Source organism: Haliotis cracherodii, unplaced genomic scaffold (assembly GCF_022045235.1).
Source record: "Haliotis cracherodii isolate W230 unplaced genomic scaffold, xgHalCrac1.p SCAF_13, whole genome shotgun sequence".
Lineage (NCBI taxonomy): Eukaryota > Metazoa > Mollusca > Gastropoda > Lepetellida > Haliotidae > Haliotis > Haliotis cracherodii.
In genome coordinates this window covers 26,194,045-26,247,277 of record NW_027266268.1, presented here as the reverse complement: position 1 = coordinate 26,247,277, position 53,233 = coordinate 26,194,045, and the positions used below count along the sequence as shown (strand labels likewise).

Sequence of the window (53,233 nt, the reverse complement as noted above, 5' to 3'; positions counted from 1 at the left end):
ACCAGGGTGTTTGGACAGCCCATGTGATAATTTCAATGATGATAAACAAATTCCAGCGAAGGATTGAAAAGCACACGTATCGTTTCCAAGAAAACGGCTAAGATTGAAAGCTTGGGTTGTATGAGGATATATAAAACCAATATAGACTAGAGAAAGCCAGTCTGTCTTTGATTTCGGATATATACAAACCCATGAAAGATTGCTTAGAGAAGCAAGCGTTTGAAAGAATCCACATGGAGATTTGATGACTACAAAGTGTTTCAGTACGCCTGTACATTTGTTGAAGCATTGAAAATGGACCCTTTTTCAAAGATACCATGGGAAGCGTCTGACTTGGAAAATGACATTGCCGATTATGCGTGTGTTCGTGGTGCAGTCGGCAGCGCTGACAGTTTTTGAAAAGTGAGATTGTGAGTTGGAATCCTTGGTTGAAACAATATTTGTAATTATCTTTTAGAGATGTATACAAGCCTAGCTGAATGAATGTTTTAAGGGGCGTTAAAATTTTGAAAGACTCCATTAGAGCACGTGGAAAAGAGAAGCAATGTAAATTATTTGTTTGCTGTACCTCATACTTGGGATCAGGCTTGAAGCCCGAGTTTCAAGATGGCTACGGTGAACGGCTGTTTTGAAATATTCCTCTGCCGCTTCAGTCAGTTGTATCCTATTGAACACCACATTCAGCCCCTCTCACCACAAGAACAGTCTACAGGGTACCGAAACGGCTATTTGTTTAGTTTGCCAGCCCCTTCAGTCAGTCAGTCCATGTTTGTTTGTTTCACGCCGCACTCAGCAATTACTACCAGCTATATGATGGCGGTCTGTAAATAATCCGTGATTTTTGATATCTTTAAATCCTACTTTGATATCATCAATTGAATATAAGATATCCGCCTTACGATCAGAAGTTAACTTAGTTGTGCTTTCTTCAGCCTGGAACATGCCTTTGCCTAGGTAAGTGAAATAATATCAGTGGGTGGAAAAGAGAACAATTCACTACTCCATCAGAATGTTTGTTTGCTTGATTGTTGTTTAACGCCGCACTCGGCAATATTGCAGCTGTGTGACGGCGATCTTTAAATAATCGTAGGAAGCCCTAAAGAACAATATTGCTGACTGGCTTTGCTAATTATTGCGTTAATTAGTGGACGCTTTACCACTGGCCCGAGAGCGCTATCACACGTAACGAGTGGTCGTTTAACAGGTGTTTGGCACCCCATTAACACACATGCGTAATTACGTGAATAATGAATTGCGGTCCGCACTCCCATTCATCTTTACTTGAAAGCACACCTGCCATTGTTTATGTCAACATGACCGACCAATAAGATTAAGCGGATTAACACTTGAAAAGGTAAGAATTTATGGCTAACCCTTGCCCTAAGCAAGCTAACCCTAAGGACCGAAAAGGGGTGTTGGAACGTAAAGACGTGTAAGTTTCCCTAAGGACCGAAAAGGGGTGTTGGATCGTGAAGACGTGTAAGTTTCCCTAAGACCGAAAAGGGGTGTTGGATCGTAAAGACGTGTAAGTTTCCCTAAGACCGAAAAGGGGTGTTGGATCGTGAAGACGTGTAAGTTTCCCTAAGACCCCATATTTTATTAAGGATTTTCACTATGAGCTGCAGGCAAAATGACCTGTAGGCACAATGAGATGTAGGCAGTAGGAGCTGCAGGCAGAATGACCTGTAGCCAGAATGAACCGTAGGCAGAATGAGCTGTAGGCAGGATGACTTATAGGCACAATGAGCTGTTGCCAGTATGAGCTGCAAGAAGAATGACCTGTAGACAGATTGGATGAAGACACAATAAGCTCAAGCCATGATGAGCTGCAGGCAGAATGACCTGTAGACACAATATATGTAGGCACAATGAGCTGTACTCAGAATGAGTGTAGACACAATGAGCTGTTCTCAGAATGAGAGTAGACACAATGAGCTGTACTCAGAAAGAGTGTAGACACAATGAGCTGCACTCAGAATGGGGGTAGACACAATGAGCTGTACTCAGAAAGAGCGTAGACACAATGAGCTGCACTCAGAATGGGTGTAGACACAATGAGCTCTATTCACAATGAGATGCAGGCAGAATGAGCTGTAGGCAGAATGGGTGTAAACACAATGAGCTGTATTTACAATGAGCTGTCGGCAGAATGGATGTAGACACAATGACCTGCAAGCAGAATGAGTGTATACACAATGAGCTGCAGGAAGAATGAGCGTAGACACAATAAGCTGTACTTAGAATGAGTGTAGACACAATGAGCTGCAGGCAGAATGAGCTGTAGGCAGAATGGGTGAAGACACAATGAGCTGTAGTCAGAATGAGTGTAGACACAATGAGCTGAAGGCAGAATGAGCTGTAGGCAGAATGGGTGTAACCAATGAGCTCTATTCACAATGAGCTGCAAGCAGAATGGGGGTAGACACAATGAGCTGTACTCAAAATGAGCGCAGACAAAATGAGCTGTACTCAGAATGGGGGATACACAATGACCTGTACTCAGTATGAGGGTAGACACAATGAGCTGTACTCAGAATGGGGGTAGCAACAATGAGCTGTACTCAGAATTGGGGTAGACACAATGAGCTGTACTCAGAATGGGGGAGACACAATGAGCTGTACTGAGAATAGGGGTAGACACAATGAGCTGTACTCAGAATGGGGGAGACACAATGAGCTGTACTCAGAATGATTGTAGACACAATGAGCTGTACTCAGAATGAGGGTAGACACAATGAGCTGTACTCAGAATGAGGGTAGACACAATCAGCTGTACTCAGAATGAGGGTAGACACAATGAGCTGTACTCAGAATGATTGTAGACACAATGAACTGTACTCAGAATGAGGATAGACACAATGAGCTGTTTTCAGAATGAGGGTAGACACAAGAAGCTGTACTCAGAATGAGGGTAGACACAATGAGCTGTTTTCAGAATGAGGGTAGACACAATGAGCTGTACTCAGAATGGGGGTAGTTACAATGAGCTGTACTCAGAATGGGGGTAGACACAATGAGCTGTACTCAAATTGAGTGTAGACACAATGAGCTGTAATCAGAATGATTGTAGACACAATGAGCTGTACTCAGAATGATTGTAGACACAATGAGCTGTACTCAGAATGAGAGTAGACACAATGAGCTGTACTCAGAATGAGGGTAGACACAATGAGCTGTACTCAGAATGAGGGTAGACACAATGAGCTGTACTCAGAATGGGGGAAACACAATGAGCTGTACTCAGAATGGGGGTAGACATAATGAGCTGTACTCAAATTGAGTGTAGACACAATGAGCTGTACTCAGAATAATTGTAGAAACATGAAGCTGTACTCAGAATGAGGGTAGCAACAATGAGCTGTAGTCAGAATGAGTGTAGCCACAATGAGCTGTACTCAGAATGGGGGAGACACAATGAGCTGTACTCAGAATGGGGGTAGACACAATGAGCTGTACTCAGAATGAGGGTAGACACAATGAGCTGTACTCAGAATGAGTGTAGACACAATGAGCTGTACTCAGTATGAGGGTAGACATAATGAGCTGTACTCAGAATGGGGGTAGCAACAATGAGCTGTACTCAGAACTGGGGTAGACACAATGAGCTGTACTCAGAATGGGGGAGACACAATGAGCTGTACTGAGAATAGGGGTAGACACAATGAGCTGTATTCAGAATGGGGGAGACACAATGAGGTGTACTCAGAATGGGGGTAGACACTATGAGCTGTACTCAAATTGAGTGTAGACACAATGAGCTGTACTCAGAATAATTGTAGACACAAGAAGCTGTACTCAGAATGAGGGTAGACACAATGAGCTGTTTTCAGAATGAGGGTAGACACAATGAGCTGTACTCAGAATGGGGGTAGTTACAATGAGCTGTACTCAGAATGGGGGTAGACACAATGAGCTGTACTCAAATTGAGTGTAGACACAATGAGCTGTAATCAGAATGATTGTAGACACAATGAGCTGTACTCAGAATGAGGGTAGACACAATGAGCTGTACTCAGAATGATTGTAGACACAATGAGCTGTACTCAGAATGAGGGTAGACACAATGAGCTGTACTCAGAATGAGTGTAGACACAATGAGCTGTACTCAGAATGAGGGTAGACACAATGAGCTGTACTCAGAATGAGAGTAGACACAATGAGCTGTACTCAGAATGAGAGTAGACACAATGAGCTGTACTCAGAATGAGGGTAGACACAATGAGCTGTACTCAGAATGAGGGTAGACACAATGAGCTGTACTCAGAATGAGGGTAGACACAATGAGCTGTACTCAGAATGAGGGTAGACACAATGAGCTGTACTCAGAATGGGGGAAACACAATGAGCTGTACTCAGAATGGGGGAAACACAATGAGCTGTACTCAGAATGCGGGTACACACTATGAGCTGTACTCAAATTGAGTGTAGACACAATGAGCTGTACTCAGAATAATTGTAGAAACAAGAAGCTGTACTCAGAATGAGGGTAGCAACAATGAGCTGTAGTCAGAATGAGTGTAGCCACAATGAGCTGTACTCAGAATGGGGGAGACACAATGAGCTGTACTCAGAATGGGGGTAGACACAATGAGCTGTACTCAAATTGAGTGTAGATACAATGAGCTGTACTCAGAATGAGGGTAGACACAATGAGCTGTACTCAGTATGAGGGTAGACACAATGAGCTGTACTCAGAATGGGGGTAGCAACAATGAGCTGTACTCAGAACTGGGGTAGACACAATGAGCTGTACTCAGAATGGGGGAGACACAATGAGCTGTACTGAGAATAGGGGTAGACACAATGAGCTGTATTCAGAATGGGGGAGACACAATGAGGTGTACTCAGAATGGGGGTAGACACTATGAGCTGTACTCAAATTGAGTGTAGACACAATGAGCTGTATTCAGAATAATTGTAGACACAATGAGCTGTACTCAGAATGAGGGTAGACACAATGAGCTGTACTCAGAATGGGGGTAGACACAATGAGCTGTACTCAAATTGAGTGTAGACACAATGAGCTTTACTCAGAATGATTGTAGACACAATGAGCTGTACTCAGAATGAGGGTAGACACAATGAGCTGTACTCAGAATGAGGGTAGACACAATGAGCTGTACTCAGAATGAGGGTAGACACAATGAGCTGTACTCAGAATGAGGGTAGACACAATGAGCTGTACTCAGAATGGGGGAGACACAATGAGCTGTACTCAGAATGGGGGTAGACACAATGAGCTGTACTCAAATTGAGTGTAGACACAATGAGCTGTACTCAGAATGAGGGTAGACACAATGAGCTGTACTCAGTATGAGGGTAGACACAATGAGCTGTACTCAGAATGGGGGTAGCAACAATGAGCTGTACTCAGAACTGGGGTAGACACAATGAGCTGTACTCAGAATGGGGGAGACACAATGAGCTGTACTGAGAATAGGGGTAGACACAATGAGCTGTATTCAGAATGGGGGAGACACAATGAAGTGTACTCAGAATGGGGGTAGACACTATGAGCTGTACTCAAATTGAGTGTAGACACAATGAGCTGTACTCAGAATAATTGTAGACACAAGAAGCTGTACTCAGAATGAGGGTAGACACAATGAGCTGTTTTCAGAATGAGGGTAGACACAATGAGCTGTACTCAGAATGGGGGTAGTTACAATGAGCTGTACTCAGAATGGGGGTAGACACAATGAGCTGTACTCAAATTGAGTGTAGACACAATGAGCTGTAATCAGAATGATTGTAGACACAATGAGCTGTACTCAGAATGATTGTAGACACAATGAGCTGTACTCAGAATGAGGGTAGACACAATGAGCTGTACTCAGAATGATTGTAGACACAATGAGCTGTACTCAGAATGAGGGTAGACACAATGAGCTGTACTCAGAATGAGTGTAGACACAATGAGCTGTACTCAGAATGAGGGTAGACACAATGAGCTGTACTCAGAATGAGAGTAGACACAATGAGCTGTACTCAGAATGAGAGTAGACACAATGAGCTGTACTCAGAATGAGGGTAGACACAATGAGCTGTACTCAGAATGAGGGTAGACACAATGAGCTGTACTCAGAATGGGGGAAACACAATGAGCTGTACTCAGAATGGGGGTAGACATAATGAGCTGTACTCAAATTGAGTGTAGACACAATGAGCTGTACTCAGAATGAGGGTAAACACAAGGAACTGTACAAAGGATGGGGGTAGCCACAATGAGCTGTACTCAGATTGAGTGTAGACACAATGAGCTGTACTCAGAATGATTGTAGACACAATGAGCTGTACTCAGAATGAGGGTAGACACAATGAGCTGTACTCAGAATGAGGGTAGACACAATCAGCTGTACTCAGAATGAGGGTAGACACAATGAGCTGTACTCAGAATGATTGTAGACACAATGAACTGTACTCAGAATGAGGATAGACACAATGAGCTGTTTTCAGAATGAGGGTAGGCACAATGAGCTGTACTCAGAATGGGGGTAGTTACAATGAGCTGTACTCAGAATGGGGGTAGACACAATGAGCTGTACTCAAATTGAGTGTAGACACAATGAGCTGTAATCAGAATGATTGTAGACACAATGAGCTGTACTCAGAATGATTGTAGACACAATGAGCTGTACTCAGAATGAGAGTAGACACAATGAGCTGTACTCAGAATGAGGGTAGACACAATGAGCTGTACTCAGAATGAGGGTACACACAATGAGCTGTACTCAGAATGGGGGAAACACAATAAGCTGTACTCAGAATGGGGGTAGACATAATGAGCTGTACTCAAATTGAGTGTAGACACAATGAGCTGTACTCAGAATGAGGGTAAACACAAGGAGCTGTACAAAGGATGGGGGTAGCCACAATGAGCTGTACTCAGATTGAGTGTAGACACAATGAGCTGTACTCAGAATGATTGTAGACACAATGAGCTGTACTCAGAATGAGGGTAGACACAATGAGCTGTACTCAGAATGAGGGTAGACACAATCAGCTGTACTCAGAATGAGGGTAGACACAATGAGCTGTACTCAGAATGATTGTAGACACAATGAACTGTACTCAGAATGAGGATAGACACAATGAGCTGTTTTCAGAATGAGGGTAGACACAAGAAGCTGTACTCAGAATGAGGGTAGACACAATGAGCTGTTTTCAGAATGAGGGTAGACACAATGAGCTGTACTCAGAATGGGGGTAGTTACAATGAGCTGTACTCAGAATGGGGGTAGACACAATGAGCTGTACTCAAATTGAGTGTAGACACAATGAGCTGTAATCAGAATGATTGTAGACACAATGAGCTGTACTCAGAATGATTGTAGACACAATGAGCTGTACTCAGAATGAGAGTAGACACAATGAGCTGTACTCAGAATGAGGGTAGACACAATGAGCTGTACTCAGAATGAGGGTACACACAATGAGCTGTACTCAGAATGGGGGAAACACAATAAGCTGTACTCAGAATGGGGGTAGACATAATGAGCTGTACTCAAATTGAGTGTAGACACAATGAGCTGTACTCAGAATGAGGGTAAACACAAGGAGCTGTACAAAGGATGGGGGTAGCCACAATGAGCTGTACTCAGATTGAGTGTAGACACAATGAGCTGTACTCAGAATGATTGTAGACACAATGAGCTGTACTCAGAATGAGGGTAGACACAATGAGCTGTACTCAGAATGAGGGTAGACACAATCAGCTGTACTCAGAATGAGGGTAGACACAATGAGCTGTACTCAGAATGATTGTAGACACAATGAGCTGTACTCAGAATGAGGATAGACACAATGAGCTGTTTTCAGAATGAGGGTAGACACAATGAGCTGTACTCAGAATGGGGGTAGACACAATGAGCTGTACTCAGAATGGGGGAGACACAATGAGCTGTACTCAGAATGGGGGTAGACACTATGAGCTGTACTCAAATTGAGTGTAGACACAATGAGCTGTATTCAGAATAATTGTAGACACAATGAGCTGTACTCAGAATGGGGGTAGACACAATGAGCTGTACTCAAATTGAGTGTAGACACAATGAGCTGTACTCAAATTGAGTGTAGACACAATGAGCTGTACTCAGAATGATTGTAGACACAATGAGCTGTACTCAGAATGATTGTAGACACAATGAGCTGTACTCAGAATGAGTGTTAGACACAATGAGCTGTACTCAGAATGAGGGTAGACACAATGAGCTGTACTCAGAATGAGAGTAAACACAATGAGCTGTACTCAGAATGAGGGTAGACACAATGAGCTGTACTCAGAATGAGGGTAGACACAATGAGCTGTACTCAGAATGAGGATAGACACAATGAGCTGTTTTCAGAATGAGGGTAGACACAATGAGCTGTACTCAGAATGGGGGTAGACACAATGAGCTGTACTCAGAATGGGGGAGACACAATGAGCTGTACTCAGAATGGGGGTAGACACTATGAGCTGTACTCAAATTGAGTGTAGACACAATGAGCTGTATTCAGAATAATTGTAGACACAATGAGCTGTACTCAGAATGGGGGTAGACACAATGAGCTGTACTCAAATTGAGTGTAGACACAATGAGCTGTACTCAAATTGAGTGTAGACACAATGAGCTGTACTCAGAATGATTGTAGACACAATGAGCTGTACTCAGAATGATTGTAGACACAATGAGCTGTACTCAGAATGAGTGTTAGACACAATGAGCTGTACTCAGAATGAGGGTAGACACAATGAGCTGTACTCAGAATGAGAGTAAACACAATGAGCTGTACTCAGAATGAGGGTAGACACAATGAGCTGTACTCAGAATGAGGGTAGACACAATGAGCTGTACTCAGAATGAGGGTAGACACAATGAGCTGTACTCAGAATGCGGGTACACACTATGAGCTGTACTCAAATTGATTGTAGACACAATGAGCTGTACTCAGAATAATTGTAGACACAAGAAGCTGTACTCAGAATGAGGGTAGCAACAATGAGCTGTAGTCAGAATGAGTGTAGCCACAATGAGCTGTACTCAGAATGGGGGAGACACAATGAGCTGTACTCAGAATGGGGGTAGACACAATGAGCTGTACTCAAATTGAGTGTAGACACAATGAGCTGTACTCAGAATAAGGGTAGACACAATGAGCTGTACTCAGAATGGGGGATACACAATGACCTGTACTCAGTATGAGGGTAGACACAATGAGCTGTACTCAGAATGGGGGTAGCAACAATGAGCTGTACTCAGAATTGGGGTAGACACAATGAACTGTACCCAGACTGGGGGAGACACAATGAGCTGTACTCAGAATAGGGGTAGACACAATGAGCTGTACTCAGAATGGGGGAGACACAATGAGCTGTACTCAGAATGGGGGTAGACACAATGAGCTGTTTTCAGAATGAGGGTAGACACAATGAGCTGTACTCAGAATGGGGGTAGACACAATGAGCTGTACTCAGAATGGGGGTAGACACAATGAGCTGTACTCAGAATGGGGTAGACACACTGAGCTGTACTCAGATTGAGTGTAGACACACTGAACTGTACTCAGAATGAGTGTAGACACAATGATCTAAACTCATTCTGCCTGCAGAAGGTGTCTACCTTCATTCTGACTGCAGCTTATTGTGTCTACACTCATTGTGAGTACAGCTCATTGTGTCTACCTTCATTCTGACTGCAGCTTATTGTGTCTACACTCATTGTGAGTACAGCTCATTGTGTCTACACTCATTCTGCCTCCAGCTCATTGTGTCTACACTCATTCTGAGTACAGCTCATTGTGTCTCCACTCATTCTGAGTACAGCTCATTGTGTCTACCTTCATTCTGAGTACAGTTCATTGTGTCTATCGACATTCTGAGAACAGCTCATTGTGTCTACCCTCATTCTCAGAACAGCTCATTTTGTCTGCACTCATTCTGAGTACAGCTCATTGTGTCTACCCCCATTCTCAGAACAGCTCATTTTGTCTGCACTCATTCTGAGTACAGCTCATTATGTCTACCCTCATTCTGAGAACAGCTCATTCTGTTTACACTCATTCTGAGTACAGCTCATTGTGTCTACACTCAATCTGAGTACAGCTCATTGTGGCTACCCCCATCCTTAGTACAGCTCCTTGTGTCTACACTCATTCTGAATACAACTCATTGTGTCTACCCCCATTCTGAGTACAGCTCATTTTTGCTACCCCCTTTCTGAGTACAGCTCATTGTGTCTACCATCATTCTGAGTACATCTATTGTGTCTACCCCTATTCTGAGTACAGCTCATTGTGTCTCCCCTATTCTGAGTACAGCTCATTGTGTCTCTCCCATTCTGAGAACAGCTCATTTTGTCTGCACTCATTCTGAGTACAGCTCATTGTGTCTACCCTCATTCTGAGAACAGCTCATTTTATCTGCACTCATTCTGAGTACAGCTCATTGTGTCTACCCCCATTCTGAGTACAGCTCATTGTGTCAATACCCATTCTTTCTACAGCTCATTGTGTCTACACCCTTTCTGCTTGCGGCTTATTGTGTATACAATTGTGTATACATGTGATTCTGCCTACAGCTCATTCTGACTGCAGCTCATTTTGTCTACAGCTCAATGTGTCTACACCCGTTCTACCTATAGCTCATTGTGACTACAGGTCATTCTGCATGCAGCTTATTCTGACTGCAGCTCATTTTGTCTACAGCTCAATGTGTCTACACCCGTTCTACCTATAGCTCATTGTGACTACAGGTCATTCTGCATGCAGCTCATTCTGCCTACAGCTCATTGTTCAGGTCAGGTCATTCTGCCCAGAGCTCCTTGTGTCTATATCCTTCTGCCTACAGTTCATTCTGTCTACAGCTCATTCTGTATACAGCGCATTGTGTCACCACCCATTCTGCCTGCAGCTCATTGTGCCTACAAGTAACTCTGCATGCAGCTCATTGTGTCTACAGCTCATTCTGCCTTCAGCTCATTCTACCTGCAGGTCATTCTGCTTGCAGCTCATTGTGTCTATACCCAATCTTTCTACGGGTCATTCTGCCAGCAGCTCATTCTGTCAACAGCTCATTGTGCCTACATGTCATTCGCCTACATACCATTCTGCCTGCAGCTCACACAGCTCATTGTGCCACTTCAGGTGCGCCTGAAGTCCACTTCCGTTGTACCTGATATCCACTTCCGGTGTGTTTGATGTCAACGTCTAGTGTACCTCATGTCCTGTTGCCTGTCTGGTAACTCCAAACCACACGACCTCACATGTCTGTATGTAACACTAGATGACTGCAACAACAAAGTGTTTCAATGTTACATTCTCAGATCATCCGTCTTTAATCAGTAACACACTGTTTCAAAGTCATGAAAAGGCTTGCCATCGGTTGACAGCCCACAGACCATGGCTTCGCCACAGACACCTAAGCACATTAATTCATTTACATTCCACATGGGCTTTCATGGGCTTAGCGTAAATCGCAAACACAGCGTTTATCATGAACCCACTGCACGAATTCTTCGTTCCTATTTCAAAGAGTGCGCTCCGTCTGTAATCAGTAACACACTGTTTCGACGTCATGAAAAGCCTTGCTATCGGTTGACACCTCAGCATATGACATCATTCACATTCCGCATGGGCATCCATGGGCTGTGCGTAAAATGCATTAACAGCGTGTGATAGAACAATTGTGCTCTAATTATTAATTCCTATTTCAAAAAGTGCGCTGCGATATGGTAAGATCAATATAAATATATCATATAACATTCCAGAAATATTATTCATATCCAACAAATAGTTTTGTTCTTTCTGCTTTCAAATTAATCAATAGCACATGTCTTTGTGGTTTAGGCATCTCTTGCCTGTTTACAAAACTTGAAATTTCATGCAACGTGCAACGTACGTATGGTACGTTCAATGCAGGCCCCAGGAAGAAAACCTGCACTGGGGGCGGGTAACGGGGGATGTTGCGAGCTCGTAACCTGCAAATAAATTACCCCATGGCCGGACAAACGATCCAGTACACACACGAGCTAGAATGTGTTACTTCACAACCCTAATGTGGCCACCAGTAATCTTATAGTAATCTCGCGGTATATCCGAACACTTATTAATAGAAAGGGTGTTTTCCAGACAATTCACCCCCCGTCCGTAAATCCACTTTGGGGTACTTTGGGCTCATTTGGAAAAGTGCTCATGCCTCCAGCTTCGGTCTGCAGTGGCTCGGCACCGCTCATTGTGGCCCAGGCACTCCTTGAGTCGGGGCAAACCCCCTATTTACTAAGAACTCTGTTTTGAAGGAACTTCTTACCTATTGCATGAACCCCCATCTCAACTCTCACCCCTCAACCCTCGCCAATCCGATCGCTCCCTTTTCCCCGGCCGACTGATCGCTTTGCTCCCTTTCTCTTCTTCGGCCTCCATTACCCGGGCCTCGCTTTCGCCCCGCTTCCGCCCCATTTTAACGCGCTTCTTTCCCCGCTTTCCATTACAATTTTTAAACCAGATTAACTCGTCTTGTGTCTTTTCTTCCATCTTTTCTTTCATTTCGTTACCTTTTGGGCCAAAAAAATATCACTACAACCACTTTTTCATTTTTCTTTAGTCTGCTTCGTGTCATTTCACTTCTTGCACGTGCGTGGCGTATTTGTTTCTTGCTTTCCATTTCTCACAATGTATTTTACACACAGTCTTCAGGTTTAATACATCTCCTAAAATTACGGCATTATTCTACTTTATTTTTCAAATAAACATCGTACATGTAGTAGTTCCATTTTTTTCTACTTCATTCTGCTTTCCACTACAATTTTTAAACAAGATTAACTCGTCTTGTCTTGTCTTTTCTTCCATCTTTTCTTTCATTTCTTTACATTTTTGGCCAAAAAAAATCTACTTCTCTACTTCTAGTCATTTCACTTCTTGCACGTGCGGGACGTATTTGTTTCTTGCTTTCCATTTCTCACCATGTATTTTACACACAGTCTTCAGGTTTAATACATCTCCTAAAATTACGGCATTATTCTACTTTATTTTTCAAATAAACATCGTACATGTAGTAGTTCCATTTTTTCGACTTCTTTCCGCTTTTCACACAAATCAACCAAATGACCCAACCGACAGCACCGGCTACACCCGGAGCATCTTGGCATTGCACCGACCGCCAAAAAACGCAGTTTAAGTCAGCCGGCACCAAGCCGCACGGAAGTAAGCGGCTGAGCTAAGAGAGCATCTGGGCTTTGCACCGACCGCCAAAAAACGCAGTTTAGACAGCCGGCACCAAGCCACCCGGAAGGAAGCGGCAAAGCACCAATCACAAGCGAGAACACGTCATTTCCTCCATCGGCAAGCTCGCCATGGCGGACCACGTTTCTCCTATTCTGGATGGCTGGCATCACCCCGCCCGAGCTCGCGAGCTGGCGAGCTCGGTCTTGTCGCGTCTGCATCGGTGGAGGGGACGATCTGAAGGTAAGTTCATTCATATATTTCACTCCACGTCTCTTTCGTTCCCAAACAGATCGGCAATTCCAAATGTTCCAAACCCTGTCCACCCTTGGCCATTTCATTTCAACGTCTTCTTTCATCACACAAAATGTCACCTGTTTTGGCCACTCTCTGGTGCACGTTGCAAGTGTTGTCGTGGCCAAGGAGCAGGCAGCGTGCTTCCTGTATTCTTGTACGTATGATAAATGCCTACCTTCAAAACCGACAAAAGAACGGCACTTTATTCACTGATTTTTTGTCTTTATTCCATTTCTCCTGTACAGGCCTGCCGAACCGAACCGATGTCACACGACCCCGGCCCTCTCCCCCCGGCTCTCCCTCCCAATCCTGTCATGCTGCATAAAATGCAAAGGAAAAAGTTAATTGTATCATCCATTATTCTTGCTCCTTAAACACATGCTATTTTTTTCGTTTAAAAACCTTACCAAAAAGTCAATAACATTCTTCACATTAGTCTCTTTTTGTTACCACTTCATCGTAACCATGGTAACAGTTCTGTAATTATTCCAGTACCGGAAAAGTCACATTTGTTGAAACCTTAATCACTTGTGTTCATTGTGTTGGTCATTGTTGCAGATCCTCACCAACATGGCTCGGTGGCTGCCGACACAGTCTCCTGATACAACTTACCACAGCCCCTGACAGTTTCATCTTTATTGAACATTGTGAAAGGTAGGTCATTTTATTCCTTGGTCTCATTGTTCTCAACAATATTTGTCATGTGCTGTACCGTATTTGCGGTCATTTGGGTTGGGTACCCCTTTCCGATCAACCGCCCCTTTACGATCATTAGGGTTGGGTACCCCTTTCCGATCAAACTCCCCTTTACGATCATTAGGGTTGGGTACCCCTTTCCGATCAAACACCCCTTTACGATCCTTAGGGTTGGGTACCCCTCTCCGATCAAGCACCCCTTTACGATCCTTAGGGTTAGTTATGTTGAAGGGCATGGGTTAGCTATCTCTTGTACTTGATCCAAAGTAATTTAGGGAAAATCCGTACCATTTTTATCAAGGGTTGGTACCCCTTTCCGATCAAGCACTCCTTTCCGATCATTAGGGTTGGGTACCCCTTTCCGATCAACCACCCCTTTACCATCATTAGGGTTGGATACCCCTTTCTGATCGAGCACCCCTTTAACATCATTAGGGTTGGGTGCCCCTTTCCGATCAAACACCCCTTTACGATCATTAGGGTTAGGTACCCCTCTCCGATCAAGCACCCCTTTACCATCATTAGGGTTGGGTGCCCCTTTCCGATCAAACACCCCTTTACGATCATTAGGGTTAGGTACCCCTCTCCGATCAAGCACCCCTTTACGATCCTTAGGGTTAGTTATGTTGAAGGGCATGGGTTAGCTATCTCTTGTACTTGATCCAAAGTAATTTAGGGAAAATTCGTACCATTTTTATCAAGGGTTGGTACCCCTTTCCGATCAAGCACTCCTTTCCGATCATAAGGGTTGGGTATCCCTTTCCGATCAAGCGCCCCTTTACGATCATTAGGGTTGGGTACCCCTTTCCGATCAAACACCCCTTTACGATTGTTAGGGTTGGGTACCCCTTTACGATCAAGCACCCCTTTACGATCATTAGGGTATGGTATCCCTTTCCGATCAAACACCCCTTTACGATCCTTAGGGTTAGTTATGTGGAAGGGCATGGGTTAGCTATCTCTTTTACTTGATCCAAAGTAATTTAGGGAAAATCTATACCATTTTTATCAAGGGTTGGGTACCCCTATCCGATCAAACGTCCCTTTACGATCCTTAGGGTTGGGTACCCCTTTCCGATCAACCACCCCTTTACCATCATTAGGGTTGGATACCCCTTTCTGATCGAGCACCCCTTTAACATCATTAGGGTTGGGTGCCCCTTTCCGATCAAGCATCCCTTTACCATCATTAGGGTTGGGTACCCCTTTCCGATCAAACACCCCTTTACGATCCTTAGGGTTAGGTACCCCTCTCCGATCAAGCACCCCTTTACGATCCTTAGGGTTAGTTTTGTGGAAGGGCATGGGTTAGCTATCTCTTGTACTTGATCCAAAGTAATTTATGTAAAATCTGTACCATTTTTATCAAGGGTTGGTACCCCTTTCCGATCAAGCACCCTTTTCCGATCATTAGGGTTGGGTACCCCTTTCCGATCAAGCACCCCTTTCCGATCCTTAGGGTTGGGTACCCCTTTCCGATCAAGCACCCCTTTACCATCATTAGGGTTGGGTGCCCCTTTCCGATCAAACACCCCTTTACGATCATTAGGGTTGGGTACCCCTTTCCGATCAAACACCCCTTTACGATCATTAGGGTTGGGTATCCCTTTCCGATCAAACACCCCTTTACGATCCTTAGGGTTAGTTATGTGGAAGGGCATGGGTTAGCTATCTCTTTTACTTGATCCAAAGTAATTTAGGGAAAATCTATACCATTTGTATCAAGGGTTGGGTACCCCTTTCTGATCAAGCAGCCCTTTACGATCATAAGGGTTGGGTACCCCTTTCCGATCAAGCGACCCTTTACGATCATTAGGGTTGGGTACCCCTTTCCGATCTAACATCCCTTTACGATCATTAGGGTTGGGTACCCCTTTCCGATCAACCACCCCTTTACGATCCTTAGGGTTAGTTATGTGGAAGAGCATGGGTTAGCTATCTCTTGTACTTGATCCAAAGTAATTTAGGGAAAATCTATACCATTTTTATCAAGGGTTGGGTACCCCTTTCCAGTCAAGCACCCCTTTACCATCATTAGGGTTGGGTACCCCTTTCTGATCAAGCATCCCTTTACGATCCTTAGGGTTGGGTACCCCTTTCCGATCAAACACCCCTTTACCATCATTAGGGTTGGATACCCCTTTCCGATCAAACACACCTTTACCATCATTAGGGTTGGGTACCCCTTTCCGATCAAACACCCCTTTACGATCATTAGGGTTAGTTATGTGGAAGGGCATGGGTTAGCTATCTCTTGTACTTGATTCAAAGTAATTTAGGGAAAATCTATACCATTTTTATCAAGTTTCAAGCACCGCTTGATCTCCTACAACATGTGTAACTTGTGGATGGTTTCAATAAGCACCCCACTTTGTCAATTCGCCAAGCACCCAGGGTGCTTACTACGGCTTCATTTTCAAGAGAAATCTACATTTGCCATGGTTTTGTAGACTTGCTTGGGAGCTTTCCGATATTTCTTCTTCAGTGTCTGTATGAGAGACGATTGCTGTTGTTCCTCACACAGTATAACACCATCATCCTAAGTGTTTCAGCACTACATGTCCATATACCATATACCATGTCCATATACCATGTCCAAGACTTGATTATTTACTGCTGTGGTGATGCTGGAATATTGCTGCAACTTTCATTCACTCATACACATGCTTATAAGACTGGGAGAGTAGAAGGTCCAGGGTTCAATCCCCTGGTGGCCGTGTCATTCCAAAAGATTGTCAAGGATGGTACTTGTTGTTAGGGTGAGGGTTGAGCGACATTTTAAAGTTTAAGCCACATTTACATCCTTGTTTGATTAAATTATCTTCTGAAAACATTTGAACAGGAACAAAAAAATAATGGGATTTTTACAAGAGAGGTGCATAATTTCAGAAACAGGAAACTTGAATTGTGTTTTGAAATAGTGGAAGACCGGCTGTTGTGGCAGTTGGGCTGTGTTAGTGTGGCATTTACTCTGAAGACCAGTCAGCCCAGGATCTTTTGTTTTAGAATTATTGAATATACCGTAGTACACTTTCTTAACATTCCAATCAGATTGTTATCTTTGACACTGTTCAAAACGGGGTTCTGGGGTCCAAAAGGGATGATCCTATGTTATTTGAATCAAAGGGCCAGCAGATTTTATTATTTTGACAATTGAGTTTTAATGAGGGCCCTTCCTCTTTAAGGCTTAATTTCAAACACCGTTCAATCTTCTGGTTTCTTTTGTATATTTTGTTTCGATTCATTTATTAATCATTTGCATCAGATTTAAAAAAAAAAAAATGTTTGTTTTTTTACAAAACACAGTTGAAGTGTTCTGTTTGCTTGTTTGGTAGTAAGTAATTAGAGCTGTCTGTGTCCTTGAAAGACTATAGCTGTGAGATAAAGGACTATAGCTGTGAGATTATGCAGACCATGGAGTGAACCCACATTCACTCAACCATGCATTCAGATACTGCTTTATTGAACAGGCGATACAATCACACATGTTGACAAACCATTGAAAAAGTTAAGGTCATATCAATATTAACTATCATTGTAAATCAACAGGCTGCATTCAACTGCCAAGTGCTATTTAGCTGTACGTGTGTGTCACACAATTGGTTTCTATACCCCTTACTTCCTGGTTCGCCATGCTGACAGGTAGCCAGGTGCACACATAGATTACTTATGTTGGTATCAGGGGGGTGTTGTAGGACATGGATAGGGCACATTTTATGGTGCACTTTAGAGTCTTGACAAGTGTTGGGAGCTCTGGAAAGTAGCTGTGCTCAAAGTTAAGCTTCATAATACTTATGGGCCAATTTGTTGTTAGATTTTGTTTAATGCTCCACTCAGCAATATTCCAGCTATATGATGGAAGTCTGTAAATAATTGAGTCCCATGATTGACATCATGAGCATTGATCCATGTAATTGGGATGCGATGACATGCATTCAACAAAGTCCAGCTGATCCATTTAGGACAAGCATAGGTGGCTGGTGACCTATATTCTTACCTGGAATCCCTGTAACCCTTTACCTGTGAAAAAGAAGGATATGTTTTGGGAGAACAGTGACCCTCCACTTCTGAACAGCATGGGTCCAAGGTGTATTGTTTTCACAGATATTTGTGATTCAGGTTCATTGACCTCGGAATTAATACCATTTTTGTCTATTTTTGAAAAGTATGTAACACTTGTGTTGGAGGGTGTGGATACTAGGTCCATGTAATCACAGGTCAGTTGACCACTGGTTATTCAAATCAAACTGCAGCACTGAGGGACCAATATTTCTCAGAAATTGAATCATTTGGGTTTTTTCATGGGTTATTGAAAATATATTACTAATAAAATCTTAGAACACACTTCATTGTGATACCATGAATATAGAACATAGTGACAAATTTAGCTTCTTAATTCATTGTTGAGTGCTGAGTATGAATAATTGATTTCTCAAGTCAGTGACATGAATATTTGACACTCTGTAGCAGTTGCACTCTGGCTGCTGGAAAGGGTTGTGAGTGAGAGGCCTATTACTAGTATTAGTGAGCATCAATCATTGATGTTCTTGCTGGAGTCTGACAGATGGCCGTGTACTATTTCCTTCATTAAAGAGAGTCCGTCCAGACTGGCAGAGGTCTTGCTACATGTGTTGTTTATTATCAACATGGTGTATGCTGACAGTCAATAAACTCATTCGTCTACACTGAAGTTGAAAAGGATGTAGATGGAGAAAATATTTGATGTAAATTCACTTTGGTATCTTTGACTAAAAAGGATATAAGGTACTGTTTTTTCAAAGTCTAAAGAAAAAAGATTTGAAAGAGAAAGATTGTTTTGTGTTCCACTCCCAGCACAAGACTTCTCATGACACTGTTCAAAATAGGCGACCCTTCCCAGACTGATAAAACCAACCTCCTGAAACAATTTGTGAACCCTCCAAAAGAATGCATGAATGGTCAAGTCTTGTTGCCAGGACTGTATTTCACTTGTTTAAGCTGAGACCACCATGAGGCCCAAATTTGATAAGATAAGACCCATGAAGATCGGGGTAGAATAGGTCTTCAGCAACCAATACTTGCTGTAAAAGGCAACTATGCTTGTCGTAAGAGGCGACTAACGGGATCGGATGGTCAGGCTCGCTGACTTGGTTGATGCATGTCATCGATCCCAATTGTGTGAATCGATGCTCAGATGGGCAGTAAGCAGCCACGTCAGTCTCATTGTAGGTGTTTCAACAAATATGTAAGAAGACTAGTTCTGTCTCCCAGACCCTAGAGACCCGTAAAGATCTGGGGTAGAATAGGTCTTCAGCAACCCATGCTTGCTGTAAGTGGCGACTAACGGGATCAGGTGGTCGGGCTCGCTGACTTGGTTGATCCATGTCATCGATCCCAATTGTGTGAATTGATGCTCATGATGTCAATCACTGGATAGTCTGGTCCAGACTCAATTATTTACAGACCGCCATCATATAGCTGGAATATTGCTGAGTGATAAGATAAATTCATGCATCTATGGTGTGTATATATATATACCATGTTCTCATCTCTGTACCATACAAATGCACTATTTTGGTACCAGGTCCCAAGTGGGTGTTTTTCTACAAAGAATTCTATTCTATGATCAATACAGTATCAACACTTAGTATACGCTGCCATGATATACTGTAATGATAATGTACATTATGTATATCTACCTCTCATGTTGATAGTTATATTTATGTCCATATGTAGATAGTTAGTACCCTGCCCTACGAGGGTGTTCTGTACGATAAACATTCTTGATTCTTCTTCTTGATATATACTAGCTTGCTTAGTATTAGTTGGTTCAGTTGCTCTGTGATTAGAGACTTGGAATGAGTTGTATCTGGCTTTTCAAAGAAAGTAATGTTGTTCCTTGTGGAAGAGAGAATGGAGGTTGGTGCTTCGATCGCTGGCCATGTCATACCAAACGATGTTATAAATGGTACTTGTGCCTAGCGCTCGGCATTGAATGGGATAAAACAAAGATTACTGTGTCTGAATGCGGTATCTCAGTGGGCTAGGGCTGTAAAACTGGCATTAGTCTGAACGAGTACAAGGAGACACGCGTGCACACACACACACACACACACACACACACACACACACACACACACACACACACACACACACACACACACACTGACAAACACTCACACACACACACACTGACAAACACTCACACACATTATTTTGCATAAGTGCAATAATATTTTGTGTGATATTAAACATTTCACCTCACCTCGACTCACCTCACCTCACCTCACCTCACCTCACCTCACCTCACCTCAACCTTATGGAAGGTGAGATGGCTCACTTGCAGCAACAGATGGGGTGGAGATGATTGCTGTTAGGAACGATGTTGTGAAACACAAGCTGTGTTTGCTTCCCCATGTGGGGGGATAAAGGAGGTACCTCTACACAGCTAAATGCATGTAGGGGAGGGGTGTGTGTACACAGGCTGTCTGGCGCAGTCTGGGATGTGGATTAGCACTACTGCCTGACGAGCCCAAATGCTGATTAGTAGGTTTGACTTTCCATTGAATCAGTGTAATGCTCTTGTGGCGTGCTTGACAAAAAGTGTTAAGATTACCTTGATGGTGTGTGGACTGAAGGTCAGGGGAACATTGAAGGTTGCTGCTTGGGTCATGATCATTTTTGAATCTGATGACTTCTAAATCTTTTGTTTTTGAATTATGACAAGGCCTAGTCTGTCTTACAGTCCGGAACCATTGTATTGTCCCTTCCACTCAGTCCTTCTGTGATGTTATACCCTAAATGAAGCAAGTCTAGATTTTCCACAGGTTCAAGAACTACTGTGGGTTTCCTTTTCAATTTAAATGTAGTTTCTATCAAACTGATATATTTTCACAGGGTTAAAAATTGGCACTAGTCCTGTAGTTCTTGCCAAACTGCCCAATAGTTAAGGTATCATAAGGACTAGTAGAAATATGCCATTTTTATGTGTTTTGCTATTTGTTATCATTATAAGGACTAGTGGACTAAAAATGTTAGTGTCTACCACTGTTTTCAGAGACTAAGCTTTAGTCTAACAAGGACCCCGAAGACCTCACAAACTGTTGTGAGAGGCTCTTACGATAGATTATCATCAGTATTCTAAAAGTCAGGGTGCCCTTTTCCATGTTGTCAAAACCCAAATGTTCAAGATTCCTGAATAAGGGATACCCAGATAAATGCACTATAACAGAAACCTTCAAGGACCCCAGAGACCACCTTAATTTTCTGTCGTAAAAACATCTGAGCATCTAGATCAGGTGTAACATTTGATTTCAGAAGGATTATTAGGGACAGTGTGGCAGTTCGTTGTGATTATAACATTGATAATTTATATCACAACAGACAGAGTAACATCTTCCTTGTATTGCAGGGTTAGACCTTATGACAAATTGTAAGGACTAGCAGCTATGCCCCCAAAACTAATTACATTAAACTAAGGATGTTGGATTTTTACCCAAGCATTAGGTGGCTTTTTCTTACAAAGATGTGTTAAGTATATACGATTCTGCATGCATCTCAATCAAGCTACTCTGGAATTATTTTTCCTAAAGCAAGTCCAGTTGTAATTCAGTTCATGTAAGTTTGGCACCAGCTTTGAACGTGGTTTATCTGGATGCCTGCCATTGTCATGAAAAAAACAACAACAGTTAATTCAATCAGGAATTTGTAATCAAAGCAGCAAAGACATCTTTGTTGTTATTGCTTTAGAATATTCCAAATCATGCACAGCCAGGTATGAAAAATTGATCTCTTATTAAATGTGACTGTTTTAATGTTCAGATTTATTGTAACATTCCAAGTTTTGTAAAGCCAGGTATGAAAAAGTTATCTCTTATTAATGCGACTGTTTTAATGTTCAGGTTTATATTGTCTATTTCTGTTTTGGGTAATCCATTGTGAAATGTGGATTATTTTTATCAGTTCCTAATCTTCACACAGAATAAATGATGATGTTCCAGCTTCTATCCAGACAGATGTGTGCAGCTCAAATGAAAGAATTGACACAGTCCAAGCATCCATCTTCAAATAGCCAAAGACGTACTGTCTGTAGCACCAAGACATAAAGACACATATCCCTTGTCCATTAGTTGCATCTCTTAACACATGCTAAAATGAAGCCCTCCTGTCAAAAATGACAGATCATCAGTTTACAAATATACAAATTAAACACGAAAGGAGATTTGCAAATGTGAGCGAAGACGAATACAAGCTACGGTAATCTTGCTACAGAGGAAGGGAATCCTTTAAGCTTGAAGTCCCTGAAGAAGAGCCCTCTTATCAACACACGTCTCTGCAGAAAGCCTGGTGCGCACAGGTGTTTTTGTTAGGACGCCATGAACTCTCTCATCCAAACAATACTAGTCTGTTGTCACTGGCTTGCTGGTCTGCCAGTAGACTTAACTTTTCCTCAGATCTTTTCTTGAAATTGTGTGTGAAAATGCTTCATATCATACAGACATGTCACAAATATCAGATTTTTTTGCTGAACTGACAATTTTGGAAAGAGAGTTTACATTCATTATCATGGCTATTTAGTCTAATATATTTGTGTTTTTAGAATAATTTCCCCGAATATAAAACCTCTATTACATCATCGCCATAAGTGCTCTTATTGAAGTTTTTCAACAGAAGCCCTCATCATTGTTAACTATCTATAAATAGTTGTGCAATTAATAGTATCTTGCTGCCCATGACTCCTGTGCAACCATCTGCTGACTAGATGCAGATAATTAAGTAGGTTTTTAAAATTAAAAGACATAATAATGTGTTTATGTTGATAGGTCACACTTTTAGAGTAACATTTGATTGGCGGGGTGCAGGTTTTACTGAGCTGATAAGGAATAATCATGCCCTTTAGTACTGCATGGATAAGTGCATGGAAGAAGACATGGAAGCAATCTGTGCAATAACTTATGAGCTAGTGGCCCGAACTAGCATAAAGCACCATATTCAGATTTAGTGTTACTTTATGAACTATTACTAGTTGAGCTTACTAGACCTAATAGGTTAATGTCGCACATTGTGGATCATATTTCTCGTTGTGACCGCCTCCATGGTCTAGTGGTATTAAGGGGATAAAACAAGGTGCTGGTTGTAAGCTATTGCTCCCTTGGGGATTCCGGGTTAGAATAGAACCTGTGCTGGCTGAAAGCTATTACCCCCTTGGGGATTCCGGGTTGGAATAGAACCTGTGCTGGTTGTAAGCTGTTGCTCCCTTGGGGATTCCGGGTTAGAATAGAACCTGTGCTGGCTGAAAGCTATTACCCCCTTGGGGATTCCGGGTTGGAATAGAACCTGTGCTGGCTGAAAGCTGTTGCTCCCTTGGGGATTCCGGGTTAGAATAGAACCTGTGCTGGCTGAAAGCTATTACCCCCTTGGGGATTCCGGGTTGGAATAGAACCTGTGCTGGTTGTAAGCTGTTGCTCCCTTGGGGATTCCGGGTTAGAATAGAACCTGTGCTGGCTGAAAGCTATTACCCCCTTGGGGATTCCGGGTTGGAATAGAACCTGTGCTGGTTGTAAGCTGTTGCTCCCTTGGGGATTCCGGGTTAGAATAGAACCTGTGCTGGCTGAAAGCTATTACCCCCTTGGGGATTCCGGGTTAGACTAGGATCTGTTCTAGTCGTATTTGGTAATTATTTACAGGCCACCATCAAATAGCTGGTATATTTCCGGGTGGGCATTCAACACAGAGACATGATCATGGTGGCATATGAATACACATTGTCAAAGTATACTTGTTCCCCACTGATGAAGTGTAGTTGTGTTTAAATAAATACACACTGTCATAGTCAGAGTCCCACTGCTATGGCATTGCCGTGGAAAATAAATACAATTGCTTTTTTATAAACAGACGAACAGCATCTCTTCATCCTCCCAATCGCAGTGTGCTGACGATGGACCACTTCTACACATTGGTCCAATATTTGAACAGCGGTTGGCCATCATGAGGTTTACCTTTCCCCACTCTGGTGCCATATGTCAACTTTTCCATTTGACATAACTTTGAAAAAGCCATTGCCGCCCTTCCTGTCGTACTTTTCTAATTTTTATTCTAAACAACACTGAGATTTGAGTGAAAATGTTGTGTGTGTGTAATCTTGGACCGATGTCGGCTCAACCCAGCTTTGGGGGACCGGAGCAGCTGGTTTGGATGTACATCGCTGCAGGGTAGCCGAGCTTCTAAACCCGCTCAAGAACCATCTACCATATGCAAGATTTGTAATTAAAATCAGTTGTGTATCTTTGCTGTTTGGACCCACCCAATACAGCCAAAACACCTTTGTTCAACATGGAGAATGTGTCCTGGAGTTACGATGTTTTACACAACAAACATGACTGTCCTTGGACAAAGATATTTGGGTTGAAGCATCAAGTGTGACCACAGGCTCCTTGCATGACTGACCTGGTGATGGGTTGGTTAGCTTGTGCCTGGGGTCATAAGTCATGATTCACATCATTGCCTAGCCTTGCTCCATGGCTGTGCTGAATGACAAGTCCATGGGTGTATAGTTATTATATCCTTATAGGCAAGTCTTGATGAGCGGATAGTACATCAATGAGCAAGTCTCTTATAGGGACAACTTGTTCTTATTATTTATATAATCTAGAAATTATGATTTCTGAAAGTTATTTCCTCCAAGACTTGCGCAAGTCTAATTACTGCTGTCACAGCACAAATATAGCCATCTCATCAACTCTGGACATATTTTCTCAAGTTGTTTTCATGCTTATTATTCACACATTTTTTCTGAAGAGTTCTGGCTGAAAATATGTTTGATAGATAGTTCTGAATAGAAGAAGAAAGAAGAACATTTTCTGAACTAAGTGCCCACTCAGAACAATGCAAACATTACAGTACTAATTTGGCACATATAATAACATGATATACAATTTGAAACAGGTTTAAACTCAACTCAACTCACCTCACCTCACCTCACCTCACCTCACCTCACCTCACCTCACCTCACCTCACCCTATGTTCAATACATGGTAACTTCAGGTCTTTCTCCCAGAATTACCAACCCACCATGGTAGGCTGACATATTGTCAAGTGAGATCGGACAACACACTGTCCGTTATTGTATGACTCTATTGTAATACTTGACCAATACTTCACAGCCTTGTGAATCAACACTACCTGATGGACAGATCAGAAGCATGTTAGCACTGTGGATTATTTTTATATTCCCAGAACGATACAGCTTTTGTTTTAGCATAATCAACATTGTTAAAGGAGGCCAAGACAAATATGGGTGACCAAGTCAAACACCTTGCCATACATCTAGTATGGCCACTGGGGGTCCGAGTGAAAGTGGTCGTAATGGCGGAGCATCCTGACTATGTGTGGCCTTCAGCCAATACAATATGGCTGGTTGCACCATGCTGAAGCCGATGGGCTCTGGAAATTTGGTACACCTCGCAGGAACACACTCCATTGTCTGGCCACTATTGGAATGTAGTCCACACCTGCAATTGTATTCAGCCAGATGATATTCATTCTCTGTTGTCCTTGCTTCTTAGCCAGGCATCTCCAGAATGGAGTGGAAGTATTTGGTGGCCATTGGCTGAACAATCGAAAAGGAAAAGAAATTGTAGATTAATAGAATTAATTTGTAATTTTGTACCGATTTAGAAATGCCTGAGGAGTTTGCATGTTCAGAAGAGGGGAATTTGAGAGTCACTTGATGCCATCATATTGATTTTGTTGCAAAGTCATTCTTTGAAATAATTAATTGAAAATTTTGGTCCTTGTACCTTATTTCTGAAGGCTATTTCATATTGATGCATTTCGATAGTCGTCTGATTTGTGTGATTCCAACAGTCATCAATGCTGTTGGAGCCAGAAGAAATACAATTAGAATGTTCCAGAGGTACATATTTTTTGTTGATAAGAATACAGAGTTACCCCGGATTACAATGGGTTTCATTGGATTACCTCAGGAAAGATTCGCTACAAGAGGTGGGATAGCCAACCCTAACTCACAACTAACCCTAATGGTTATCAATGGTATTAACCAGAACACGATAAAGGGGTGTTAACCGAAAGGCTTGTAAGGGATGTTAACCAGAAAATTATAAAGGATGTCAGGGATTTACCTGGGTCCATCTATTTTCGCTTCTAAAGAACTCAGTAATAGATTTTGGGGGTCCATGGCATAAATATTTGGGTCCCAGGCTGGCAACCTGTGGCATGCTTCACTCGATCTCCAAGATTTTCTGGATGTCAAGCCATTGCGCATGATCAGAAACTTTTAGCCTGTTATAGATAGGGATTCTAATGTTAGACTGAAGAAGTTTCCCTGTGACACCTTGAACTTTTCAGTGTATTTCTTACGAGAAAAGAAATATCACTAATATGTGACATGCAGTCTGCAATGTTGATAAGTTTATTGACACAGTCAATTTTTCTTCCGTCCAACAGGACTCACAGTGAGTATTATTTGCGCCCATTCACAATTTGTATGCATGTAGGATGCTACACCTTGCATCCAGTAAAACCCTGGGGGGTTACCCATAAGGATTGTAAATGGGGGTTGACCCTAATGATTGTAAAAGGGTTCTTGATTGGACAGGGAATCTAAGCGCTAAGGATAGTTGGGTTGAGATTAAGATGATATTTCCGATATTGATTGAGATTGCTTGTGGCTTAGGTAGATGGCAGACTCCATAAGACACTGTAACCTACTTTGGGACACTCATAGTGCCTGTGCCAACGATAAGCCCAACAGTTAGCTATCATCGTGGTTTCAGTGAAACCCTTGAAGATCCGGGGTAGAACAGATCTTCAGCAACCAATGCTTGTCGTAAAAGGTGACTATGCTTGTCATAAGAGGTGACTAACAGGATTGGGTGGTCAGGCTTGCTGACTTTGTTGATGCATGTCAAGGATCCCAATTGCGGGGAGCAATGCTCACTCACTCACTCCAGCTTGTTAAAATACAGGCCATTTATTGATAAGGGCAGTCTTTTGATTTTGGAAACCCTTCCGATGCAGGTGACAATTACTACACTCTGTGATCTCTGTGTGGACTGACACAGTACTCAATCAGGTACTACTCCTGGCTATTTGATAGGCTGTGGGAGAGCCCTGCAGGGGTAGGTGTGTTTGATGTAGGTGCAAGCCGTCATGGCGAGGTGACAGCGTGTACTCCCACTGATTGATTAATGGTGTCCTCGTCACTGCACACCATCTTGAAGCCTGGTCAATTCAACTATTAGCTGACCAACTCACTCATTTTCCGATCTCATTCTTGAACAATAATGACTTTGTATAGCCATTTATAGCACTAATCATTGGTTAAGTATATTTTTACTATTGAACCATGCCATTTCAGGAGTGGCCAAGTGCATATTCCTTTCTGACTACTGGACTAGATTCATAGTGAAATTTTATTTTGTAATTGATATAATTTGTAACTTGTGAGCCCTGGGTTACAATGGGTCACGTTGAAGGCGATAACGGCATCGGGTGGTCAAGCTGGAATATAGCTGGAATATTGATGAGTACGTTGTTAACAACACTTCACTTTGTGAAAGGGAGCCCTGCTTTTGTTCAATGTTTAACCGAGTTGAGCACTGTCTCATCCTGTGTGTCTGACTCCTAGTTAAGCACACATCACATATTGACTCATTTCAGAAATTACAGTCATTATTCCTTGTACATACCCTTATGATGCTTTCACAACTAATTCAACAACAAATGTATTCAAAATCAGATTGGAACAAACAATTATCGATCTCTATAGTCTAAGACTGAGCACACAATTTCACTATCCCCCAAAATATTCATGATCCCCCATTTTTTTTGGTTCAGTATATATACATGTATCCTGTATTGAGGCATGAGTGAGTGAGTTTGATTTTACGCAGCTTTTAGCAATATTCCAGCAATATCACAGCGGGGGACACAAGAAATGAGCTTCACACATTGTACCCATGTCGGGAATCGAACCCAAATGTCTGCAGCCTTGATGTTCCTCATTATTGCTGTGAGTGTAATGACTTCAACTGAGACCACATTGATATAATCATGTAATTGTTGTCATTGTTTGTTTCAGAAAACTAGTGAAGAGTTATCAACCACGGAAGAAAGAAGAAGATGATTATGTGTAAGTATGACACGTGTGGAATTGTACTTTGTTCATGCCAGGAGCCATGCTCTGATGGTGGGCTCACATACAATCATTGTACCCCTGTGTGACATGTATTACCTATCATAATCTGTGTAACAATCATCGTCTGTCAGCTGTCCGTTTTCCATTTCCAGAGCAGAACTCTTAAACTGTTGAATATTTCTTGCTATACTGATCAGTCTAGTGGTAAACGTCCTTCCTACACCAACTTGAACCGTCTGTTTGGTCAGATTATCAGCTCCATCACTGCCTGTCTCCATTTCAATGGTGCCCTGAATGTGGATTTTTAATTATTTATTATTTATTATATTATTATACTGAAAACGAGGGTAATAGCTTGTCATGAAGGAATATTTTTTTAGTTGTTTGAAATTATTTTAAAACCCATCCAGGACAGTTGGGCAGGTGACCTATCAGTGTTTCCTGCCCATCTTCAAAGTTACCTGCCCACACTCAGACATAATAAATAAGGAAAAATCACCCCAAACAAAACATGAGACAAATAGTGTCTGGATTCAGTTGAAATAATGCAAACAATTACTGGAGAATCTACAAGGAGTCATAATAAAACTGAATACGAAAGTAGTCATATATTTATGTGCCAGAAAGTCAGGCAGGTGGAGGAAAATTTCATGCAGCCTGGCAAAAAGGTTACCAGCCACGTGCAGGCAGTTATTTCGGACACTGGTTGTTAGGAAGATAGTGTGGAACACTCAGCTGCCATGTCAAGACGACCATGAAGAGTAAATACTACACTGAAACATACAATGGAACTCGTCATATCGAAAGGTTTCTGTCACCTTTATTCCTTTGAAGAATTCATTATGACTTTCCAGTTGAATGTCAATTCACAAGGGACAAAATCTAATGAAATCAGTATATGTCTTTTAGAGGTCTGGTGGGATGAAGTAAAGCCAATATTCTTGGAAGATTTATGGCCTAAAAGACTGCAGTTTTATCCATGGTTCCGTCTGTTCCAGTGTATTGATCGCAAGTTCAACAATTAGCCGAGTCAATCTCATGGCAGGAACAACACGATTTTAGACCTGATTGGGTTGCTTTATTAAAGAGTGGACATTTTATAGATGGTGCCAATAACCTCACAGATTTGAATATTCGTGCAGAAAAGTGTTGGTTTGTGGTTTGAGATATGGCTCTTGCATATGAGCGTTTCATATCGATAGAATGTAATCGTGACATGATACCCAATCGTATCAACACTATTTTCTGCTAGATATTGACACAATAATACTGTTTTATCTGTTACCTTGACTTTATGTGAAAACCATGTTAGATCACGTCATAGAGATGGGGAAGAGAGAGACCACTTGAGATGCCAGGCGATGTTGCATCTTCTGCCTGAAGCTGACACATTGGGATATAACTGAAATGCTTTTTTAAGGGGGTGGCAAGCTGTTCAAACTTCGTTGAAACTAAACCTTTTGGATAAGAGTTACTAACCAATTATATACCCCTTATAAGCTTAAAAAAAAAAAATGTAATATAGACAGTAAAATGTGGACTTCAATGTAAATTTTCGTTCTTAGTAGGGTTGTGGTTCGAGCAGGATGCATAATATGCCGACTTTGGTAGGTTTTTGAAGTTTAAATAGACAATCAAAAGCTATGGCATATTGATAGAGCATCAGCCTGGAAAGTGAAAGATCAGTGCTTTGATTCCCAGGCCATGTCATAACAAAAGACATTAGAAGCGGGTACTCTGTTATCAAGCCTGACACTTGGCTTTTCACTGCACCTTTTTGAAACTAACACGTTTCTTTAAGGCATATTTATTAGACTTGCCAGTTCAGCTGCCTGACTTGAGTTTATCTGAATTTATACACTGATCCCACACTACACAACTCACCATGTCATTATCACTCTTCACTCTACACAACCCCACTACAGACCCCCCACACTTGGGGATAGACACGACCTCTTGTCTGTTAGTCAGAGAGACGTGAAAGTCCATAGGGACTAACTAAGTTGTTTTCTACCATAATCTAGCAATTTTACATAACCACTATTCCGAAATCAGCTGTGGACTCGTTAGATTTGACCCATGGTGCCTACCCCTGACAACTACACAACTGCACACAGCACAACCCACACCCACAGCACACCCATCTCGGGTTAGAATAGGTTTTCAGCAACCCATGCTTGCTGTAAAAGGCGACTATGCTTGTCGTAAAAGGTGACTAACAGGATCAGGTGGTCAGCCTTGCTGACTTGATTGATGCATGTCATTGATCCCAATTGCATGGATCGATGCTCATGATATCAATCACTGGATTGTCTGGTCCAGACTCGATTATTTACAGACCGCTGTCATATACAGACTGTTGTCATACAACATTCCATGTCGGACCTACCTAACTCAACTCTGTTACCCCACATCACACCATCACACCATCACACCACCACACCAACACACCATCACACCACCACACCATCACACCACCACACCATCACACCACCACATCACCACAACACCACAACACCACACCACCACACCACCATCACCATGCTGTACGTGACAACCGACAGTGGCACCACTGAATCAGTATTTGTTATACTTGATGATAACACTGCCGACAACAATTTGCCAGCAGATGGGTTGCCACTTAGTCAGTATTGATGTTTACTTTATGGATTATTTAAATGCATTAATCAACTTTAACATTGGCCATTAACACCTGGTGTTGATATGGAAGCCTTGTTGACTGATGCAGATACAGGAATTGTTCTGATGTACAGCTCGGTGTATTGGGTACAGCGGGTGTCAGATGTATGGCAGTATGTGAGTCCAATAATACTTAAACAGTCAGAATACTATTATGTAACAAAATGTGCAGCTGCTATGACCGACAATATCGATAAACTTTACAACTTCTGGTCAACATGTCATATGCTTTTCATGTAATTGTTGGAATGACCTACATCCAATAAAAATGTAAAGGGAAAAAAAAAGGATAGAAAGAGGCCTGTCCCCAAGGTCACATGGTCATCTAGCCCATGTTGAAAGTACAATAAAATAAAGAAAGGGGCGTGTCATCTAGCCCATCTAGCCCAGTTGTCTAAGGCGCCGCAATTCGTTGCACGGAGTTGCATCCCTTGGGCATTCCAGAAAGCTATGATTGTGGGTTCGAATTCTGGTTTGCCTTAGTTATGTTTCTTGGTTTGTCAGCACCGAAGTGGTAAATGTCTAAGACCTGCATCACTTCGAGCTTTCCTCCCACATTAAGCTGACATGCCGTGATAAAACTGGAATGCTGTTAAAAGCAGCGTTACGCCCAATTCACTCACTCACTCGCTCACTCAAAGTACAATGATCTATAGAAAGGAGCGTGTCCCCAAGATCACATGGTTATGTGGCTGAGAATTTGACCTCATGGAGTGACAACAATTGGCTTACCTGTTACAATGTTGGTGTGTACTTTAAAAGTTGAAGATGGAAGAAAATGAGAAACAGTACTTGGTCATGAACATTCTTATTAAGTAACCCCTGTCGACCTACTTTTCTATCGGTCCCTAGCAACATGCAGTCAACAGTCATAAGGCCATTTCACTTTATTTTCTTGTTCACAGAACTGTTGTGATATACATCCTGGTGTGTTAGCAGCACTAGGTGTCAGATGTCAGTATTGCATGGCCCACTGCTGATCTCTGTAGGATAACCACAATCTCTCCATCACACAGGTGATCACAGAGCAAGCTTATTCTGTTCATTACCATATAGAATGGAGTCACAGGAATGGCAGCTCAGATAAGGAGGCACCCATGCAAAAAGTCATGTAAAGGGTTCGTGGCACTTAGATGACCAGTGGTCAGCTGTAATTGTGACCATAATGGTGAAAAGGGGGTGTGGCACTTGGATCACCAGTGGTCTCTTGTAATTGTGACCATAATGGTGAAAAGGGGGCGTGGCACACGACAAGCAAGTGGTCAGCTGTAATTGTGACCATAATGGTGAGAAGGGGTCGTGGCACTTAGATCACCAGTGGTCAGCTGTAATTGTGACCATAATGGTGAAAAGGGGGCGTGGCACACGACAAGCAAGTGGTCAGCCAAGAAAGGTGGTTGTGTTAGTGGTATGTGAAGGTTATAAATCAAATATGATTCATAATCAGTGTCATGTTAAAAACAGATAGATATCTATCCACAGTATTGTTGACATTGTAGGCACAATTGTTTTTGAAAATAAACAACATGGGTTGTAGTGAAAATGCAGCTAATATACAGAATAACCGTATTTATTGTACAATTGCTGAGGTAGATTTCCAAACAGATAAGGTATGCAGGTAAACTGCATCCTGCTGGTAATCAGAATAAACATTTTACACCTATTGTATAGTTCGGCTTTCCCATGTGAGTACAATGGTATAAAAAAGGGGGCGTTTCCCCGAGGTCACATGGTCATCTGGCCCATGTAAAGTACAGTGATATAAAGAAAGAGGCGACTCCCTGAGGTCCTGATTATCTGGCTGAGAATTTGACCTCATGGAGTGACCACAATCAGCTTACCTGTGACAGCCATGTGTGCTGCGGATTAGCACGTACCTTGCCTCATTATGTTACAATGTTGGTGTGTACTTTAAAAGTTGAAAATGGAGGACAATAAGAACAGTTGATGATGAATATTCTTATTAACCCCTGTTGACCTACTTATCTATTGGTCCCTTTCAACATGCAGTCAACATAAGGCCACACCACTTTATTTCCTTGTTTACAGACAAGCCTTCCCACAGTTTGTATCCTGCCTCTTACCATACTAGGGCTGGTGGGGTAGCCTGGTGGTTAGAGTGTTCACTTGTCATCCTGAAAGGTGGGGTGAAATGGGGTTTAACGTAGAGTCCAAGATGATTGCACTTATATCGCTGTGTGCGAGCGTGCACGTACACTTGTACTAGTCAGGACTAATGCAGATTTTATAGTGCTAGCCCACTGAGATACCATGCTGTAGTTTTAACATGAATACTCCACTCAGACGCAGTATACTGACTCCAAGCCAACTAGTCCTTGTTTTAGCCCCTTAATGCCAAGCACCAGGCAGGGTAACAACAAGTACCATCTTTTAACTTCTTTTGGTATGACGCGGCTGGGATTGAACCCCAGTCTTTCTGCTTTCCGGGCGTAGTTTCTACCACAAGACCTCGGAGGTGGTCCATCTTGAAAGGCCAAGACTGGGACAAGCCACGTAACACCCATATCATGTCTAGCTGCAGTCAACCAGAAACTGCTGACACAGGTTTTTGTGTTGAAGATACCTCCTCCTCCTCCTTGCCAGGGCAGATAGTCACCTGAAGCTCTGTGCCTTCTACATTATTACCAACTCCAGGCTATGATAAGAAACAGCTGGTGAACCTGGCCTGGCATCCAGTACAGTCTCCACACCGGCGTAATCATAAAAAGCAATTTAATCCTGTTTATCTTGTGTAGTAGGCTGGTGATTAGGCAATGCTGGCTTCTTTCGTCCTCTTTGTTGATTGTTTTCATATGAAATAAAACACACGGGCTTTAGGTTTTGGTTTTGATAGATTGTGATGGTGTAATCAGACTAAGTGTGTGCGACACAAAGAAAATACATGATTGACAGAACATTACCATGATTACAGGAACATGCAATGCTTTGTAACAGTGGTGCAGTGGAGGTTTGAGCTTTGGCCTTCAGTACCCTGTGTTGTATGAACTGACTAATTTGGCATGCTTGCCATAAAAGGCGACTATGCTTGTCATAAGAGGTGACTAACGGTATCAGACTCACTGACTTGGTTCATGCATGTCATCGTATTCCAATGGCGTAGATTGATGCTCATGATGTCAATCACTGGATTGTCTGGTCCAGACTCTTATTTACAGACCGCCGTCATGTAGCTGGAATATTGCTGAGTGAGGTGTTAAACAACAAACAAAAAGGACTATTTTGGAGATTGGGTGATCACAATGGCTGCTACATATGAATATGGGCTGGAGACTTCACTGGGCTGAAGAGGTGTAATCCAGTAAAACATACATTGTGAGTGATCTCAGAGAAACAGGTTTAAGAACTAATTCCATGCCCTCCTTTTCATGAGAGCTGACCTTGCTGAGTGTCAGTATGCCCAGTGGCATGGATTGGTGCTCATGCTATCAACCTCTGGTTTGTCTAACCTTCAGTTTATTACAGACTGGTAGAGGTGTAGTATTGCTATCTGTACCATGCAACAACTTTCACTTACTGACTCCTGCTCCTGCTTAGCAATAAATGTGTTAAGTATGTGAGGACAATTAAACACTGGCTGATTGTTCATACCAAAGTTCGTAATAATACAGACATTGTCAAGCACTTGTCTATTACCCTATGACTTGACCCTATGCAGCGGTAGAAACTAACAGTTTTCGTCCACTAGTCCTTATAATGATTACATCTAGCAAAACCCTTAAAAAGGGCAAGTTTGTACTAGTCCTTATGATACCTTAACTATTGGGCAGTTAGTCAAGGCCAATTTCTCACACTGCTATGACAGTGACTAAGTAACATTCCATCTTGCATCTAATCATCAATAGGATCTTTATTCTTCCTGGAATGGCTTTGACCCAAAGGAATGACACAGACAGTCCCTCTATACTGACATCTCACCTGTGAGGGTGTAACCAGTATCTATAGCTGCCCCAGTGTGTTTATCTCATCCTACCTGGCTTCATCTATGGCAACTCTGCATGATCCTACCCACCTACCTGTGTAAAGTTGTGTTTCCTGGCAACTGTCCGGAGGTGTGGGTGGGGCTGTGTATTACCCCCTCCCTCCCTCCCTCCCAGGTGGATGACATCCCCTTTATATACCTGACAGTCAGGTAGGGACTCCAGCTCTTTCCATCCTGTAGTCTTTTATCTCAACAGCTCTTGTCGGGTCTGAAGAAAATCCGTTTAGCCATTTGATGCTGGTTTGGGGGAAAACAGGTCTTATTTTACATGGAAGGAATACTGCAGCCATGTGATGCTGGTTTTGGGGAAAACTTTACAGTGAAGACCAAAATGGTCCTACTTTACAACAAACATTACATAAGTAAACAGCTGGTGGCTATTGTAACTAATCCGTGGGTTTGTGTTTCAGGTTTACGTGGTCGCGGGCGTTTGTGGACATGGTGAAGGAGCTGCGTGACATCGCGGGCCAGCATGAGATGGTGGCTGAGAACCTGCAGGGCACCGTCTTTAAAGACCTGCAGGCTCTCATCGGGGAGCTCAGACAGGAGAGGAAAAGGGTGATTGCTTGTTTCAGACTCAGTCTTAATAGGGGCATGGGGTAGCCAAGTGGTTAGCATTGGCTCGTCATGTCGCAAGCACAGGTTTGATTCCCTAGATGGGTGTGATGTGGGTTTCTGGTTTCCACCACCATGATATCGCTGGAATATTGCTTAGAGTGGTGTAAAACCAGTCTTAATCATAACAGTCTTAATCATAACACACCAAATTTTGTATTTTAAAGTGAAGCTGGATGCAATGCAAATTAAGAAGTTAGAATGTCTGGTTGATCATTGGTTAATTTACCCCAAAAATCCTTTTTAAGTTGTTTTATTGACAGATGCACACATTAAAAGATGTTTAAAAATGGACTATTGTTTTCATGCTTTTACAAAACTCATAGAAACCCTTTTGTTTATAATTGATACATATAAAGAGGTGTCATATAGACATTAGTTATAGATTTCCAAATGGTGGAGAGATCCATCCCTTACAGGCCTACTTCCCAACCTACAGGGATCAACCAAACTATAGGATATGTACACACTTAATATAGAAATGGCCACACATTTACAAACAGGACACAATCCCCATAAAGCGTGTGTGATAATGATTAAAATCTGCCACGTTTTCATGTCTTAGCTCCTGTGGGGTGTTCATGGATGTGTGTTTATCATTTCAGCATTTACATGAAGGAACAAGGATTCAAGATTCACTTAAACAGTCATACCAACAGTTAGATAAGGTGAGATGCATGGCCGTGACTTCTCTGTTGGGAGTTACCAACAGGTTGGGACACCTGAGCAAGGGGAGACAATTGGGAGTACTGTTAGATACCAACTTGTAGAATAAGTACAAGGCTATGCAAGCTCTATTTTCTTAGGTGTTTGTCTCAATTACATATGCCATGTGGTTGCCTGCTTCCGTGTTCTTGAACAAAGAGAGGTAACTCTCAAAACTGTGTGTCAGCTATCACAGTTCAGCGGTAGACACTACACTACTTGAAGTGATGTTTGTGCAGAGGAGACCCGTGAAGAGCCGGGGTAGAATAGGTCTTCAGCAACCCATGCATGCCGTAAGAGGCGACTATGATTATCGGAAGGGGCGACGTAAGGGATCGGGTGGTCAAGCTCTCTGACTTGGTTGATGCATGTCATTGTATCCCAATTGCATGGATTGATATTCATGATTTCAATCACTGGATTGTCTGGTCATTTAGCTGGAATATTGCTGTGTGTGGCGTTAAACAACAAACAAACAAACAAAAATTGTGCAGAGGAATTTGTTTTAAACAACTGATCAGAGTAATTACATTGCATGCAAATATGACATCCGGCATTTCTTGAAAGTAATTAATGCTTTCAAATTGTAGTAAAAATAAATATGACATGGTCATTTTTGTATTGATTGTATATTCTCAAGTGAAGGAATGTAGATTGATGCAATATCTCTGAGTTAAAGGTATGTTGTGTACTGTTTCTGAGGTATAAGAATAACTTTACATGGTGTTGACATTATTTCTTCACCTTTCAGTCAAAACGACAGTACGAAAGGGCTTTCAAAGACAGTGAAAAGGCTCTAGACAATTACAGGAAGGCTGATGCAGACATCAATCTGTCCCGAGCTGAAGTGGAAAAGGTAATTATCACACTGTGTGTCAGTCTTGTGTGAGAAGAGCTGGAGCTAGTGTAGTGGGGGAACCATTTTCCTGTCACAGGGAGGCTCCAGGTTTGTTCCTCAAGTGATACAATGAGTAAAGCACTTTTAGTCCTGGAACGTAGGTAAAAGTGTTATGTTTATACTGTTATCAGCTGAAAGTTGTGAAAATTTTCCATGTTTTATTTCTTAACTTTGCAGCATCGAATTGTGATGAATACGAAGGCTTCTCAATGTGAGGACTGCAAAAACGAGTACGCTGCCCAGCTCCAGCAGACCAATGCTCATCAGAGAGAGTATTATTCCACCGGCATGCCACAAGTATTTCAGGTAGTACATCCATCTTCATCATTCACAACGTACCGTGAACTACAGTCATAACCAACTCAAAGGGACCACTTATTTGAGATTGTTATAACCGTAGTTCGTTATAAGCATATATGCAGCATACACAGCTTATGGACAGGACAAAAAAACTAACTGTTCGTTATATCCGTCAGTTGGTTATAAACGTCTTGGTTATAAATGTAGTTTACTGTATGCAATTTGTTTGAGCAAGGACCTTTTGTAGCTCACCTGGCAGCCTGTTCACAGTCCTGTTACTAAGATTGTCATAAATGTCTCATAGTGAAAAAGATCTTATCTAAGCCCATTCTTGAAGCTGTCTTAGTGCTACGTTTCTTGAAGCTGTCTTAGTGCTAAGTTTCTTGAAGCTGTCTTAGTGCTACGTTTCTTGAAGCTGTCTTAGTGCTATGTTATCGTAAGTTTAGTACCAAAATTATGACAGGGTCAGACCCATCTTAGGAACTTACGACAGGTGAGATTGGGACAACAGACAGCATGTTTGAAGAAAATGATCTGACAGTATGGGTCTACGTTATCATTTCTGAATACAAAACCAAGTGCACTTTCAAAACGTGAACAGGTCTTAGAAGAGACGCCTCAAACATTGCATTTGCCAATTATATGACTTATGCCTAACAGCAAGTTCATGATACCATAATAATTATACCATACAAGATGTTATGCAAAATACCTTTAGTTAATTTCAGTTAAAACACTAGCAGCATGTTTCTGTGCTTTCGCAATGACCATGACCTTTTCTTGTCAAGGGAAGTTTATATATATGGAGTGTGGGAGAGGTCTCGGGGTAGTGCACTTTTTCAGATCCAATAAGCGTTGTGGAGACTAGAACGTGCTTCGCCGGCTCACAGACTTGACTAATTGGTGCGTTGTTTGGCTGACGCTCTACCACTGGTCCACGAGCGCTATCACATGTAATCAGTGCTCGATTAACGGGTCATTAGCACCCCCTTAACACACATGCGCAATTAAGTAAACAATGACTTGTGCATTAATCTTTTCTTGAAACTACACCCGCTATTGTTTATGTCAACATGACCGACCAATCAGATTAACTCTTGAAAAGGTAAGAATTTATGGCCTACCCTTGCCCTAAGCAAGCTAACCCTAAGGACCGAAAAGATATGTTGGATCGTAAAAATGTGTTAGTTCCCTAAAACCGAAAAGGGGTGTTGGATCGTAAAGACGTGTAAGTTTCCCTAAGACCGAAAAGGGGTGTTGCATCGTAAAGAGGATGTTGGATCGTAAAGACATGTAAGTTTCCCTAAGACTGAAAAGAGGTGTTGGATCGTGAAGCGAGAGTCACTGGAGTAGTATTGCGAGACAGCGGTCGCACTATAGCGCAGTAATTGAGCGAGATGGTAGAGCTCAGCCTGCACCCGGTAAACTGCATTGTCCCTTTGACCATGAGTACAACGTATGAAATATAGTGAATTGAGTGATCTCCTTATCAACTATGTACAGCTGGATGACTCTCTGTTTGCAAAGTCTATGAAAGAATATTCCTTTACGAATGATGTTGAAAATGTTTAAGGGCCAGGGTCGAGGGGGTAACGAGTAGGACCCGGGTACCCACAGGACAACCCAGACTTGTGGTTAGTCACGTGATATATTGTTTAAAGACAAAAATTATCTAAAACTCTATGGTTACGCTACAAGTCACTAATGTTCGCATTTCTTTTTGACTATGCACCCATTCTTTCGGACTATTGTTGAATAAAGATATAACTTAAGTCAACTTTAGTGTATACATGACCAGATTGTTTGATACATGTATCTAAATACGTTTTGCCAATTGGACATTTTGTACCTGTCTCTTGAGACCCACAGTGGGTACCCGGGTACCCAACTCACTCACTCACTCACTCACTCACTCACTCACTCACTCACTCACTCACTCACTCATTTATCAAGGAAAGTATCAGCTTGTAAAACATGTTTGCGACTATATGTCATACACCATTTGAAAGGTCTAATCCTACTGTTTATAAATATGAAAGTTATGTCATGTTTATCACATTACTTTAAAAATACTTAATTAATAATTACTTAAATAAGCTATCAGCCCAAGAACAAATCTGTCAGACTTCAGCAACCGATGCTTGCCATAAAAAGCGACTATGCTTGTCGTAAGAGGCGACTAACAGGATCGGGTGGTCAGGCTCACTGCATGTCATCATATCCCAATTGTGGGGATCGATGCTCATGATATCAATCACTGGATTGTCTGGTCCAGACTCGATTATTTACAGACCGCCGTCATATAGCTGGAATATTGCTGAGTGCAGCGTTAAACAACAAACAGATCGAATCAAAAATCTTAATCAACTTTTTATATCATATTACCCTTTCATCTTTTTACAAGTACAAGCTTATTTGTGTGTGTTTCAGGGTTTACAAGATATGGACGAGAAGCGAATCAACCGCCTCCAGTCAGCTATAGGTCAGAGTGCAGAGGCTGACAGGAATGTCATCCCCATCATCAACACCTGCATCGACGGCATGCAGAAGGCTGCAGCAGCCATAAATGCAAAAGAAGTGAGACCTCAATACAACCATGCACAATTGTTTAATGTCTGAATGTAGTGTTGAATATTGCTAGTAGAGAAGAATATATTAATGCTTACCAGGAAGTAGATGACAGAGTTAGAGTCTTTGTTCGTTTGTTTGTTTGTTTGTTGTTTAACCCCGCACTCAGCAATACTCCAGCTGTATGGCGGCGGTCTGTAAATAATTGAGTCCAGACCAGACAATCCACTGATTGACGTCATGAGCATCGATCTACACAATTCATCAAGGAAGTCAGCGAGACTCACCACCTGATCCCATTAGTTGCCTTACGACAAACATAGTCGCCTATTCTGGCAGGCATGTGTTCCTGGAGACCTGTTCTGTCCAAGCTCTTCATGGGTACAGAGTAGCAGTAGACTGCTTCCCCCCCCCCCCCCGCCCCCCCCCCCACACACACACATACACACTCACACACACTTGTACGTCGCTATTTAAGTGCTATGCGGACCTCATCTTATGTTTTCAGGATTCAAAGATGGTTATCGAGAGGCACAAGTCAGGGTTTCAGGTCCCCAGTGACATTCCATTCGAAGATCTGAGCAACATGCAGGCCACCGAAAACTCGAACCACTCCACACCCAAATCAGCGCCTTCAGACATGAAAAATACCTATAAGACATCCACTGTTTCTGGCAAGAGTCGGAAACGAGGGGGAATATTTGGTTTATTTCAGTCATCAAAGGTAGGTCATGTTCAGATTGTTGGTCTCTCTACTAACATATTTGTCATTTTGAATTAGCATATTAACAGGAGTGTGCACTGTTCTTTTAGGAAGCACATGTACTACCAACCGAACATAAGGGAACGATGCACTTTGCTTTGTCTGTCATACAGACCTGAAAACAAATTGATCCCGTACAGCCCATGCTGGTCTGTAATATTTGGCAAGTCTAGATTACTGCAGTTTCTCAAAATGAAGTCCCTGGGCTCCTTTTTGTTGTATTTTATTAAGATGATACTTTATCTGTAAAATATTTTCATTTCAGAGACTAGATGTTAGTCCACATTTTATTGTAATCCTTTAGGTAAACTAGACTCAGAGATTCTTTTAAATGTAATGACTGTGACATCTCATCTCACATGTCCACTGATTTTGCTGGTGTTTTCCAAGCTTTATTTCATGTTGGCTCATCTAGACTTAAAGAAACTTTTGAAGTGAATAGGGCATCCTACATATCTGTTTCAAATCCTGTGTTTGAACCTTTGACCAAAAGACCTACATAATACAATATCCTACCGTTGCCAGCCCCCTTTTATTTCACAGATGTAATTGATCAGTAAGTATTCAGCCTCAAGCTGTGTGTGTGAACTCACAAAATGTTAGCAGGTGGTACACTATGAGGAACTTTAAGAACGCCAAAATATTTCGCCCACTTTATTGTTCCCTTACTCTGTGTTGGTAGTACTGCTAGATTGCAAGATGTGTTTTTGACTATTGTAGGGCAAGGTATTATTGTCAGTAGATGTGATTTACAGGGAGGGAATTCGTTCTGTTTACAATGAATCAACGTTTGTCTTACTTTCAAAAAAGTATGTTTATCCATACTATAGCAAATCTTCTTTATTCCTAATGTTCTTAACTATGTGTAGGCAGCCATATGCCACTAACCCAAGCTAGAGTGTTTGTTGCATTGGCAGATAGGCTAGATTATAATACAGCTTTCACTGTAGAGACTGTGTGGTATGCACTCGGATGTATTTCACAACCTCTTGCATATGGTCATCTGACCTACTGTATCATGTGTAAAGTGAATATTTATCATGCACTTCATTGTACGGTCTACTCTAGGTGTTACTTTTGCAGATTCTTTTTTTAATTTTTTTAAAAGGTTTTTATTTAAACATTTGGGGCGTAATGGAGTCATTCCTACAGATATGTTGTGCTCAGTTGTTTTTACCATTATTCCCAATTTGTAATTATAAATATGTGGAATTTCCAAGTTTGTTTTCTAAAGATGATTTGTCTTCTTAAACATTGACTGAACATTTTCATTAACTGTTGCTGCAGAAATCTCAGGTCTGTTTGATGGCAGTTAGACTAGATGTTGGATGTCAGTGAAGCTCCTGTGTTAGATCAGTTGTCAGACATGTTTCATCTTGCCTCATCGTCGGCTTCATCCTTCAAGGGCACATAACGTTCATCACATCAATTCACATGTATTCACATGTATTCTCATGTTTCATGTAGCAGACCTTTCACCGTAGTTCATTTTCATGAATTGCATACATCTTTCCTGACAACTGATTTAACTCAAGAGACGTATTAATGTTATGACGCTTCCAATTTTTCGTCAGGATATATTCTTTTCGATTTGAGTGCTTGGTGTCTGACTGTTGACTCAATTTGTTTGTAGGTTTCTCTTCAATGTATTTGTGTGAGTGTTAACAACCAACAGAATTTCTCGGGAGAATTTTGTACCAAAGTTTTATTTTCTAGCCAGCCGTTATTATTTGTTTTTCCTCATGTTAAAGATCATTGGATTATTGGTATGTAAAGAATGCAGTCCTGTTTTCCATCCTGCATTATAGTTTCCCCTGAGTTTCCTGTCTAGTACCCAGTCCTATGTTTTCAGCATGGCATGAGTAGGTGTGTGAGTAGTTGTGCTGCAAGCAGTTTGACAGCGTCGGCCAGATGGGGAGGACACCTTGTGTTCCATGTAGTTTCGTAGCATCCGAATAATGTCACATTACTTTAATTTTATGAATGCGTTTGTAAAAGCTATATGGAAAGATAGCTGAGGTAAGTGTATCTCTGTGCTGCCTTGATATTGACATGTCGCTATGCACAGCTACGAGCTGTCCCATCATGTTTACCTAATAGATTCCCGATTTGGAACATCGGCACTAACAACCCTGCCGTATGTACATGAATCATAACCCCATGAAGACCACAAGACAATTTGCTTCCTAATAGATTTGCCTTCAAATATGTGTACATCTATTTTCCATCATGCAGCTTTCCATGTACTTACCGGGTATGGATCCTCGAGAAGGTACAGATTTATGGCTGTCATCGTTGAGAGCTATTGCAGATAAAAAATCTTTACCAGTCCGATTTCCAACTCGATAAGTAAATATATTGTTGCTCCATCTACAATATAAGTACTTGTATGTGAAGACGAGTGTCTCATGAAGTTAATCATGTTGCATTTGTCGTTAGATGATGACGCTGGCACTTTGCTGAAGCCTATAAAGTACGATGCACATTTGGATCGGGAATCTATTAGGAAAACACTGGCACAGTCAGCAGCTCCGTGTAGCAACAAGTCCAAATCTAAATTGTTTTAAGGGGGCAGCACTGAGATAGGGTTACTACAGCGATATGGTAAACCACAGGTAATAAGTCAACAATTAAAGTTCTGAAATGGAGCCCTTTTATGAAGTCAATAAGTCCATGGAACACTAGAGGTAGCTGCTGATCATGGCATAATGCTGGGTATCTTTGTCAAGGTGCATGGTCAGATTGCTTCCAGGTATTGTTTTGTTAATTTTGTTCTTTTGTGCGTCACTGTTTACATTGCTTTTTTCCAGGACAAAGATTTATTACAATAGAATTTTACATTTCTCATTTGTTTGGAACTATGACGAACTGAGGTGATGGTTGGCACAGTTTTATTAGAAACCTCACCTTCTTCAGCACGTTTTCCAGGCCTACTTGGAATCAAGTTGGATGATTTCATCAACACCCAGAAAGTATCTCGATGCGTTAATTATTATTTGACTTGGTGAAAAAATTCAAAATTAATCCATCTTCTTTAACGATAATGTATCCCAACTTGGTACAATGTGCGTACATGTTTCTATGAATTGCAACTTCGGTCTGATATGAAGAGTGGTTGGTTTTAGTTTGGGTAGCTTCATACAGAGAGAGTTGAATCCATATAAGCATAGAGCGCTAGAGATGCTCATCCAAGCTAGATACTTTGGAACTGAAGGCTATGTGTGTATTTATTTTGTTTCTAGCTGTTATCGCAGTTACCCACAATCTCTACCACGGTAAATATGTCGCCCACCTCGTATGTCTGTGTCACTGTCCGTCGTCCGTCAGTCTCTCTCACTGGATCTACTGCACTATGTCATAGACAGACCATGCATTACAGCCACAGACAATCACTCTACACAGTACTCCTATGTTTGCTCTCAGAAACTAGGTGTTCCTATGTTGGAATGCAGGAAATATGTTCCCTTTAAATTCTGAATTTCTTGTCTTTAAAAAGTTATAATTTAGATTTCAAGTTGAAAAATAGCTATCCAAAGTTTCATAAGTATCATCCAAATTCACAAAAACATCACTTCTGATAAAGTTAAGATGTCACCATGACAACCTATCATGTGTGATAACTGTTCGTTCTGATAGGACAGTGTCCACTTTCTTAGCAACCCACATCTTTTTTTAAACCAATTTCTAAAACGTAATCCCTGTGCCCTGTAACAAACAACTTTTACACCATTTCGAAATTATTATTTTTTATATCCCAGTAACATTTTGCATATATTTAATACTAACATAGCTTAAAGTATGGAATATATTGCAATCACATCACAGATGTATGCAACTTGTCACAGATGTATGCAATGTGTCAAATATGTATGCTATGTGTCACACATGTACCCAGTGTATATGAAGGTTAGATCCAGGTATGCCGTGTCTATGATATCTTGTAGCATCCAGACCCAGGTGTCAGAACAGGCTGAGTAGATGATCATATCAGAACATGGCATTTCAGAAAACATCCCCTCCTCCTCTGAATCCCAAATCCCCTCTAATTTTTTTCACTCGGTCTCATTTATTCACCCCTGAATCCCAAAGACTACTTAACACAATTCTTAATATTCACTCTACGAAGGCAGAATCCAGATCGCAGACGAAAAACTTTCAAACTCATTCCTAGCTCATGAAAGGGCATGATTTGAAATTGAATGACTGAGAAAAATATTTTAAAAATAGAATATATACCGGTAAAGGGAATTATTATGTACGTCATATTTTGTTAAATGTTGAATATACGTACCAAATAGATTTTATTTGCGTCCCAAATTCCCTTTAAATAGACCCTTGAATCCCATGTACAAAAGGACGTCTCTTTCTTGACTCCATTATATTGCTAGCATTATTGGTATTCATTATGGAGCTGTCAATCCTGGCCTGGGCAGATATGGTTTGATATGATGATCTACTGAGCCTGCATCTTACTCAGTTCCTAGAGTTAGCAGATGCAACACACTGTGACAGTTGATTTGGTCATGTCTAGGATTAGTGTAGTCAGTTGTATACACAGTGTTAAACTAGTTAATGAAATGTCATAACTACAGCCTGTTAGTTGTCACTGTGTGGCAAATCTGCTCCACAATGTTTTCTGTTGCCTGTTTTACAAAGCAAATGTCGGAAATTGCACAATGGGCTTTTTCCTGTTTAACGAATACAAGAATTCATTTTTTTGAGAGCTCTGTGAAGTAAGAATTGTGTTTGCATCCTTTTACTCAGGAAGGAACAAATTGTATTTCCTCTGAATGTGTATAGCATGATGACATTTGCTTTGAAAAATGGCAGCAGAATGACAAGTAATATGATTCCAACTGGGTTAGCCATAGACTTCTGGATCTGTGGTATATACTGTGAATCTACCACCCTGTCTGGTGTATATATACAAGGGGAAATAATTCATCACACTCTGGCTTCTGAGCAAACAGTCAGGACTGTTGAATCTGTCATCCAGAAATATTTGAAACATGTTCTCAAACAGAAGATTGCACCTCCAACCAATTTCTTTTATCAGTGAAGATAGATGACAGTTTCTTTTCACATAGTTGTCAAGATCCGATGTTTATCAAACATGTAGTGCTATCAAATACGCAAACAACAATGTTTGGCATGGGGCATCTTTGCAGAAGAGTCCCAAGGAAATACATTTATGTTGCAACTGTTTAAAGTGCATGGAATACAATCAAAATTAATCCGGACAGGTGAGTTATGTAGACTTGTGATGCTGTATCTTGTTTGAAAACAGGATTTTCAGAGAGGAACAAATCTTATATAGGTTGAAAAAACAGCTTCAGCATCTGATTTTCACTTGTGGGCTATTGTTTAAGAACATATTTCTCCCTTGTACAACACCAGATGGGGATACAAAACGTGGGATGGTCTGGGAAATTTTCTTAATCATTGTCAAAGAGCACTTTAACAAACAGCACAGCATAATGATTGGGAAAGTTTCACAGAGGGCATCCCCAGGTTACAAATTGACAACTTGTAGTCCTAGATGTACTTTCTTCAGTATGTAACCATGGTAACTGTCTTAGAGAACATGTAGCGACTCTGTGATGTCATCAAAAAAGGTGCATGTCTATCTATTGTATATAACAGGAAATTGTTTCATCAAAGCAGTGTTGGTACAGAAATATGGATATCTATCTATGGAGAGAAATATTCAAGAAAGTTAACTCAAATTTGCTACGTAGTGTGACCGTGTGTAAATCTTCATCTCTTTAGATGATACGTCCATTGTCACAAGCAACCAGCCTGAGCACCATGTTTTATATAATTATCTCCCCTAACTTTTGAAAAAGATAGATGCAACTATACTTTTTTTAGAAACAAGGAAGAAAAGCAAACAAACCGTCCCATTTAGTTCCATCTCCAGCACTGTTTTGTGAGTTATTAACCAAATGATTTCTGTTGTACTTAACTACCATGATGACCTTGACCTTTGGATGTTGGTGGCCGGGAACTCTAATTACCATCAGTGTTGTTCTAACATGACACTGTTACTAATACAACATGGCTGTGCCCTGGAGGTGCCCAAATGTACGACACCATGTAAAGTTATTTCTTGTGGCTGCGATTTGATTCAGAATTCAACCCTGTCAAGATCCGGGTTAAAATTGGTCTTCAGCAACCCATGCTCGCCGCAAGAGGCCACTATCAGGTTCAGATGGTCAGGCTTGTTGACTTGGTTGATGTATCCCATTTGTGTAGATGGATGCTCATGATGTCATCACTGGATTTTCTGGTCCAGACTCTATGAGGAGGAATATTGCTGAGTGTGGGGTTTGACAGCAAGCAAACAAATGACATGTCCACGGAGTGATGTTGAAGTGGATCTCCATTGATACCCATTGATACCCATTGATACCCTCTGACATGTCGGTGGGGATTCCAAGTATCTGATGTTTGTCTTAAGCACTTCTAAACCTGGGATCTTTCTGATACTATGGCTCTAGCTGGCGTGGATATTTGCTCATGCTGTCAACCACTGGTTTTCCTGTGTGAAATTCAGTTACTGGATGTTGTCATATAGCTGAAATACTTCAGCGAAAAACAACATTCACTCTCTCACTCACTCTGAAATGTGCAAATGCTTCATTAAACTCTAAAGTTTGATGTGAGGTGAAATGGGGTTTAGCGTCGTGTTCAAGATTGTTTTACTTATATCAACATACATGCATGAGTGTGTATGGCTGCTTGTACTACTAGTCCAGATTAAAACTGGTTTTACAGTGCCCGCCCATTGAGATACCATGCCACAGTATAACATGGATACTCCACTCAGACACAGTGTACAGACTGAGCTGACTAGTCCTTGTTTTATTCCCTTGATGCAGAGAACCGGGCAAGGCAACAACAAGTACCATATGACATGGCCAAGGACGCGAACCATTGACTTTCCATTCTCCAGGCGGACGCTCTGTCCACTAGGCCACAGGGCAGTCATAAAGTCAGAATACAAACCACAGTTGACAAATATGCTTGTGTAAATGTTAATTTGACTTAACATGCAACTATACATTAATGTCAACTGTCCACGAGGATGGATTAATGTCTTGATAACATGTGCTCTGTAATATGGAAGACTACAGTTTACTTGACAAATAACGAAATCAATTTCTATTACATGAAGTTCAGGCTATGAATTCTAAGCGAGAACAGTATGTGACAACTATTTGGTACGACTTTGTTTACAAGGTGCAATTAGAGAGTGAGTATTGTTATTGTGCCAGAAGCTGTAAATCAAGCCATGGGGTCATCGGAGTGTTGCTGCACAACATCAACACTTGACTTCACAAGTAGGCGGGTCAGGTTGACTTCCTCAACCCTGTCCTCACACTGGTGTAAGAGGCTACTTAACATTCCCTGCGTTCTCACCAGTGTTTTCTGCATGTTGTCCATAACAGAACATTACATTGTCCTTAGGCTCGCAGTGGGTTTTTTTTGCCTGGAATTATTTTTTGTTGATTTAATGTGTTACATTTGCAGGATATGCTTTACTTTTCCTAAGCAAGTGTCCAGGTTTGATATTTGATGGACTGAGGCACCATTCACTGGACATTTAATCAATGCCTGGGATATTTATTTACATTTTTGCTGTGCTCAGTAAATGCTGTTTACGATCTACTGATTAATTTAACTGACCGGTGGAGATCCGGGGTAGAATAGGTCTTCAGCAACCCATTCTTGCCCTAAACGGCAACTATGCTTGTCATAAGAGGTGACTAACGGGATCGGGTGGTCAGGCTCGCTGACTTTGTTGATGGATGTCATCGTATCCCAACTGCATGGATTGATGCTTGTGATGTCAATCACTGGATTGTCTGGTCCAGACTTGATTATTTACAGATCGCTGTCATATAGCTGGAATATTGCTGAGTGCGGTCTTAAACAACAAACAGAACAAAAAGATTAATTTAAGTATTTCATCTGATAACATTTTGTAATGAAACAGTATAGACAGCTTAATCGCTGTCTCGTGCTTACAAATGAGTAAGTGGAATACCAAAACGGTTTTAGGTGGTTATAAACAGCAGTGGTAGAAATTGCATGCTGTGGTATGCTTTGGTATTGCATGCGTGCATGTTGAGGGTTATCAGTGGTAGATGCTAGTATGAGGTCCCTTGACCTCGTTGTGGCATTGTCATTAATACAGTTGTCCTTTAGGAATGATGATGGTGATGATGATATGCGGTCATTTCAGTGACATACAGCCATATCATTGTATATGAATTGTGACCTGCCATGAAATTAACATTGAGTAATTTTGTGTAACATGGCATGATCCCACAGATAAAGAACGCAAATTTAGCAGCTTATTTCGCTTTGCTTAATGATCATGTAGAGTATTGTTATGTGAATGACATGCTTTGTGGTAAATACGAAATGTTTTGTTAGAAACGATTTGTTAAAGATACTTGTGACATATCTGCTTGATGGTGGGCGTTTACATGGATATTGACCAGTTTAGAGTGAGATATGACTGGTTTGATTGTCTTCAGGTGGATGACCCAAAGGAAGACTTCAGTGACCTGCCTCCCAATCAGCGTCGGAAGAAGCTGCAGCAGAAGATTGATGCAATCAAGAAGGAAATGGCCAAAGAACAGGCAGAGAGGTACTCTAGGGTTGTGGGAGGGTGGTAGTCCTTGGGGGTAGGACAGGCAGAGAGGAACTGTAGGGTTGAGGGAGGGTGGTAGTCCTTGGGGGTAAGACAGGCAGAGAGGTAATGTAGAGTTGTGGGAGGGTGGAGTCCTTGGGGGTAAGACAGGCAGAGAGGTACTGTAGGGTTGAGGGAGGGTGGTAGTCCTTGGGGGTAGACAGGCAGAGAGGTAATGTAGGGTTGTGGGAGGGTTGTAGTCCTTGGGGGTAAGACAGGCAGAGAGGTAATGTAGGGTTGTGGGAGGGTGGTAGTCCTTGGGGGTAGACAGGCAGAGAGGTAATGTAGGGTTGTGGGAGGGTTGTAGTCCTTGGGGGTAAGACAGGCAGAGAGGAACTGTAGGGCTGTGGGAGGGGGGTAGTCCTTGGGGGTAGGACAGGCAGAGAGGTAATGTAGGGTTGTGGGAGGGTGGTAGTCCTTGGGGGTAGGACAGATAGAGGTAATGTAGAGTTAAACTGTTACAGGGATAGCTTTGTTTCAACTTGAGATTTTATAGGACTTGCTGTTACAGGGATAGCTTTGTTTCAACTTGAGATTATTTAGGACTTGCTGTTACAGTGATAGCTCTAATTCAGCTTGAGATTATGTGGGACTTGCCTTTACAGGGATACCTTGAGATTACAGTGAAACACTGTTGTGTCAAACTTACTGTTGTCTCGAAGTAAAAGCATTGCCCCTGCATGTTCCTTCTTTATTTATCATTTTCGGTTGTGTGGAACCTCAGTATTGACATAGGTCTCTCAACTCCAACACAACGGTGTTTGACTGTATACATGGCTTGCTGTTACAGGGAAGGCATGTTGAAGATGAAAGATGTTTATGCAAACAACCCGGCTCTAGGAGATCCAAGTACCTTAGATAAGAAAATAGAAGAAAATGCTCAAAAGATAGATGATCTACGGCAAGATCTGCAAAAGTTTGAGGTGAGTGAAAACACGTTGATGCCATTTAAACAATATGATACCAAGTACAGACACAGGGGGCAGGTGGACACACAGACACGTCAGTTAGATCACTCTCGTCAATCAGTAGGTCCTGAAACATATAACATTATACTGGAGAGTTCTGAAGGATTGTCGTATGAATACTTCCGACAATATGTTTGGAAAATACTGGCGTATATTGGGTTTTTCAAAATCATGCATATTTCATCTTGTTGGCAAAATGTACATCAGTGACAACTCCAGTTGAAATTATGAAATTAGCATCTGATTCCTGTGATCGAAGAAGCCCAATTATTCACCACCAGCCTCCTGTATATGATCTGTCTATTACGTTTGTGTTGTGGCCAGAGTAACAAAATGGTGGACTACTACAAAGTTGTCAAAAAACTGCAGGGGAAGTGTGATGTATGTGACCTTTTTTAGTATTTTGTTACAAATTACAAATGAAAGAAGGCATGCAATATATTGTGGTATGTATCGCAATACATGAATCATTATTGCAATTTATGGCTATACAAAAGGCCAATACCCCTCACTACTGACTACGTAAATCTACCTACTGTGTTCGTAGAGATGAATTGCTTGCTGAAATTAGTTGTTTGGATAAACAAGTGTCCGGCAATAATGAGTTTCATGTTCAACATTGTCCCTGAATTATTTCCAGGCTATCTATGTTCCACGAAAGTCAGCATTCAACTTACTAGGTAGTGTGGACATATTGAGTGATGAAATGAGTGTTTGTGTTATGTGTTCCAGAATTATCTAGGTGAGGCTGATGGTAAACATCGGCGCCACAGTACATCTAACGAGTCGCTGTCCCCAAGTGTGTCAGATGGCAGTACCCCAGCCAGTCAACAGCAGGTCTCCGAGCCAGGAACACCAAACCTGCAGCATAATGTGTATGCGTAAGTATATGCTGTCAGTGTCTGTCACATCATGGTTGTTGTGGGGGCACGGGGTACCCAGTCGTCTAAGGTGCGGCAGTTTGCCGTGGGTTTGAATCCTGGTTCGCCCTGGTAATGTTTCTAGATTTGTAAGCAGCACACCCGAGCTTGTGGGTTTCACCAAAGTGGTAACTTCTGAGACCTGAATCACTTCGGGCTTTCCTCCTGACTTGAAGTGACATCACAAGTGGAATAAGTGACGTCACAACCAGAAGTGACGTCATAGATGACACCTTTATGACTTTTGAGAGAATGGAAATGACATCTAGAAAGGAAATGAAGTCATTTAGACCCGAAATGACCTGCCTTTGCACATGGAATAGGTCGTCCAGAGTGCTATTAGGGTTACGACTAATGTTGTATAGTTGACAGTGAGGAGGACTTCTGATGAAAATCTGATTGTTTAGTTTTAGTGTGGTCGCAGTCTGAATACAATATTAGGGCAGTGATGTAATAGAGGTAGTATTCCAAGAATTATTAACAATAACTATTGTTTTGATGTTGATACAAATGTTACTCTGAATATTTGCAATGTTCATTTCAAATCCATAGAAAACAAACATCTAGCTGAACCTTACATATGATATGTACCTCTTATATTTATGTTTCTGTGTGGAAACTTCACTGTATCGTAATATGAAACTGCCTCCCACTCACTGCTAACGTCTCATACTGACCTTCTGTTTCAGGCCTATTGATGGAGATGAGGAGGGGGAGGATGAGTTTGAAACGTTTCCTATCATCGGAACCTGTCGGGCATTATATCCTTTTGATGGTGAGTTCTACAACTGTAGCAAAGCCCATGCCAACTTTCATCACAACATCCGTTCCAAAGTAGCTTGATGCTGATTTATCTTTATGTACACGTGTTGACCATGTGTCATTAGACAGCAGAAAACACAGTCCTCCTAAATAAGACCGCCTCCATGGTCTTGTTGAAACAGCATCTGCCTGGAGACGTCATGCCAATAGACGTTAAAAGAAGGTAGTTGTTTTTATCCTGCCTGACACTCAGTAGTTTGGGGACAAGACAAGGACTGGTTGGCTCGGAGTCAGTATACTGTGTCTGAGTGGAGTGTCCATGTTGAACTGCAGCATGGTTTCTCAGTGGGCTAGCACTATAAGACCGGCAATAGTTCGGACTAATACAGGAAGACACGCACACGCATGCACGTCGCTATATAAGTGCAATAGTCTTTAACATGACATTACCCCCATTTCACTTTACATTACCTCTCCCAAATAAACTCACCCTGTTGCTGTGGTTTTCAGGAAGCAGCGAAGGGTCGATCTCCATGCTGGAGAATGAAGAGTTCAACATCATAGAGGCTGACCAGGGCGACGGGTGGACGCGGGTCAAGCGGGACGATACCTCCGAGGGCTTCGTGCCAACATCCTACATAGAGGTCCACCTGTACGATCAGGATCAAGTCTAGCACACCATATAGCATTACTCTAGTTCACAGACCTGAAAGATGTCACTGTCGGTTGTTAAAACGAGATCTCCAGGATGCAAGCTGCTGATTGAGTGTCGTGTTTCATAACCAGGAGAACATTGAGGTGTCTGCAGCGGGCAAATCCCACTAGTGTTTGGAACAGACCGTCTCCATAGTTCCTTCATCAAGCCATGCTAGAAAATGCACCGTCCTGTTTTAACAGACTGAGAGCCGACTTGGAATGTGTGAAAGTACTATCATCAGGTGACAAGGTAACCTAGGTCATCTTTCAGGTGGTCAGTCCACAGCTCCATGCTTGCAATCAGTCAGAT

The 53,233-nt window shown here is 41.8% G+C and overlaps 1 pseudogene; it reads left to right on the top strand.

Moving 5' to 3' along the window:
- The first annotated feature begins 24,318 nt into the window (after positions 1–24,318).
- On the top strand, positions 24,319–52,901 carry LOC139458555 (cdc42-interacting protein 4 homolog; annotated as a pseudogene).
- Positions 52,902–53,233: the final 332 nt, after the last annotated feature.